Below are 72,089 nucleotides of genomic sequence, written 5' to 3'. Positions count from 1 at the left end.
AACCATATCTCACTGGTGGGTGAGATATCCTGGTCGATCTGCGAAGAATTACTGTAGATGTTTCATCAATAAGTGTAGGTTGACTAGATAGATCTATATCCATTTGATCTATTGGTTGGTCAGAATTCTCCCATTCTAACACTATTTGCTTTCCTTTGCCTCCTTCTTAAATAAACTGTTGTTCAAGAAATATGGCATCTGTGCTTACCACAATCTTTTGTGATGTAGGCAAATAAAAATAATATCTAAAACTTTCTTTTGGATATCTAACAAATCGACCTTTTTCTGATCTGGTTTCCAATTTATCAATGTTCAGCTTTTTGATATAAGCTGGACAACCCCAATCTTAACATGCTCAAAAGTTGGTTTTCTTCCATGCCATATCTCATAAGGTGACGAAGAAACTAATTTTGATGGAATCCTATTCAGAACATGCAAAACTGATTCTAATACAAATCCCCAAAAGGAGATTGGCATATCAGTATAGCCCATTATACTACGTACCATATCTAATAGGGTACAATTTCTCCTTTCAGATACACCATTCAACTGTGGCATTCCTAGAGCAGTCAATTGGTAAATAATGCCATGCTATTTCAAGTATTCATCAAATTCAGTACTTAAGTATTCACCTCCACGATCTGATCGAAGAGTTTTAATACTTTTTCCTGTTTGATTTTCTACTTCAGATTTAAATTTTTTGAACTTTTCGAAGGATTCATGTTTGCATTTCATCAAATACAAATACCCAAACCTTGATTTATCATCAGTAAAGGTAATAAAGTAATGAAAACCACCTCTAACCATTTCCTTAAATGGACCACATACATCACTATGTATTAGCTCCAAAATATTTTCAGCTCTTAGTCCTTGTCCAACAAAGGGTGATCTAGTCATTTTTCCTTGAAGGCAGGATTCACAAGTTGGTGTAGGTTCAGAACCCAATGAAGATAAAATCTCTTTTTTCTCGATTTTTGAAATCCTATCTTCTGCAACATGACCTAATCTTAAGTGCCATAGATATTTTAAACTTAAGTTGATTTTTATCATGGCATTGCATTCTTTTAGATTGCTTGCATTCAATTTGTGTTTATCATTATTATCCAAATAATATAGACCATCATGCATATAACCTGAGCCAACATATTTATTTTCAAAATAAATATTGCAAACATCATCTGTGAACTAAAATTCATGACCATTTCTAGTCAAACTAGATATAGAAATGATGTTCTTAAAAGCATCAGGCACATATAAAATATTATTCAAACACAAAACATGTCCACACATGTAAAAAGATTTAGATCCAATGGCTAAAGCTTCAACAGTTGAGCCATCGCCAATCTAGAGTCTAACATCTCGAGCATGCAAGCTGTTACTGTTTGCTAGTTCCTGCATATCATAAGAAATCTGAGAACTGGCACCAGTATCTAAAACCCAAGCTGTAGATGAACTACGAACATCATCAGCATCTAAATAACAAGATATAGACATACCTTCTGAAGGTGTATCCTTCTTGTACTTCAGAAAAGCAAGATACTCTGGGTAGTTCCTTTCCCAATGCCCATCCTTCTGGCAGTGGAAACTCTTTCCTTTGCCTCCATCAGCTTTGGTTTTCCCTTTCTGTTTAGCTATCTTCTTGGAAGGTCCTGAAACTTGAGGTTTCTTATTCTTATTGCCCTTTTTCTTTTTGGACTTTCCAGCAGAAGAAGATGCAATGAAAACTATCTCTTTTCCTTTATTACTCGGCATATTCTTTTGGGCAACAATCAACATGTTAAGTAAACTAGCCAAGGTGTATTCCTGCTTAGTCATATGGAAATTTGTTACAAAATTCCCAAATGACTCAGGAAGGGACTGAAGGAACAAATCCGTCTGCAGTTGGAAATCCATGAGAAAGTCAAGATGTTCCAGTTGTTCAATAAGCCGAATCATCTTGTGGACATGATCCCAAACATTCTGTGCCTCAGATATCCTTATACGGAATAGCTATCTAGATATCTCATAACTAGCATTCCTGCTATGCTGTAACACCCTCCCGGTAGCAACTTCGTACATTCTACTGTTCCGGTGACCAGTGTCGGTCCGGACAGCTAGAACGTCAAATATTAATAAGAAAAATTAACTCAAATATTAATAAGAAAAATTTAGCAAAAATTTTAGAAATAAAATACAACCAAGTTAAATGAGCCGGTGCCCTAGCGATAGGTAACCTAGTGAGAAGTTGCGGTTCTCGCAACTAGGAGCCCTAGACCCGGGGGAAAAATTATAAAATAATTTTTGGGACTCTAGAGAAGGGTTATTGAGGGTTCTATGGCATTAGAATGCCAAGAAAAAGTTTAGAAAAATTTTTAATTGGTACAGACAATTTTAGTCTGTTAAGCCAAACGAAGGGCATTTTGGTCATTTTGTCTTCAGAGATGATTTTTGATCGACTTGTCCAGTTAAGTAAATAATTATTATGATCTAAAATATGAATAAATATTGTAAAAATTGAATTGAAAATGAGTAGAGAAAAGAAGAAAAGAAAATGAAAGAAATACCTAAATATGACATCACATGATGTCATTAGGAAGGCCTTCACCAATCACCATTCAACAAGCTTACATAAAACCATTAAAAAAAGATAAAATTGACAAAATAAATCTGTTGTCTTCTTTATTTCTTCAGCTGGCCGAACCCATTCTTTTCTCTCTTCCTCCATTAGTTCTTCATTCAAGCTCCATTCTCCCACTCAATTCTACCATAAAACCTCTAGTCTTCTTCACAAAAACTTGATTTTACCTCTTGGGAAAGTGTTTAGCTGCCAAGAAAACTAAAGAAAGTGAAGGAAATTAAAGGGAAAATTTTGCCCCCCTAAGGTTAGTGCCCAATTTATTCTCTCTCTCACTCAATTCATGTTTAAGGACATGATTTAAGTTGAAATTGTAAGTTTAATGCATAAATTAAACTTTGAGAACTTGGAGACTTGAACAAAATTAGGGTTTGCTCATGAAATAGTATATGAACATTGTAATGGTCAATTAGTGACCATTTGAATGTGTGTGAGGAGGGAATAAGGTGAGTTGAGGCTTGGCATTTGTGTATGGGTGGGCTGCCCATGGTGACTTGCAGAATTGGACATGAGTCCAGCAAGTTTGGGCAGTCATAACTTGAATTGTAGAGGTTGAATTGGTATTTGGCTAATTGGACATAAAACTAGACATATAATGGCACAACTTTGATGAAGAAACCATGCCCATAAATGTTAGTAGTATGCCCTAGAGCATATCATTTAGTATGTATCTTGTACATATTTTTATTAATAAAAGGCATTTCCACTTTTCCGTTTACATAATATATTTATGTGTAATAGAAAAGGTCCATTGATATTTTGTTAGAAATATTATTCTTAAGTTGTTACGAATATGAGTGACAATATTTCTAGCACAAAGTATCATAAATAGGTTCACAATCGAGGATACTTCATAATAAGGACATGACTTATCTAGAAAGATTGTATTCATGTTTGTTCCCAAGTTATTTATATGAGATATAAATAAGATGGAATGGTGAGTCTCATGCCATATAACAAACATGATAGGCACTTGTAAATGATAAGTAGGCCGAACCAGTGACACTTATGACAAGCAGATGGAGTTTACTCTTGTCAATGTTTTGTCATAAATCATATCAGTGCATATAATCTTTAGACCAGAGATAGCATAGTTATCTTGTATATAGGTAGTTTGAGTTTGATACTGCTTTCACCCTAGTACTGTGTATGGGTATATGGGCATGTGTTGGCTCCTACTAGTTATATATGGAGGTAGGTGTTGATCAAGATGGAATCTAATCTGTTCCTCTAAGTAAATAGAGATAAAATCCTATGTTCATTTAATTGTTCTTGATGTTTCAAGTTCCTGGCCAGGAAAGATAGATTTATTCAGAAAAAAGTTTCTAATGAGAAAAATCTTTTTAATCAAGAACTGGAATTAAAAGAGAACATAATATTCATAGCAAATGGAGTTTGACATAAACCATGACTCCAGCTTGAGTTGGGATTTTATAACAGAGAGATTCTAGTGCATGGTAACATATGATTATAGGTTCATTTAAGGTAAACCTTATTACTAATTGGGTGGCTATGGCATGCTATGCTAGGTGTTAACCATGGTCTATGAGGTTCATAAAATGATTTAGAGAAATCATTTTATGGTAAGAAAGAGTTCTGATGATATTAAGAGTTGATATCATGTCTCATTGCCAATTAGTGATGAGCCTAGTAAGTCACACACATACACAAGTTATCACCTAATTAAATATGATTTAATTAATTAATTAAAGAGTTTAAATTGATTAATTAAATAGGTTTGGTTTGCAATTAGATTGCAAAGTCCCTAGCATGACTTGAAACCAAATCTAGATTATTGGATGTATAATATAAGTTAAATTTATATTTAAAGTGTTTAAATATGAATTTAATTAATGAGAAATTAACTAATAGAGATTAATTAATTAATTTATATTTGATATAAATTAATTAGAAGAAGAAAATAATTATTTTGGGTTAAGAACTCAAAATTAAGACACAGGGGCATTTTGGTCATTTTGCAGTGTGACACGTGGCACCATGAGATGGTGACACATGGCATAACACATAAGCTTGCCAAATGTTTTTTAATCATGTAAGATGATTAAAATCAAGATTAAATATAGGTTTGACACTTGGCACAATGTGATTGGGTCACCTAGAGCTAATCAAAGGGTGACATGTGGCAAGGGTTTAATGTGTTAACCTTGCTATTTAAGTGTTGTTATGAGAAAATAAAACACAACCAGCAGCCACACTCCTTTGTCACGCCACTTTGAGGGTTTTTATCTCTTCTTCTTCATCTCTTATCAATTCAAAGAGATTAGCCATCAATCTCTTGAATTAAGAACACTAGAAATTGTTTCTAGTGTCATGTTTACATCTTTAATCTCTTAAAAGGCAGAACTTGATTTTCTAATTAATAGAAAAAGCTTTAGAAGCTATTCAAGGGTTGCCATAGGTGTTCTTGGTGTGGACAAGCTAGAGGGACAACATCTGGTGTCCTGAAGATGAATCTCAAAGGCGCAGACACGCTGCAGTGCATCAAGAGGTTAGTGTAATCGTTCTTGATTTAATCTAGGGTTCTAAAATGAATCTGATTAATTTTAAAATCTTAAATGGCAAATACAGATCCAAAAACATATTAAAAGAGTTTTAATATGTTGTTTATCATTGAAATCAAATAGATAAAAATAAATCTTGCATGATGCATGTGACCCTAGGTGAAAATTTTTGAATTCAATGGTATAAACTTGTGTTTTTCACGCTTCCATTCCTTCAAGAAAACCAAACCAACTTGACCAAAAGTTTGCCCTAATCCGGGTGACCTGCAATCTGCCTGGGCAAAATGACCAAATGAACAGTATTTGGTCATTTGGCCATAACTCAATGTAGAAAGTACAATTGACCTGAAATTTTGCCAGCAACAAGGTGACATATAGACCAACAACTTTCATGAAGAAACCTAACCCAAATTATGACCATAACCTAGTCAAATTGCCAACCAAACTTGAGTTACCAAATCTGGCAGAAACAATTTTACCCAGAATTTTGGGTTCTGCCTAATCCGGCCAATTATGGTTTTTAGGCCATAACTTGAGCTACAAAACTCCAAATGGAGTGATTTAAAAAAGGAAATTCAACTAGACAAAATGAGGAACAACTTTCATGTTGAACATTTTTCCAAATTCCCACTGCAAAAATGACTAATGGAACAGTAAACCCAAAGCTTGAAAACTGAAAATTTTGTCCAATTCACATTAAACTTAGAGATGGTATTGGCAACCAATACCAACAAGTTTAAAATGAAAAATGTGGTATGTTGATGATATTTAAAATAATTTACCTATTGCCAATGCAAAAGTCAACATTTTGGTTGACCAATGATATGAATAGTAATCATAAAAATTCAATTTCAAAGAATTACATAAATGAAAAGTGTTACATGCCCTAGTAGGCCTAATGTGATTGGTTTGGATAGGTTGGCATGCCAATAGGGTTCTGTTAGCAGTACTGCATATGGCTTCATGCCATTCTGTATTTCATGGCTTTCCATGCCATTCCGTCACATAATAGCCTTTGGATATGATATTGAGTTATTATACTCGGGTTTAATCTCCGATAATTATTACAGCTTATTAGCTGTTCCGTTGCACACCGGGAGACACAATGTGACCGATGGTATGATGGTCCGAGGTACTTAGTACCCAGTACCAATTTACCCATTTATCCAGTCCAGTCGACTAGTATGGGTTACTCAGGCAATGTTAATAAATCTTACCAAACTTAAATTGAATAATACTGCAATAAATATCAGAAATTAAATCTACCCAAAAATGTAAACATACATTCTGCATATTATATTATATTATATTATATTATATTATATTATATTATATTTTATATGGTCACCACTAAGCAGAATTGCTTAGCGCGTCGCTTTTGCCATGCGCAGGTATTGGAGACATAGCTGGGGAGTCCAACAGACCTCATACAGGGTGAGCCTTCATATCTGCACTCAGAGTTCAGAGTCACCTCACATTGCAGTGCATTTGGTAGGACATTAGGCCACTTTGATATTTTGATATTTTGTATTTTGTAACCTTCTGTAATGTGTATTATAAATTCATGTAATTATGCTTTTGATGTAAGTATCTATGAAATATGTTCAGTAATAAATTGAGCATTTTTTATTGAGTTGACTGTGTTTTGAATTTAATTGAATTTTGAGATACTGAAGTGAATTGAGAAATTGTTGAGAATATATTGGAGGTTGATTGAGAATAATGTGATGATATTATTGGGAGTGTTTTTAATAGGTTCAGAAGAACTATTTTTCCAATTTATAGCCGACACTCTGCCGGATTTTCTATAAAATTTGCGAAAAAATTTAGATTTATCAAAAATTATAAATAAATGAATTAAAAGGGATTAATTGAAATTAAAACATGAATTGGTGTTCTGACACACTGAGTGGCATAACTTGCTCGGCTATACTGTAGACGGGTAATGGGTGTCACATTTAGTGGTATCAGAGCAACGGTTTAGGTGTTTCTGGGTCTAGATAGAGTACATACCATTGCATTGCATTTGTAAGTGTTGAGGTGACACTGATGCAGATATGTTTGTTTTCTTATTTTGAATAGGACACGGATCCTGCTTCGCAAAGAGCAGTTGATGAAGAGGTGGAGAGTCATGCTCCACCAAGGGCTGAGTCTGGGGGCAGGGGAAAATCTACTCCACCAGCAGCTGAGGCACCTGCTCAACCTCAATTTGCTTTATTCCAGCAAATGATCGAATTCTATCGACAAATGATGGGGGCAATTCCACCACCACAACCACAGCCACAACCTCCACCAGCCCCACAGAAATCCCATTTAGAGAAATTGTGAAAACATGGGGCTATAGACTTCTTTGGAAAGAGGGAGGACAATCCCATGGCCGCAGAAAATTGGTTGGACAGAACCATCAGAGTACTGAAACAGCTAAACTGCACCCTCGAGCAGAACCTGGTGGGTGCTGTGTCCCTACTTTAGGATGATGCATATCAGTGGTAGGACACAGTAACCAGTGAGGTGCAACCTGAGCGGATCACCTGGGAATTCTTCCTCACAGAGTTTAGGAAGAAATATATTAGTAAAGTGTATTTAGAAGAGCGAAGAAGGGAATTCATCAATTTGAGACAGAGACAGTTGTCAGTGGCTGAGTATGAGCGTGAGTTTGTTAGACTGAGCCGGTATGGGAGGGAGATAGTCCCTACCGAGGCAGAGAGGTGCAGAAGATTTGAGGAATGGCTCAATAACAACATCAAAGTCATGATCATAGCACTGGAGATCACGGATTTTTCTAAACTGGTGGATGCTGCATCAAAAGTGGAAAGGGTCAGAATCAATGAACAAAATAGAAGGGAAAGACAGCAGAAGAGGGGTCCGGGTCAGTCCAGTGCATTTTCTGCTCCCAGTAAGAAGAGTAAGGGTCCACTTGCTCAGAGTTCAGGACCACCACATGGTCAGGGTCAGTCTCAGGGGCCCAGACCGCAGTTCACACCTAGGAGAGGCCAGCCCACACCATCAATGGGCAGCTCTCTAGGGACGGTGTTTAGGAGACCAGCCCCTGCATCTTCTGCCTGTCAGTACTGTCAAAAGTGGCATAAAGGGGAGTGTTGGCGAGTGACCGGTGCATGCTTACGGTGTGGATCGACAGAACACCAGATCAAGAATTGTCCGAAAAGGACTACTACTGTTGCTCCAACACAAACTGACAGACCTACTCCTGCACCACAAAGAGGTAGGAAGCCTGGTAAACCTGAGGCAGCTGGTCCATCACTGAGGCCTACATCCGAGTCAACTGAGAGGCCAGACACTAGAATACCAGCCAGGGCTTATGCCATCAGAGCTCAAGAGGAGCAAGATGCCTCGGATGTCATCAGGGGTACATTTTCCCTCTATAACACTTCTGTACATGCATTGGTGGATCCAGGATCCACTCATTCCTACATTTGCATCAAACTGCCCATAGAGAGGGGAGTTCCAGTAGAGGAGAGTGATCAAGACATTCTGGTCACAAATCCACTAGGCCACAGTGTGGTAGTCAATAAAGTATATAAGGGTTGCCCATTGAGGATTTAGAGGTATGAATTCTCAGCAGACCTAATTGAATTGCCCTTCCACGAGTTTGACGTGATTTTGGGAATGGACTGGTTGTCACGTCATCAGGCAATAGTTGATTGCAAATTGAAGAGAATTTCTCTTAAAACTTCTGAGGGTAATGAGATCACTGTTGTGGGTGAAAGGACAGATTTTCTGTCCAATGTTATCTCAGTTACAGTTGCAAGAAGAATGATGAGAAAAGGCTGTGAAGCTTACCTAGCACACGTGGTTGATACTAGGCAAGCTAAGCCAAATCTAAATGATATACCCACAGTAAGACACTTCCCAGATGTATTTCCTGAAGAGTTGCCTGGTTTACCACCAGAAAGGGAAGTCGAGTTTGCTATTGAGGTAATGCCGGGTACAACACCCATTTCCATTGCTACTTATAGGATGGCACCCACTGAATTGAGGGAGTTGAAAACTCAGTTGCAAGAGTTGCTTGATAAGGGGTTCATACGCCCCAGTGTGTCACCATAAGGAGCTCCGGTGCTATTTGTGAAGAAGAATGATGGAACTTTGAGATTGTGTATTGATTACCGGCAGTTGAACAAAGTAACTGTGAAGAATAAATATCCATTGCCAAGAATTGACGATCTGTTTGATCAGTTGTAGCGAGCCGGTGTATTTTTAAAAATTGATCTCAGATCAGGGTATCATCAGTTAAGAGTAAAGGATGCAGATGTGTCAAAAACTGCATTCAAAACCTGGTATGGGCACTATGAATTTCTAGTGATGCCGTTTGGGTTAACAAATGCACCAGCAGCATTTATAGACCTTATGAACCGTATCTTCCATCCATACCTAGATCAGTTTGTAGTGGTCTTTATTGATGATATTTTGGTGTATTCTAAGACCAGGGAAGAACACGATGAACATTTGAGAATTGTTCTACAAACCCTGCGAGAAAATAAGCTGTATGCTAAGCTATCCAAATGTGACTTCTGGATGAGTGAAATCTCCTTCCTTGGACACATAGTGTCAGCTAAGGGGATTAGAGTAAATCCCAAAAAGATAGAAGCAGTGATGGAATGGAAGCCTCCCAGAAATACAACTGAGGTCAGAAGTTTCTTGGGGCTAGCTAGGTATTACAGAAGATTTGTGAAGGGATTTTCCTTAATAGCTGCTCCAATGACCAAGTTGTTACACAAGAATGTCAGATTGAACTGGAATGACAAATGTCAGGCTAGTTTTGAGAGGTTAAAGGCTATGTTGACAGAGGCACCAGTGTTAACACAGCCAGTGTCGGGAAAGGACTTTGTGGTCTACGGTGATGCCTCTAATAATGGGTTAGGGTGTGTATTGATGCAAGAGGGGAAGGTGGTCGCTTATGCTTCCAGGTAGCTAAGGCCACATGAACAAAATTACCCTGCCCATGATCTAGAGCTTGCAGCAATTATCTTCGCACTGAAAATATGGAGGCACTACTTATATGGTGAAAAGTGTTGCATTTACACAGACCACAAAAGTCTAAAATATTTGCCAACTCAGAAGGAGCTCAACCTTAAACAAAGGTGATGGATTGAGTTCCTGAAGGACTATGATTGTGTGATAGATTATCATCCTGGGAAGGCAAATGTAGTTGCTGATGCTTTAAGCAGAAAGTCCATCACAGCTTTAAGATCACTAAATGCCTGTCTGTCCTTAGCTCAAGATGGAGCTATTTTGGCTGAGTTGCAAGTGAGGCCAACCCTACTACAGCAAATATAAGATGGGCAGAAGGCAGATAAAAAACTAATGGCTATTATGGCTAAAATTCCTGAGGGGAAGGAAACTGAATATGAGGTGAAAGCAGATGGGTGTCTATACTACAGAGGAAGAGTGTGTGTACCAGATGATGGGGAACTGAAGACTAGTATTCTGAAAGAAGCACACACGAGTGTTTATGCTATGCATCCGGGGAGCACAAAAATGTATAATGATTTGAAGCCTCATTATTGGTGGCCTGGTATGAAGAGGGATATAGCTGACTATGTAACTAAATGCTTGACATGTCAGCAAGTTAAGGTAGAACATCAAGTTCCATCGGGTTTGTTACAGCCTATAAACATACCTAAATGGAAATAGGACCGGGTCACTATGGATTTTGTTAGTGGTCTACCTCTCACCCAAAGAAAGCATGATGCAGTGTGGGTGATAGTGGACAGATTGACGAAGTCAGCACATTTTCTGCCAGTTAGGACTGACTACTCACTAGAGAAGCTAGCAAAATTGTATATCAGTGAGATAGTTAGGCTGCATGGAATCCCACTTTCTATCATATCTGATCGAGACCCAAGGTTTACATCAAGATTCTGGAAGAAGTTGCATGAATCTTGGGTACACAACTCCACTTCAGCACAGCTTTTCATCCTCAGACGGATGGGCAATCCGAAAGAGTAATCCAGGTAAACAACTGAAATAATAATAATAATAACATGAAATATATGTCAGGTCCTTGAGGATGTGCTGAGGAGTTGTGTAATTGAGTTTGAGGGAAGTTGGGATAGATACCTCCTATAACACCCCTATGTTCGGTAGTGCGTTCTACTGCTCGGTGACCAGTGTTGTCCGGACAGCTAGGATGCCTAGAACTACACTTTGATATGAGGGAGGAGACATAAAATAATGAAATACAAGAAAAACAAAGGAAAAATAATAGCAAAGAAAGGTAATCAAGTTAAGCGAGCCGAGAACCGTAGCGATGGGTGACCGCACCGGAAAGTCACAGCGTGGACCGTTAACTGGCCCTGGACTGCGAGAAGCCCTGGAAAATATTTTTAGGACTTAAAGAGACATCAATTGAAGTATAAATATCATTAGAAATATCAAAGAAAAATTAAATTATTAGTACAAGGAAAAGTGAGAAATCGAAAAACAGACAAAACCCGGTGTTACCGAAAAATCGGGAATGTAACCCGAACAGGGGCATTATGGTCAATCGACATCCCGAGTTGTCTTTTGACCTAAATGTCCATTAAAAATAAATTCATGAAGATATTGGATAAATTATGACATTGAGGATTGATGAATATGTATGTAAAATGGTTGTGGAAATTGTATGTAACAATTAGGAGTGTTTATGTGTATTTATGGTTGTATTTGGACTTTGTGAATTAGAGTTTCATTTGGTGTATTGAAGATATTTGTATTCTGCCCAAAGTGACTTTAAAGTGAAGTGATATATGGTTTTGGTAATGTACCAAAACAGAATTGTTAAGGGAAGTGGACTTATAGCAAGTAAATGTGCAATTGATAGATGTTAAGCAATGCATTTAAGGGCAGTATGCATTTTAGCCCATAACACTAAATGTGTAACTCCAATTGGTATGAGACCAATTGGAGGTGAAACTAGGCACAAAATGTGCCAACTTTCATGAAGGAAACATACCAAAATTCTGCTTGCAAGGTAGCTTGAAAAATGACCAAATCCGAATTAAGTACAATTGAGACCTGAAAACTGACCATTTGGGCAGCAGTTAGTGTTTAGGCCATAATTCACTCAAAACAGGTCCAATTGACCTGAAATTTTAACCATGAATAGTTAAGGTCCATATCTACAAGTCTTATGAAGACACCAAAGCCCAGAAATGACCATAAGCAAGTCAAATAGCTTGCACAAGTTCGGGTCCAAAAATTAGCCGAACCAAAGTTGACCAAAATTGACCTAAATTGACCAAATTTGATGCCATTTGACCAGTAATAGTAAAATGACCATAACTTGGTCTACATAACTCAGAATGACCTGAAATTTTTCCCCGCGTTCCATAAAAGATAGATATACAAGTTTGTAGTTTTGACCGAAACCCGAAAACTGAGGGAACTAGGTCTTCCGGCTAGGTGAAACTAGTATCCCGGAATCCAGCAAGTTGCAATAAAATGCACTAAACAAGGAAATGAAATCGGTAACATGTACCAACCCTAAAATACTATGGAATGTGACATATTAGTAATGTTAAAACCTAATTTACTTAGAACGCATTGAGGATTGATATATTAGGTTGATTAAGCAAATAATAGCTTTCAGTGAATTACTTATCGAACATTATCGTTAGAGACAATTTAATTTAGTACTGAAACACTTCAAATTGTGTTTCTCAGTTACCAAAGACTCAGGAAAAGGGAAGGAAACACTGAGTCCAGACCAAGAGACAGTTATCAAAGGTTTGTGCACAACAGCTATTTCTTTTGAATTATTTTCAATTGAAATAAAATTTGACTATTTGTATATTATTGTTTTAAATTGTGAAACTGTGAAAAATTGTTTGAATAATATTTGATGGATACTTATTGATTGAAAAGCACTGTAAATGGTTTGAAACCACAGCTATCATGTATATTGATTGTATTCCTCACTAGCTTGTCTAGTGGGATGAATTGAATTCCCTCTCTGGCTAAAGTGTTGAGGTGTGTGCCTGTTGAGGACGAATTGGATGAGTACTCATATTTTTGCTAGCTAGCTATGTTATTCCTCATTAGTCATTGACTTTTGGAACGAATTGAATACCTCATTAGCCATTGGCTTTTGGGACGAATTGAACTTTGGAACATGATTAAGCTGTGTGTGATTTATTGATTTGTATTATGAGATTGTGAAATGGAGTTAAATCCTTATTGACATTTACTGTCTTTTGAAGTTAACTATGTTTTGATCTCTGAAATTTATTGTGATATTGTGTTAAATTCCTTCTGACACTCGTTGTCTTGAATTTAACTATTTTGGGACGAATTGAACTTTGGAACATGATTAAGCTGTGTGTGATTTATTGATTTGTATTATGAGATTGTGAAATGGAGTTAAATCCTTTTTGACATTTATTGTCTTTTGAAGTTAACTATGTTTTGATTTCTGAAATTTAGTGTGATATTGTGTTAAATTCCTTCTGACACTCGTTGTCTTGAATTTAACTATGATTTTACATATCCATCATTTAAATGGTCTATGAATTGTGATTTAAGTTGTATTTGGTTAATGTTGTGTACCACTGAGACATTGTCTCAGCGATAGCTTTTTATTGCTGTCGCAGGTAGACAGACAGACAGGGCAGCAGACTAGACTGTTAGTACCTCCAGCGAGAGATTTCCGGATATAATGAGTATACCACATTTTGCATTTTGTACTGTAATGTATGACCACTGTATGTACATATTGTTTTTTATTTTGAGCAGTTGTAAATTCAAATTGTACCTTGAAGTTGTAAAATAATTATGAGTTATTTTGGCTTGTAAAAAAATTGTATTATATTTCTTGTATCTCATATTTTGAAAAATCACTGTGGATTTGAGTAGAGAAAAATGTTAGAGTTGAGATTTGGAAAAATATTGAAGTGCTTTTTACAGGTTGTCTGAAGAACTGTTTTATCCAAAATACAGATGGCACTCTGCCAAAATTTTTACAGAAATTCCAAATAATTCAAATGTGTTAGTTTTATCACTTCAGTTCAAAAAGGTTTTTAACACCTGTAAATAGTGTCCACCACTGTAAAAGAAGTAAGAAAAGTTTTTAAAATCCCTTGTAGTGTATTTAATGGGTTATCAGTAGACGGAGTTGGTAATTCATTAGGTATACTATGGGATCATGTTATGCCTTACAGAAGGGTAGGGTGTGACATGTTTTAGTGGTATCAGAGCAAAGTTTTTAAATTCTGTTTTCACCTGTTATTTGAATATTCTTTCTTCATAGTACAACTGCTCAATATCATTGTTTGATACATACAGTACATTACATTATAAATATGTACTAACGGGAGGAAATCTCCTTGTGTTATTTGTTCAGGAGATCTAAAATCCTCACATTGACTATGGAAGAGGGTGATCGTTCAGTCGATCAATCTATTGAGGCTGAGGTGCAAGGGGATGCCCCAGGCCTACACAATGTCAGTGGTTCAAGTGACACGCCTGCATCTGCAGTTCCACCTTCGATTCGCTCAATGAGATGGCTGCAATGTTCCAACAAATGGCTGGTAATGTGCCTACTCAAGTCCCAATACAGACACCAGTGGTACAACCACAATCTCCTACTAGGTAGTATGACAAATTGATGAAGTATGGGGCTACAGAGTTCAAGGGGACAGTAGATCCTCTAGAGGCTGAACAGTGGTTAGAGAGGATGGATAGGGTGTTCAAGAAATTGCATTGCACGGAGGAGCTCAGATTTGAATATTCAGTATCTTTGTTACAGGGGGATGCTTATGACTGGTGGAAAACCATTCCCCACAGTCTGGTAGAACCTGCAGTTCTAACATGGAATGACTTTCTCAGGGAATTCAGACAAAAATATGTCCCTGATGCTTATGTAGACCAGAAGTTACAAGAATTCCTAAGTTTGAAACTGTGGGTCAAATCAGTGGCTGAGTATGAAAGAGAATTTTCCCGTCTGAGCCATTATGCAGTGAGTTTACTTTCTACCAGCAGGGAGAGATGCAAGAGGTTTGAAACTGGCTTAAAGCCCAGTATCAGATTACAAGTAGTCGGCTTCAAACACACTAACTTCTCTGAACTTGTTTCTCAAGCTCTAGAGTTAGAAAGAATTGAGTCTGAAGCTGCTCCTGAGAAAAAGAAATCAGAGAAGACAGAGAAAGAGGGAAAATCAGAGAAACGAGTTCCAGTGGTCCTACTGGAAAGAGGAAGAACTATGGGGGACACAGCAGAGGTGGCAAGAAATCTGGTAGGGGAAGATATTCAGGACAGAAGCCTCCCCTATCTGGTCAGCAGAGTACCAGAGGTTCCTATCCTCCCCGCCAATGTGAGACATGTGGAAGAAATCATGGTGGGATCTGCTACATGGCTATTGAAGCCTGTTATAACTGTGGAGGCACCGGACACTTTGCCAAGGACTGCACCAGTAGTCGTAGAGTTGGACCACCCCCTACTACTGCAGAAGGGTCAGTTCAGAGCCTTGTCACTAGAAGTTCACAACCACCCAGCAAAGGTAGAGGCAGGGGTAGAGGTAGCCCAGCAGGCAGCCAAGGCACAGTGAAACAATCAGAGCAAGACAGTGCTCCAGTCAGAATGTATGCAATGAGACAGAGGGAAGAGGCCGAGACATCTGATGTTGTGGCTGGTACCTTCTCAACTTTTAATCAGAATGTGTTTGTGTTATTTGATCCGGGTTCCACCCATTCTTATGTGAGTGCTAGAATCATTGATTGCATTGCTGTTCCATGTACAAAAATGGACTTTGAGGTGCTAGTAACAAATCCACTAGGACAGGACGTCAGGGTTAATAGAATGTATAGAGATTGTCCTTTGGTGATCCAAGGACACACTTTTTTGTCTGATTTCATTGAAATGCCCTTCAGAGATTATGATATCATCTTGGGCATGGATTGGTTAGCTAGGCATCATGCCATGATTGACTGTAGGCTAAAGACAGTCACTTTTGGCCTTCCTCAGTATAGTGATGTGGTAATACATGGGGAAAGGCACTTATTACCATCAAACATCATTTCGGCTGCACTAGCCAGAAAAATGATCAGAAAGGGGTGTGAAGCCTACTTGGCACATGTGGTAGACACCCAAGTAGGGAGTCCAGCATTGAAGGACATCCCTACAGTATATGACTTTCCAAATGTGCTTCCTGATGAATTGCCAGGATTACCTCCGGAAAGAGAAGTGCAGTTTGAAATTAATGTTATGCCCGGTGTGGAACCAATCTCCATAACGCCATACAGAATGGCACCAGCAGAGTTGAAGGAGTTGAAGATACAATTGCAAGAACTACTTGAAAAGGGCTTCATCCGCCCTAGTGTGTCACCTTGGGGAGCTCCAGTGTTGTTTGTTAAGAAGAAGGATGGTACTCTCCGCTTATGCATTGACTACCGATAGTTGAATAAGGTGACAATAAAGAATAGATATCCATTGCCTCGCATTGATGATCTGTTTGATCAGTTGAAGGGTGCAGTTGTATTCTCCAAAATTGATCTGCAATCTGGTTATTATCAGTTGAAGGTACAAGAGCATAGTATTCCAAAAACTGCTTTTAGAACTCGGTATGGCCACTATGAGTTTCTAGTAATGCCATTCGGGTTAACAAATGCTCCAGCTGCTTTTATGGATCTGATGAACACTATCTTCAGACCATATCTTGATCAATTTGTGGTGGTGTTTATTGATGACATTTTGATATACTCGAGGAATGCAGAAGAGTATGATAGACAACTGCGGATTGTACTGCAGACTTTAAGGGAGAAACAGCTATACGCCAAATTGTCGAAGTGTGAATTTTGGCTGAAAGAAATCTCCTTTTTGGGACATGTTGTGTCAGCTGAAGGGATCAAGGTAGATTCCAGCAAGGTAGAAGCTATCCTTAATTGGAAGCTGCCCAGGAACATCACAGAAATTCGCAGTTTGAATCGAATTTGAGGCAGAGGAGATGGTTAAAACTCATTAAAGATTATGATTGCTTAATAGACTATCAGCCAGGGAAAGCAAATGTGGTGGCTGACGCCTTAAGTCGCAAGACTATGGCAAGTCTCAGAGTTTCTCCTTTGTCCATGGTATATGAATTGAAAGCCTGACATGCGGTTTAGAGATTGATAATGAGGGCGATCGGTAGTTGCATGGCATGTACAACGGTGTTGATTGATCGGTCGAATGGCTGCTCAGTGATGAAAAATATCGAAGCTCTTGAAAGAAGTCAGCAGGCAAGAAACACGAATTCTCCGTGAGAGATGATGGTTTATTGCTACATCGAAGCGAGAATGTGCGTTCCTAATGATCTTTGAATTGACAGATCATTATGAAGGAAGCACATGAGTCTCCATTTGCTATGCACCGTGGTGGAACTAAAATGTCAGAGGAGTGAAAGAGCATTCTTGGTGGATGGGTATGAAGAGGATATAGCTGAGTTTGTTTCCAAATGCCTAACTTGTCGGCAAGTAAAGGCGAACATCAAGTTCGGTGGTTTGTTACATCCTTTGTCAGTACCATAGTGGAAATGGGAACGAATAACTATGGATTTTGTTACAAGACTTCCAAGGACACAGAGTAGTCATGATGCAGTATGGGTTATAGTTGACAGATTAACTAAGTCTGCTCACTTTTTGCCAGTTCGGATGGACTATAGCCTGGAAAGATTGGCCAGATTGTACATATATGAGATTGTAAGATTGCATGGAGTGCCAGTATCAATTGTATCTGACAGAGATCCTAGGTTCACTTCTAGATTCTGGGGTAGTCTTCAGAGAGCCCTAGGAACTAGATTGAACTTTAGCACAGCATTCCACCTGCAGACAGATGGCCAGTCTGAGAGGGTTATTCAGATATTGGAGGATATTCTATGGGCTTGTGTGATTGAATTTGAAGGTAGTTGGGATACATACTTGCCTTTGATTGAGTTTGCTTATAACAACAGCTACCAATCAAGCATTGGGATGCCTCCATATGAAGCATTGTATGGCAGGAAGTGCAGAACTCCCTCATGTTGGGATGAAGTAGGTGAAAGGAAGATGATTAGGCCAGAAATTGTTCAGCAGACGGAGGAAAAGATCAGATTGATTAGAGATAGACTCAAGGCTGCATCAGACCGTCAGAAGTCCTATGTGTTAGTAGTATGCCCTAGAGCATATCATTTAGTATGTATCTTGTACATATTTTTATTAATAAAAGGCATTTCCACTTTTCCGTTTACATAATATATTTATGTGTAATAGAAAAGGTCCATTGATAATTTGTTAGAAATATTATTCTTAAGTTGTTAAGAATATGAGTGACAATATTTCTAGCACGAAGTATCATAAATAGGTTCACAATCGAGGATACTTCATAATAAGGACATGACTTATCCAGAAAGATTGTATTCATGTTTGTTCCCAAGTTATTTATATGAGATATAAATAAGATGGAATGGTGAGTCTCATGCCATATAACAAACATGATAAGCACTTATAAATGATAAGTAGGCCGAACCAGTGACACTTATGACAAGCACATGGAGTTTACTCTTGTCAATGTTTTGTCATAAATCATATCAGTGCATATAATCTTTAGACCTGAGATAGCACAGTTATCTTGTATATAGGTAGTTTGAGTTTGATACTGCTTTCATACTTGTACTATGTATGGGTATATGGGCATGTGTTGGCTCCTACTAGTTATGTATGGAGGTAGGTGTTGATCAAGATGGAATCTGTTCCTCTAAGTAAATAGAGATAAAATCCTATGTTCATTTAATTGTTCTTGATGTTTCAAGTTCCTGGCCAGACAGATAGATTTATTCGTAAAAGAGTTTCGATGAGAAAATTTTTAATCAAGAACTGGAATTAAAAGAGAACATAATATTCATAGCAAATGGAGTTTGACATAAACCATGACTCAGCTTGAGTTGGGATTTTGTAATGAGAGATTCTAGTGCATGGTAACATATGATTATAGGTTCATTTAAGGTAAACCTTATTACTAATTGGGTGGCCATGGCATGCTATGCTAGGTGTTAACCATGGTCTATGAGGTTCATAAAATGATTTAGAGAAATCATTTATGGTACGGAAGAGTTCTGATGATATTAAGAGTTGATATCATGTCTCATTGCCAATTAGTGATGAGCCTAGTAAGTCACACACATACACAAGTTATCACCTAATTAAATATGATTTAATTAATTAATTAAAGAGTTTAATTGATTAATTAAATAGGTTTGGTTTGCAATTAGTTTGCAAAGTCCCTAGCATGACTTGAAACCAAATCTAGATTATTGGATGTATAATATAAGTTAAATTTATATTTAAAGTGTTTAAATATGAATTTAATTAAGGAAAAATTAATTAATAGAGATTAATTAATTGATTTATATTTGATATAAATTAATTAGAAGAAGAAAAATAATTATTTTGGGTTAAGAACTCAAAATTAAGACACAGGGGCATTTTGGTCATTTTGCAGTGTGACACGTGGCACCATGAGATGGTGATACATGGGATTACACATAAGCTTGCCAAATGTTTTTTTAATCATGTAAAATGATTAAAATCAAGATTAAAAATAGGTTTGACACTTGGCACAATGTGATTGGGTCACTTAAACCTAGAGCTAATCAAAGGGTGACATGTGGTAAGGGTTTAATGTGCTAACCTAGCTATTTAAGTGTGGGTATGAAAAGAAAAAATAACTAGCAGCCACACTCCTTGGTCACGCCATTTTGCAGCCCTCCCTCTATTCTTCTTCATCTCTCATCAATTCAAAGAGATTAGCCATCAATCTCTTGAATTAAGAACACTAGAAATTGTTTCTAGTGTCCTGTTTACATCTCTAATCTCTTAAAAGGCAGAACTTGAATTTCTAATTAATAGAAAAGGCTTTAGAAGCTGTTCAAGGGCTGCCATAGGTGTTCTTGGTGTGGACAAGCTAGAGGGACAATATCTGGTGTCCTGAAGACGAATCTCAAAGGCGCAGACACGCTGCAGTGCATCAAGAGGTTAGTATAATCGTTCTTGATTTAATTTAGGATTCTAAAATTAATCTGATTAATTTTAAAATCTTAAATGGCAAATACAGATCCAAAAACATATTAAAAGAGTTTTAATATGTTGTTTATCATTGAAATCAAATAGATAAAAATAAATCTTGCATGATGCATGTGACCCTAGGTGAAAAATTTTTAATTCAATGGTATAAACTTGTGTTTTTCACGCTTCCGTTCCTTCAATTGGTATCAGAGCCACTATATTTGCCATTTAGATTGTTTATTATATGATTTAATTGTGTGATTTGATCATGAGATGATTGATCCATTACTGGTTGGATCAAGAGGTGTGGCGGCATGCTTGATGAACTCCAACATGGTGCGCATGTGTCACACCCTACTCCTCTGTAAGGCATAACATGATCCCGTAGTATACCTAATGAATTACCTACTCCGTCCACTGATAACCCATTAAATACACTACAAGGGATTTTAAAAACTTTTCTTACTTCTTTTACAGTAGTGAGCACAATTTACAGGTGTTAAAAACTTTGGTGAACTGAAGTGAAACAACTAACTCATTTGATTTATTTGAAATTTCTGTAAAAATTTTGGCAGAATGCCATCTGTATTTTGGATAAAACAGTTCTTCAGAAAACCTGTAAAAAGCACTTCAATTATTTTCCAAATCTCAACTCCAACATTTTTCTCAATACAACATATTTCTCAACTCAAATCCACAGTGATTTTTCAAAAGCTGAGATATAGGAAATATAATACAAATTTTTACAAGTCAAAATAACTCATAATTATTTTACAACCTCAAGTTACAATTTGAATTTACAACTGCTCAAAACCAAAAACAAAATATACATACAGTGAATATACATTACAGTACAAAATGCAAAAAGCGGTATACTCGTTATACTCGAAAAATCTCTCACTGGAGGTACTAGCAGTCTAGTCTGCTGCCCTATCTATCTGTCTACCTGCGATAGCAATAAAAAGCTATCGCTGAGACAATGTCTTAGTGGTGCACAACATTACCCAAATACAATTTAAATCACAATTCATAAATCATATAAATAGTGGATACTTAAAAACCATAGTTAAATTCAAGACAATACTGTCATAAGGAATTTAACACAATATCAAAATAAATCTCAATAATCGAAACATAGTTAAATTCGAAAGACAGTAAATGTCAATAAGAATTTAAACTTCATTTCACAAATTATCAAATTGCATAACAACACAATTTAGTCGAATAAGTTAAGAATACAGTGTTGCCAATTCATTCACAACTTAAGCCATGACACAAATTTCCGATCAATGCCGCATTGTACACCACAACAAAGCAATCACAACCCCACTAATCAAAATCAATGAGGAAGGGAGCTAGCTATATAATGAGTACTCATCCAATCACCTCAACTGGTAAACCAGAGAGGGAAAAATAAACGATCACGACTCCATAAATGGAGAAGAAAATAAACGATCACAACTCCATAAATGGAGAAGGAATGATATGATACTGTCATGCTAAGTGTGAACACAAAATCAATTCCAAACATTTTATTCAAATGATTCGTGAGAATCCAATAAATTTTCCAAGTCATAATTTCATTCACAAAATGGCAACACAATTCATGATTAACTTCAATTTTCACAAATCACACTAAACCAATTTTTCCAGAATTTCAAACCATTTACAATGCTTTTTAATCAATAGTATCCATCAAATCATTTACACTGCTTTTCAAGCAATAAATATCCATTCAAGTACATTTCTACAATTTAAAACAATAACATACAAGTAGTCATAATTTATTTCAATTGAAAATAATTCAAAAGAAATAAATATTGTGCACAAACACAATTTAAAACAATAACATACAATTTATCATATGAAATATTATTCAGAACAAAATCGGTTGAAAACTAGTTGTGCACAAACACAATTTAAAACAATAATGTACAATAGTCATAATTCATTTCAATTGAAAAATTCAAAAGAAATAGCCGTTGTGCACAAACCTCTGATAATTGTCTCCTGGTCTGGACTCAGTGTTTCCTTCCCTTTTCCTGAGTCTTTGGTAACTGAGAAACACAATTTGAAGTGTTTCAGTACTAAATTAAACTGTCTCTAACGATAATGTTCGATAAGTAATTCACTGAAGGCTATTATTTGCTCAATTACCTAATATACCGACCCTCGATGCGTTTTAGGTAAATTAAATTTTAGTGTCCTTAATACGTCACATTCGATAGGGTTTTAGGGTTGGTACATTTTACCAAACTCATTTCTATGTATACTGCGTTTCCTTGCATTTTATTGCAAATTACTGGATTCCGGGATACTAGTTTGACCTAACCGGACGACCTAGTTCCCTCAGTTTTCGGGTTTCGGTCAAAACTACAAACTTGTAGATCTATGTCTTATTGCACGCGGGGCAAAATTTTAGGTCAATCCGAGTTAAGTAGACCAAGTTATGGTCATTATACTATCGCTGGTCAAATGGCATCAAATTAGGTCAATTTTAGGTCAATTTGGTCAACTTTGGTTCGACCAGTTTTTGGACCCGAACTTGTGCAAGCTTTTTGACTTGCTTATGGTAATTTCTGGGCTTTGGTGTCTTCATAAGACTTGTAGGTATGGGTCTTAACTATTCATGGTTAAAATTTCAGGTCAATTGGACCTGTTTTGAGTGAGTTATGGACTAAACACTCACTGCTGCCCAATTGGTCATTTTTCAGGTCCTAATTGCACCTAATCCGAATTGGTCATTTTCTTAGGTCACCTTGCAAGCAGAATTTTGGTATGTTTTCTCAATGAAAGTTGGCACATTTTGTGCCTAGTTTCACCTCCAATTGGTCTCATACCAATTGAGGTTACACATTTAAACTTATTGAATAAAATGTACACTGCCCTTAACTACCTTACTTAACATACATCAATTACACACTTCATTACTATATGTGCACTTCCCCTTACCATTTCTGTTTTGGTTCATTACCAAAACCATATTCCACTTTACATTAACATCACTTTGGGGAGATTACAAACATCCTTAATACACCAATTACAGCTCACATTTACAAAGTCTAAATACAATCACATACACACCTAAACATCACTAATTCTTACATACACTTTACACAATCAATCTATATACATATCCATCAAACTTCTATGTCAATATTCTGCCAACACCTTCATGAACACACACATTTATTCAAGAATCCCCAAGCTGCCGAAAATCTTCCTCAATACCAAAGTGTCCTACAATCATCAATTTTCATCCAAGTGCAAAAATCACCTTATACATATGAAGTATTTTATTAAGATATTAAATCACCAAAATCAACATCATTTCTCATCAAATATATGTATAATAAATCATTAAATACATGACTCCATGGCTGTCCAAAATGGACATTTCAATAACTCTTCAAACTTGCAAATTTTCTTCACAAATCCAACACCCATAACATGTACACAAGGTTTAACAAAGCAAAGTTCAAAAATGTAAACTTACCTTATGGTTGGAACTTGCCAAACCTTGATTAAACTTCTTAAATTTGGTATCAAACCCTTCCTTGTGATGTGTAGACAATTTTTCATGAAGGAACCTAAGTGATTAGAAGTGAAATGAGTGGTTAGATGAGCTTGCATGAAAAACGGCCATGGTGGTTTTCATTTTCTTCAATTCGGCAATGTTGGGAGAACTTGGGGAAGATGAAGTTTCATCTGGTTAGTGGACTTACACCTGCCCCAATATGTGTGTATTTTATTCCCTTAGTGGTCCACTTACTCAGTTAATCATATAATATGTTAAACTTTCACTTAATCCCATATTAAACCCTTAATTCTCACTATTTACTTTAGGTACCACCAAATTAATTTTTCATTTTATTTTCTAAGTGTAATATTATTTATTTTTAATGGACATTTAGGTCAAAAGACACTTCGGGATGTCAAATGACCATAATGCCCCTGTTCGGGTTGCATTCCCGATTTTTCGGTAACACCGGGTTTTGTCTGTTTTTCAATTTCTCACTTTTTTTTTTGTACTAATTATTTAATTTTTCTTTGATCTTTATAATGATATTTATTCTTCAATAAGGGTCTATTTAAGTCCTAAAAATGTTTTCCAGGGTTCCCCGCAGTCCAGGGCTAGTCAACGGTCCACGCCGTGACTTCCCGGTGCGGTCACCCATCGTTAGGTTTCCCGGCTCGCTTAACTTGATCACATTTCTTTGCTATTATTTTTCCTTTATTTTTCTTATATTTTCTTTTCTTGTATTTCATTATTTTATGTCTTCTCACTCATATCGAAGTGTAGTTCTAGGCATCCTAGCTGTCCGGACAACACTGGTCACCGGAGCAGTAGAACGCACTACCGAACTTAGGGGTGTTACAGCATGGCTTTGGAAGATCATGGTGCACATGGTTGTTATTAAATTCTGCAATTATTGCATGATGAAAGGTTCATCATATGACTAATTAAAATGTTTAATTAGGATTTTTAATCACACAATTAAATTATGATTCAAATCAAAAATTTTTAAAATTGTTTGAATGTGATTCAAATCTGAATTTTAAAAGTTGTTTGAATGTGATTCAAATCTGAATTTTTAAAGTTGTTTGAATCATATTTAAATCTGATTTTTTAAAATTGATTGAATAAAATTCAGATCTGATTTTTTAAAAAATGTTTGAATGTGATTCAAATCTGATTTTTTAAAAAAATGTTTGAATGTAATTCAAATCTGAATTTTTGAAGTTGTTTGAATGTGATTCAAATCTGAATTTTTAAATTTGTTTGAATGAGATTCAAATCTGAATTTTTAAATTTATTTGAATTATATTCAAATCTGGATTTTTAAGTTGAATATGAGATATTCAATTTAATTTAAGTATGTATGTTTTATTTAATTGTTAAATAGTGATATGCATGATGGATGATCATGAACTATAAAAGACCAATGTGATTGGATTTATTTATTTTATGTTTCTTTGGGATTGTAAATTAATTAATTAATTTTAATTTATTTTGGGCATGTATTATTAAGTTTGTAATAATTTTTGGGTTGTAATTTCATTTATTTAAGTTCTTGTAAATTCGCCTTGGTATGCCAAGGATTACCATGTAATATTGGATTGCAAGAAGTTCAAGAAGGTCAAGAGCATTGGTGGGACCAATGGGAGGAATTCAAGATCAAGTATTGATTATGTACTCCTTCAGTAACTCTTGTAAAATGAATGAATGAATGAAATGCACATAGGAATGCCCTGATTTAATTCTTGGTGGCTCAGAATTGAATCCCTTTGAAAGTCCATGATCATACCATATTTATTGCTTATCCATGAATGCATGAGATGTATGGGAATGTATGCTATTATATGATATATGCATGCTAATTGAATAATGTGCAAAGTGAGACCTTAATACTAATTAGAATGACCATAAAATCTTCCAAACAAATGATTAAGTTGGAAATGCTATAATTAAAGTAATTATAACATAGGCCCTCCATTGGGGCAATTATTTTAAGAAATTTTAAATAGTTGCATGAGATGCAATTAATTTAAGAGATTTTCTTAAGAATAATTATTAAGCATGAGATGTTGTAAATATGTAAATGGTTTGGTGGCCAATATTGGATGTACCTGAGGACATTAAAATTATTTACATAATTACTGGCTCAATGGGATCAACTTAACTAATGCAAGATAAGTCAATAATGGATGTACCTGAGATTTTGAGCATTAGGGGCTAGGTAAAGGATTGAACCTCAGATGAGATGTGATGGGCAAGGAGTTTCTCACTTATAGTTTATTGTAATTCCAATAATGGATGTACCTGAGGATGATCAATAGAATTATAAGAATTCAATCACCCACTAGAAATCCATCCAACTAGGATTTTCATTTCCTACTTTGGAAGTGTAGGATTCGCTAAGTTAGTGGGAGGACCAATTTGATTAAAAGACCATAATCATTTTGGTTAATTACATGATACATTTACTACTTAATCTGGTTATTTTCTACCGTTAATTTTCTGATAAAAATGAGCACAAAACAACCACCACCATCCAATATCCTTGCAAGCATACTTGATCACAATAGGTTGACAGGACCTAATCTGTCTGATTGGCTAAGAAATTTAAAACTTGTCCTGAACCTTGAACATATAGGATATGTTCTAGATTCTAATGTTCCTGGTCCCTTACCTCTAGAGGCCACACAAGAGGAACATGAAACTTTGGACAAGTGGAAGGAGCATGATATGAGAGCTAAGTGTTACATGCTTGCTTCCATGAGTAATGAGTTACAGAAGCAACATGAGAACATGCAGAGTGCGAGTGAGATCCTCCTTCACCTATAAGAGTTGTATGGTGAGCACAGCAGGAATGCTAGGTATGAGATATCTAGACAACTATTCCGTATGAGGAACAGAATGTTGGGGATCATGTCCACAAGATGATTCGGCTGATTGAGCAGTTGGAACATCTTGACTTCAACATGGATTTCCAACTACAAACGGATTTGATCCTTCAGTCCCTACCTAAGTCTTTTGGGAATTTTGTGACAAATTTTCATATGACTAAATAGGAATGCACCTTAGTTGGTTTACTCAAACATGCTGGTTATTGCCCAAAAGAATATGCCAAGCAATAAAGGAAAAGAGGTAGCTTTGATTGCATCTTCTTATGCTGGAAAGTCCATCAAGAAGAAGGGCAATAAGAAAAAGAAACCTCAGATTCCTGGTCCTTCCAAGAAAATAGCTAAACAAAAAAGGAAGACCAAAGCTGACAAAGGCAAAGGAAAGTGTTTCCACTACCAACAGGAAAGTGTTTCCATTGCCTACAGGAAAGTGTTTCCATTGCCAGTAAGAAAGTGTTTCCACTGGCCAGAGTATAGCAATCTAAATGAATGCAATGCCATGGTGAAAACCAACTCAAGTTCAAAATATATTTGGCACTTAAGGTTATGTCATGTTGCAGAAGATAGGATTACAAAATTGGAGAAAATGAGGATTTTATCCTCATTAGGCTCTGAGCCTACTCCAATTTGTGAATCTTGCCTTTAGGGCAAAATGACTAGATCATCCTTTGTTGGAAAAGGGCTAAGAGCTGAAAATACTTTGGAGCTAATACATAGTGATGTATATGGTCCATTTAAAGAAATGGCTAGAGGGGGTTTTCATTATTTTATTACCTTTACTGATGATAAATCAAGGTTTGGGTATTTGTATTTGATGAAATACAAACATGAATCTTTTGAAAAGTTCAAAGAATTTAAATCTGAAGTAGAAAATCAAACAGGAAAGAATATTAAAGCTCTTCGATCAGATCGTGGAGGTGAATATTTGAAATCGAATTTGATGAATACTTGAGAGAGCATGGCATTGTTTCTCGGTGACTCCTCCAGAACGCATACGGTGAATGGTGTATCTGAAAGGAGAAATCGTACCCTATTGGATATGGTACGTAGTATGATGAGCTATACTGATTTGCCAATCTTCTTTTGGGGATTTGCATTAGAATCAGCTTTGTATATTCTGAATAGGATTCCATCAAAATCAGTTTCTTCCACACCTTATGAGATATGGCATGGAAGAAAACCAAGTCTTAAGCATGTTAAGATTTGGGGTTGTCCAGCTTATATCAAAAGAACAACGATAAATTGGAGACCGGATCGAGAAAAGGTCGATTTGTTGGATATCCAAAAGATAGTTTTGGATATTATTTTTATTTGCCTACTTCACAAAAGGTTGTGACAAGTAGAGATGCCATATTTCTTGAACAATAGTTTGTTCAAGAAGGAGGCAAAGGAAGGTAAATAGAGTTAGAATTGGAGAATTCTGACCAACTAACAGATCAGATGGATATAGATCCATCTAGTCAACCTATACACATTTATGAAACATCTACAGCTGTTCCTTGTAGAACAACCAGGGTATCTCACCCACCAGTGAGATATGGTTTTCTTCATGAAGAAGAACAAGAGTTGTCTACTCATGAAGAAGTAGATCATGGAGATGATCCACTAACCTATGAAGAAGCTATATCAGATATAGACTCTTCAAAATGGATTGATGCTATGAAATCCGAGATTGATTCCATGTATAAGAATCAAGTTTGGGATCTTGTTGACTCACCTGAAGGTATTGTACCTATAGGGAACAAATGGGTTTTCAAGAAAAAAATTGGTTCTGATGGAAAGGTAGAGACCTATAAGGCAAGGCTAGTAGCGAAAGGGTTTCGCCAAAGGCAAGGAATCGACTATGAGGAGACTTTCTCGCCTGTTGCCATGCTTAAATCAATTAGGATTTTATTAGCAATTGCTGCATACTATGATTATGAGATTTGGCAGATGGATGTCAAAACAGCTTTTCTCAATGAATACATTGAAGAAAACATTTTCATGGAACAACCTAGGGGTTTTTGAATCCCAAGATGGTTCCAAGGTATGCAAGCTAAAGCAATCCATTTATGGATTGAAACAAGCTTCGAGGAGTTGGAACATCCATTTTGATGAAGCCATTAAATCCTTTGGTTTTATAAAAAATGAGGATGAGCCATGTGTATATAAGAAGGTTAGTGACAGTGCTATCACTTTCCTTGTCTTATATGTGGATGACATACTGTTGATGGGTAATGACACAGGTATGTTAACAACTATAAAGGTATGGTTGTCAAATACATTCTCCATGAAAGACTTAGAGGAGGCAACCTATATTCTTGGAATTCGCATTTATAGAGATAGAGCGAAAAGAATAATTGGTTTATCCCAAAGTCTATACTTGGAAAAGGTGTTAAAGAGGTTTAACATGCTTGATTCCAAGAGAGGATTGTTACTAGTGAGACATGGTATCCACCTTTCTAAAGAGATGTCTCCAAAGACACCTGAAGAAAGAGATAAGATGGCCAGGATTCCATATGCTTCGGCTATTGGAAGTTTAATGTATGCAATGTTGTGTACTAGGCCGGATATCGCATATGCTGTTAGTTTGACTAGCAGGTATCAATCCAATCCAGGTTTGGAACACTGGATAGCTGTCAAGAATATTCTTATGCACTTGAGAAGAACTAAGGATTTATTCTTGATTTATGGAGGTGGAGACTTGCAATTGGATGGTTATACTGATTCTGATTTCCAATCAGATATCGATGATAGAAAGTCTACCTCTGGATATATGTTCATTTGTAATGGAGGTGCAGTCAGTTGGAAGAGTTCCAAATAGAGCACAACTGCAGATTCCACTACAGAGGCTGAGTATATTGCTGCATCAGATGTTGCAAAGGAAGCTGTTTGGATAAAGAAGTTCATGACAGAACTTACAGTAGTTCCTTCCATTGAGTCAGCAGTTCCACTACACTGTGATAATAATGAAGCAGCCATACAGGCTAAGGAACTAAGGTCTCACCCAAAATCCAAACACATAGAAAGGCACTACCACATTATCAGAGAAATAGTTGGGCAAGGCGATATAGCCATACAGAAAAATAACATCAGCTAAAAAATTTAGCTGATCCATTCACTAAGCCTATGTCACAGACTCAGTTAGACCGACGTCTTGAGAAGATAGGTCTAAGATATTGTAGTGAATGGCTCTAGTGCTAGTGGGAGATTATTAGTAGTATGCCCTAGAGCATATCATTTAGTATGTATCTTGTACATATTTTTATTAATAAAAGGCATTTCCACTTTTCCGTTTACATAATATATTTATGTGTAATAGAAAAGGTCCATTGATAATTTGTTAGAAATATTATTCTTAAGTTGTTAAGAATATGAGTGACAATATTTCTAGCACGAAGTATCATAAATAGGTTCACAATCGAGGATACTTCATAATAAGGACATGAATTATCCAGAAAGATTGTATTCATGTTTGTTCCCAAGTTATTTATATGAGATATAAATAAGATGGAATGGTGAGTCTCATGCCATATAACAAACATGATAGGCACTTATAAATGATAAGTAGGCCGAACCAGTGACACTTATGACAAGCACATGGAGTTTACTCTTGTCAATGTTTTGTCATAAATCATATCAGTGCATATAATCTTTAGACACGAGATAGCACGATTATCTTGTATATAGGTAGTTTGAGTTTGATCTCGCTTTCATACTTGTACTATGTATGGGTATATGGGCATGTGTTGGCTCCTACTAGTTATATATGGAGGTAGGTGTTGATCAAGATGGAATCTTCCTCTAAGTAAATAGAGATAAAATCCTATGTTCATTTAATTGTTCTTGATGTTTCAAGTTCTGGCCAGACAGATACATTTATTCGTAAAAGAGTTTACGATGAGAAAATCTTTTAATCAAGAACTGGAATTAAAAGAGAACATAATATTCATAGCAAATGGAGTTTGACATAAACCATGACTCCAGCTTGAGTTGGGATTTTGTAACAGAGAGATTCTAGTGCATGGTAACATATGATTATAGGTTCATTTAAGGTAAACCTTATTACTAATTGGGTGGCCATGGCATGCTATGCTAGGTGTTAACCATGGTCTATGAGGTTCATAAAATGATTTAGAGAAATCATTTATGGTAAGAAAGAGTTCTGATGATATTAAGAGTTGATATCATGTCTCATTGCCAATTAGTGATGAGCCTAGTAAGTCACACACATACACAAGTTATCACCTAATTAAATATAATTTAATTAATTAATTAAAGAGTTTAATTGATTAATTAAATAGGTTTGGTTTACAATTAGTTTGCAAAGTCCCTAGCATGACTTGAAACCAAATCTAGATTATTGGATGTATAATATAAGTTAAATTTATATTTCAAGTGTTTAAATATGAATTTAATTAATGAAAAATTAATTAATAGAGATTAATTAATTGATTTATATTTGATATAAATTAATTAGAAGAAGAAAAATAATTATTTTGGGTTAAGAACTCAAAATTAAGACACAGGGGCATTTTGGTCATTTCACAGTGTGACACGTGGCACCAAGAGATGGTGACACATGGGATTACACATAAGCTTGCCAAATGTTTTTTTAATCATGTAAAATGATTAAAATCAAGATTAAATATAGGTTTGACACTTGGCACAATGTGATTGGGTCACTTAAACCTAGAGCTAATCAAAGGGTGCCATGTGGCAAGGGTTTAATGTGCTAACCTAGCTATTTAAGTGTGGTTATGAAAAAACAAAAAAATAACCAGCAGCCACACTCCTTGGTCACGCCATTTTGCAGCCCTCCCTCTATTCTTCTTCATCTCTCATCAATTCAAAGAGATTAGCCATCAATCTCTTGAATTAAGAACACTAGAAATTGTTTCTAGTGTCCTGTTTACATCTCTAATCTCTTAAAAGGCAGAACTTGAATTTCTAATTAATAGAAAAGGCTTTAGAAGCTGTTCAAGGGCTACCATAGGTGTTCTTGGTGTGGACAAGCTAGAGGGACAACATCTGGTGTCCTGAAGACAAATCTCAAAGGTGCAGACACGCTGCAGTGCATCAAGAGGTTAGTGTAATCTTTCTTGATTTAATCTAGGGTTCTAAAATTAATCTGATTAATTTTATAATCTTAAATGGCAAATACAGATCCAAAAACATATTAAAAGAGTTTTAATATGTTGTTTATCATTGAAATCAAATAGATAAAAATAAATCTTGCATGATGCATGTGACCCTAGGTGAAAAATTTTGAATTCAATGGTATAAACGTGTGTTTTTCACGCTTTCGTTCCTTCACTATGTTGATTTGAAAAGAAGAGATATTGAATAATCAGTGGGTAATAAGGTATTCCTCAAAGTTTCTCCTTGGAAGAGGATTATGAGATTTGGCAGAAAGAGGAAACTGTGTCCTCGTTTCATCGGACCATATGAGGTTCTGGAAAGAGTGGGTCCTTTGGCATATCAGTTGGCATTACCTCCAGAGCTAGCAAGGATACACAGTGGCTTCCATGTGTCCATGTTAAGGAGGTACAGATCTGACCCATCTCATGTACTATCAGTTGAAGAGATTGAGGTAAATCCAGACCTCTCATATGAGGAAGAACCCATAAAAATTCTGGCTTATGAGGTGAAGCAGCTGAGGAACAAACAGATACACCTGGTTAAAGTGCTGTGGAACCATCATTTAGGCCAGGAAGCCACTTGGGAACGTGAAGAGGATATGAGGAGACAGCACCCATAGCTGTTCAGAGACTAATGCTAGGTAAAATTTCGAGACGAAATTTATTTAAGGGGGGGAGAATTGTAACACCCCTATGTTCGGTAGCGCGTTCTACTGCTCTGGGGACCAGTGTTGTCCGGACAGCTAGGATGCCTAGAACTACACTTTGATATGAGGGAGGAGACATAAAATAATGAAATACAAGAAAAGAAAATACAAGAAAAACAAAGGAAAAATAATAGTAAAGAAAGGTAATCAAGTTAAGCGAGCCGAGAACCCTAGTGATGGGTGACCGCACCGGGAAGTCACGGCGTGGACCGTTGACTGGCCCTGGACTACAGGGAACCCTGGAAAATATTTTTAGGACTTGAAGAGACATCAATTGAAGTATAAATATCATTAGAAATATCAAAGAAAAATTAAATTATTAGTACAAGGAAAAGTGAAAAATCGAAAAACAGACAAAACCGGGTGTTACCGAAAAATCGAGAATGTAACCCGAACAGGGGCATTATGGTCAATCGACATCCCGAGTTGTCTTTTGACCTAAATGTCCATTAAAAATAAATAATATTACACTTGTAAAATATAATGAAAAATTAAATGGATGGTACCTAAAGTAAATAGCAAAAATTATGGGTTAATGTGGAATAAATGAAAGTTAAACTTATAATATGCTTTAAATTGTGTAAGTGGACCACTAAGGAATAAAATAAACACTAAATGGGCAGGTGTAAACCCATTACACAATCTGCAAATCTCATCTTCTCCAATTCTCTCATCCATGCCGAAATGGAAAGGTGACATCCTCCATTGCCGTTTTGCTCCAAGCTCCATTAACTCCTTCATTTCACCTCTAAACATCTAGGTTTCTTCATTAAAAATTATCCCCACTTCACAAGGAAGAAGTAGATACCAATATTAAGAAGTTTTAGTGAAGATTAAGCAAGTCCCAACAATAGGTAAGTTTGAGTTTTTGAATATTTCTTTGTTAAAGTTTGAAAACATGTTATGGGTGTTTGCTTTGTGAAGAAATTTTTTGGTTTTGAGGAGTTAATGATATATCCAGTTTGGACAGCCATGGAGTTGTATATTTGATGATTTATTCTTACATATATTTGATGGGAAATTATGTTGAGTAGGGTGATTAATGTCCTAGTAAGTTATTTCCATGTATATGTGGTGATTGTGCAATTGGGATTGAAGTTGACGAAATTATGGACACTTTGGCAATGTGAAGCATTTCGGCAGCCTTGAGGCTTCTTGATGAGTGTTTAAATTCATGAAGATATTGGATAAATTATGACATTGAGGATTGATGAATATGTATGTAAAATGGTTGTGGAAATTGTATGTAACAATTAGGAGTGTTTATGTGTATTTATGGTTGTATTTGGACTTTGTGAATTAGAGTTTCATTTGGTGTATTGAAGATATTTGTATTCTGCCCAAAGTGACTTTAAAGTGAAGTGATATATGGTTTTGGTAATGTACCAAAACAGAATTGGTAAGGGAAGTGGACTTATAGCAAGTAAATGTGCAATTGATAGATGTTAAGCAATGCATTTAAGGGCAGTATGCATTTTAGCCCATAACACTAAATGTGTAACTCCAATTGGTATGAGACCAATTGGAGGTGAAACTAGGCACAAAATGTGCCAATCTACAAGTCTTATGAAGACACCAAAGCCCAGAAATGACCATAAGCAAGTCAAACAGCTTGCATAAGTTCGGGTCCAAAAACTGGCCGAACCAAAGTTGACCAAAATTGACCTAAATTGACCAAATTTGATGCCATTTGACCAGCAATAGTAAAATGACCAGAACTTGGTCTACATAACTCAGAATGACCTGAAATTTTTTCTCGCGTTCCATAAGACATAGATCTACAAGTTTGTAGTTTTGACTGAAACTTGAAAACCGAGGGAACTAGGTCTTCCGGCTAGGTCAAACTAGTATCCCGGAATCCAGCAAGTTGCAATAAAATGCACTAAACAAGGAAATGAAATCGGTAACATGTACCAACCCTAAAATACTATCGAATGTGACATATTAGTAATGTTAAAACCTAATTTACCTAGAACGCATTGAGGATCGATATATTAGGTTGATTAAGCAAATAATAGCTTTCAGTGAATTACTTATCGAACATTATCATTAGAGACAATTTAATTTAGTACTGAAACACTTCAAATTGTGTTTCTCAGTTACCATAGACTCAGGAAAAGGGAAGGAAACACTGAGTCTAGACCAAGAGACAGTTATCAAAGGTTTGTGCACAACAGCTATTTCTTTTGAATTATTTTCAATTGAAATAAATTTTGACTATTTGTATATTATTGTTTTAAATTGTGAAACTGTGAAAAATTATTTGAATAATATTTGATGGATACTTATTGATTGAAAAGCACTGTAAATGGTTTGAAACCACAGCTATCATGTATATTGATTGTATTCCTCGCTAGCTTGTCTAGTGGGATGAATTGAATTCCCTCTCTGGCTGAAGTGTTGAGGTGTGTGCCTGTTGAGGACGAATTGGATGAGTTCTCATATTTTTGCTAGCTAGCTATGTTATTCCTCATTAGTCATTGACTTTTAGGACGAATTGAATACCTCATTAGCCATCGGCTTTTGGGACGAATTGAACTTTGGAACATGATTAAGCTGTGTGTGATTTATTAATTTGTATTATGAGATTGTGAAATGGAGTTAAATCCTTATTGACATTTACTGTCTTTTGAAGTTAACTATGTTTTGATCTCTAAGATTTATTGTGATATTGTGTTAAATTCCTTCTGACACTCGTTGTCTTGAATTTAACTATGATTTTACATATCCATCATTTAAATGATTTATGAATTATGATTTAAGTTGTATTTGGTTAATGTTGTGCACCACTGAGACATTGTCTCAGCGATAGCTTTTTATTGCTGTCGCAGGTAGACAGACAGACAGGGCAGCAGACTTGGCTGCTAGTACCTCCAACGAGAGATTTTCGGGTATAATGAGTATACCACATTTTGCATTTTGTACTATAATGTATGACCACTGTATGTACATATTGTTTTTTATTTTGAGCAGTTGTAAATTCAAATTGTACCTTGAAGTTGTAAAATAATTATGAGTTATTTTGGCTTGTAAAAAAATTGTATTATATTTCTTGTATCTCAGATTTTGAAAAATCACTGTGGATTTGAGTTGAGAAAAATGTTAGAGTTGAGATTTGGAAAAATATTGAAGTGCTTTTTACAGGTTGTCTGAAGAACTGTTTTATCCAAAATACAGATGGCACTCTGCCAAAATTTTTACAGAAATTCCAAATAATTCAAATGTGTTAGTTTTATCACTTCAGTTCAAAAAGGTTTTTAACACCTGTAAATAGTGCTCACCACTGTAAAAGAAGTAAGAAAAGTTTTTAAAATCCCTTGTAGTGTATTTAATGGGTTATCAGTAGACGGAGTTGGTTATTCATTAGGTATACTACGGGATCATGTTATGCCTTACAGAAGGGTAGGGTGTGACACCTCCCACTGGTAGAATTTGCATACAACAATAGCTACCAAGCTAGCATTCAAATGGCTCCGTATGAAGCACTGTATGGGAGGAAATGTAGAACCCCAGTGTATTGGACTGAATTGGGCGAAGATAAGCTGGTAGGACCAGACCTGGTGAAACAGACTGAGGAAGAAATGAAAATAATCAAAGCGAACCTGAAGATTGCCTCTGATAGACAGAAGTCTTATGCCGACCTGAAGAGAAAAGAGATAGAGTATGCAATTGGTGATAAAGTGTTTCTCAAAGTCTCACCATGGAAGAAAATATTGAGATTTGGAAGAAAAGGTAAGTTGAGTCCTAGGTTTATTGGCCCATAGGAAGTCATTGAACGTGTGGGTCTAGTGGCTTATAGGCTAGCTTTACCACCAGAGCTGGACAAGATCCACAATGTGTTCCACGTGTCTATGTTAAGAAGATACCGCTCAGATCCTTCACATGTCATCTCCATGGAAGAAATTGAAGTACAACCAGATTTGACATATGAAGAAGAACCCATACGGATCCTGCCTCGGGAAGTGAAAGAGTTGAGAAATAAGCAGATCCCACTGGTGAAAGTGCTTTGGAGGCACCACAACACCGAGGAGGCAACTTGGGAAAGTGAAGTGACGATGAGGTAACAATTCCCTCAACTGTTTGCATCAGGTAAAAATTTTGAGGACGAAATTTAAATTAGAGGGGAAGAGTTGTAACACCCTCCCGGTAGCAACTCCGTACATTCTACTGTTCCAGTGACCAGTGTCGGTTCGGACTGCTAGAACGTCCGAAAAAATATTTAAACTAAAGTGAGGAACTAAAATTAACTCAAATATTAATAAGAAAAATTTAGCAAAAATTTTAGAAATAAAATACAACCAAGTTAAATGAGCCGGTGCCCTAGCGATGGGTAACCTAGTGAGAAGTTGCGGTTCTCGCAACTAGGAGCCCTAGACCCGGGGGAAAAATTATAAAATAATTTTGGGACTCCAGAGAAGGGTTATTGAGGGTTCTATGGCATTAGAATGCCAAGAAAAAATTTAGAAAAAATTTTCAATCGGTACAGACAATTTTAGTCTGTTAAGCCAAACGGAGGGCATTTTGGTCATTTCTTCTTCAAAGATGATTTTTGACCGACTTGTCCAGTTAAGTAAATAATTATTATGATCTAAAATATGAATAAATATTGTTAAAAATTGAATTGAAAATGAGTAGAGAAAAGAAGAAAAGAAAATGAAAGAAATACCTAAATATGACATCACATGATGTCATTAGGAAGGCCTGCACCAATCACCATTCAACAAGCTTACATAAAACCATTAAAAAGAGATAAAATTGACAAAAGAAATCTGTTGTCTTCCTCATTTCTTCAGCTGGCCGAACCCATTCTTTTCTCTCTTTCTCCATTAGTTCTTCATTCAAGCTCCATTCTCCCACTCAATTCTACCATAAAACCTCTAGTCTTCTTCACAAAAACTTGATTTTACCTCTTGGGAAAGTGTTTGGCTGCCAAGAAAACTAAAGAAAGTGAAGGAAATTGAAGGGAAAATTCTGTCCTCCTAAGGTTGGTGCCCAATTTATTCTCTCTCTCACTCAATTCATGTTTAAGGACATGATTTAAGTTGAAATTGTAAGTTTAATGCATAAATTGAACTTTGAGAACTTGGAGACTTGAACAAAATTAGGGTTTGCTCATGAAATGGTATATGAACATTGTAATGGTCAATTAGTGACCATTTGAATGTGTGTGAGGAGGGAATAAGGTGAGTTGAGGCTTGGCATTTGGGTATGGGTGGGCTGCCCATGGTGACCTGCAGAATTGGACATGAGTTCAGCAGGTTTGGGCAGCCATAACTTGAATTGTAGAGGTTCAATTGGTATTTGGCTAATTGGACATGAAACTAGACACATAATGGCACAACTTTGATGAATAAACCATGCCCAGAAAACCAAACCAACTTGACCAAAAGTTTTCCCTAATCCGGGTGACCTGCAATCTACCTGGGCAAAATGACCAAATGAACAGTATTTGGTCATTTGGCCATAACTCAATGTAGAAAGGTCCAATTGACCTGAACGTTTACCAGCAACAAGATGACATATAGACCAACAACTTTCATGAAGAAACCTGACCCAAATTATGACCATAACCTAGTCAAATTGCCAACCAAACTTGAGTTACCAAATCTGGCAGAAACAATTTTAGTCTGTTAAGCCAAACGGAGGGCATTTTGGTCATTTCTTCTTCAAAGATGATTTTTGACCGACTTGTCCAGTTAAGTAAATAATTATTATGATCTAAAATATGAATAAATATTGTTAAAAATTGAATTGAAAATGAGTAGAGAAAAGAAGAAAAGAAAATGAAAGAAATACCTAAATATGACATCACATGATGTCATTAGGAAGGCCTGCACCAATCACCATTCAACAAGCTTACATAAAACCATTAAAAAGAGATAAAATTGACAAAAGAAATCTGTTGTCTTCCTCATTTCTTCAGCTGGCCGAACCCATTCTTTTCTCTCTTTCTCCATTAGTTCTTCATTCAAGCTCCATTCTCCCACTCAATTCTACCATAAAACCTCTAGTCTTCTTCACAAAAACTTGATTTTACCTCTTGGGAAAGTGTTTGGCTGCCAAGAAAACTAAAGAAAGTGAAGGAAATTGAAGGGAAAATTCTGTCCTCCTAAGGTTGGTGCCCAATTTATTCTCTCTCTCACTCAATTCATGTTTAAGGACATGATTTAAGTTGAAATTGTAAGTTTAATGCATAAATTGAACTTTGAGAACTTGGAGACTTGAACAAAATTAGGGTTTGCTCATGAAATGGTATATGAACATTGTAATGGTCAATTAGTGACCATTTGAATGTGTGTGAGGAGGGAATAAGGTGAGTTGAGGCTTGGCATTTGGGTATGGGTGGGCTGCCCATGGTGACCTGCAGAATTGGACATGAGTTCAGCAGGTTTGGGCAGCCATAACTTGAATTGTAGAGGTTCAATTGGTATTTGGCTAATTGGACATGAAACTAGACACATAATGGCACAACTTTGATGAATAAACCATGCCCAGAAAACCAAACCAACTTGACCAAAAGTTTTCCCTAATCCGGGTGACCTGCAATCTACCTGGGCAAAATGACCAAATGAACAGTATTTGGTCATTTGGCCATAACTCAATGTAGAAAGGTCCAATTGACCTGAACGTTTACCAGCAACAAGATGACATATAGACCAACAACTTTCATGAAGAAACCTGACCCAAATTATGACCATAACCTAGTCAAATTGCCAACCAAACTTGAGTTACCAAATCTGGCAGAAACAATTTTACCCAGAATTTTGGGTTCTGCCCAATTCGGCCAGTTATGGTTTTTGGGCCATAACTTGAGCTAAAAAACTCCAAATGGAGTGATTCAAAAAAGGAAATTCAACTAGACAAAATGAGGAACAACTTTTATGTTGAGCAGTTTTCCAAATTCCCACTGCAAAAGTGACTAATAGAACAATAATCCCAAAGCTTGAAAACTAAAAATTTTGTCCAATTCACATTAAACTTAGAGATGGTATTGGCAACCAATACCAACAATTTTAAAATGCAAAATGTGGTATGTTGATGATATTTAAACTAATTTACCTATTGCCAATGCAAAAGTCAACAATTTGATTGACCAATGATATGAATAGTAATCATAAAAATTTAATTTCAAAAAATTACATAAATGAAAAGTGTTAAATGCCCTAGTAGGCCTAATGTGATTGGTTTGGATAGGTTGGCATGACAATAGGGTTCTGTTAGCAGTACTGCATATGGCTTCATGCCATTCTGTATTTCATGGCTTTCCATGCCATTCCGTGACATAATAGCCTTTGGCTATGATATTGAGTTGTTATATTCGGGTTTAATCCCCGATAATTATCACAGCTTATTAGCTATTCTGTTGCACACCGGGAGACACAATGTGGCCGATGGTGTGATGGTCCGAGGTACTTAGTACCCAGTACCAGTTTACCCGTTAATCTAGTCCAGTCGACTAGTATGGGTTACTCGGGCAATGTTAATAAATCTTACCAAACATAAATCGAATAATACTGTAATAAATATCAAAAATTAAATCTACCAAAAAATGTAAACATACATTCTGCATATTTTATTTTATTTTATTTTATTTTATATGGTCACCACTAAGCAGAATTGCTTAGCGCGTCGCTTTTGCCACGCGCAGGTACTGGAGACATAGGTGGGGAGTCCAGCAGACCTCATATAGGGTGAGCCTTCATATCTGCACTCAGAGTTCAGAGTCACCTCACATTGCAGTGCATTTGGTAGGACATTAGGCCACTTTGATATTTTGATATTTTGTAACCTTCTGTAATGTGTATTATAAATTTATGTAATTATGCTATTTGATGTAAGTATCTATGAAATATGTTCAGTAATAAATTGAGCATTTTTCATTGAGTTGACTGTGTTTTGAATTTAATTGAATTTTGAGATACTGAAGTGAATTGAGAAATTGTTGAGAATATATTGGAGGTTGATTGAGAATAATGTGATGATATTATTGGGAGTGTTTTTAACATGTTCAGAAGAACTATTTTTCCAATTTATAGCCGGCACTCTGCCGGATTTTCTATAAAATTTGTGAAAAAATTTAGATTTATCAAAAATTATAAATAAATGAATTAAAAGGGATTAATTGAAATTGAAACATGAATTGGTGTTCTGACATACTGAGTGGCATAACTTGCTCGGCTATACTGTAGACGGGTAAGGGGTGTCACATATGCTCACCATATAACTCTTACAGTTGAAGGAGGATCTCACTTGCATTTTGCATGTTCTCATGCTGCTTTTATAACTCATTACTCATAGAAGCAAGCATGTAACATTTGGCTCTCATATCATGCTTCTTCCACTGTCCAAAGTATCATGTTCCTCTTTAGTGGCCTCTGGAGGTAAGGGACCAGGAACCTTTGAGTCTAGAACATATCCAATACGTTCTAGGTTTAGGACAAGTTTTAAATTTCTTAGCCAATCAGAAAGATTAGGTCCCGTCAACCTATTGTGATCAAGTATGCTCGCAAGGATATTGGATGGTGGTGGTTGTTGTGTGCTCATTATTATTAGAAGAATAACTACATAAAATAACTAGATTAATTAGTAAATGTATCAAGTAATTAATCAAAATGATTATAGTCTTTTAATCAAATTGGTCCTCCCACTAACTTGGCGAATCCAACACTTCCAAAGTAGGAAACGAAAATCCTAGTTGGATGGATTTTCTAGTGGGTGATTGAATTCTTATAGTCTTATTGATCATCCTCAGGCACATCCATTATTGGAATTACAATAAACTATAAGTGAGTAACTCCTTGCCCATCACATCTCATGTGAGGTTTAATCATTTATCTAGCCCCTAATGCTCAAAATCTCTGGCACATCCATTATTGATTCATCTTGCATCAGTTAAGTTGATCCCATTAAGCCAGTAAATATGCAAATAATTTTAATGTCCTTAGGCACATCTATTATTGGCCATCAATTATTTACATATTTACAACATCTAATGGTTAACAATTATTCTTAAGAAAAATCTCTTAAATTAAATGCATCATATGCAAATATTTAAAATTTCTTAAAATAATTGCCTCAATGGAGGGCCTATGATATAATTACTTTAATTATACCATTTCCAACTTAATCATTTGATTGGAAGATTTAGTGGTCGGCTTAATTACTATTATGGTCTCACTTTGCACATTATCTATTTGGCATGCACATATCATATACTTCCATACATTCCCATACATCTCATGCATACATGGAAAAACAATAAATATGGTATAATCATTGTAACACCCCTATGTTCGGTAGTGCGTTCTACTGTTCTAGTGACCAGTGTTATCCGGACAGCTAGGATGCCTAGAACTACAGTTAGATATGGGTGAGGAGACATAAAATAATAAAATACAACAAAAGAAAATACAAGAAAAATAAAGGAAAAATAATAGCAATGAAATGTAACTAAGTTAAATGAGCCGAGAACCATACCGATGGGTGACCGCACAAGGAAGTTGCGGCGTGGACCGTCGACTAGCCCTGGACTGTGGAAAAATTAATAAACATCTATTGAAATATAAATGTCATTAGAAATATCAAAGAAAAATTAATTAATTAGTACAAAGAAAAATGAGAAATCGAGAAAACGATAAAACACGGTGTTACCGAAAAATTGGGAATGCAACCCGAATATGGGCATTGTGCTCATTTGACACCCCGAGTTGTCTTTTGACCTAAATTTTCATTAAAAATAAATGATATTAAACTTCAAAAATACCATGAAAAATTAATATGAGATACATTATGTAAATAGTGAATGTGTGGTGGCCAAATTGCAAAAAATTGGAAAGTTTAACATTAAAATAGATTTTTAATCAATTAGTGCTCCATTAACATCACTTAAGTGGACCTTTAATCAACCTTTGGACAAAAAATTATGTCATCTTCAATCTTTGGAAGAGTGGCCGAAATGAACTCCATGGGAGACTCCATGGCCAAACTCACATCCACACCCATGCATCCATGATTCAAGCTTCCTTTCACCATAAATCCTTCATTAAACCTTGCATACTCAGCTTAGGGAAAACATTGGCAGCAAAAAGAAGAAGTTTGGGTGAGGTTTTGAAGAACTTCAAAAGTGGTAAATGAGTGTTTTCAGTTCTTGTTTCATTAAAAGTGTAACCAAGGTTGTGGGTAGTTGATTTATAGAAGAATTTTTGAAGTTTGACGTTTTAATGGAGATGTACATTTTGGTAGCCATGGAAATTCAGTATATGTAGCTTGTTTTTACTTGTTTATGGTTGTTTAAGATGTTGTTATTGATGGCAGCATGGATATGTGTATAATGGTTTGGAATTAGGTATGTAAATGGGGTATGTCCATGTGGTTAAATGATGTAAATGGACTTTGGAAAATTCTATATTATAGTGTGCATATTGAGAATGGTTACAAGCTATTCAAAATAACCAAAAATGTGTTGTTAAAGGTGTTAATGGTAAGGTACAAACCAGAATTGGCATGAAGGAAGTAATTTGGTAAGTGTTGAATATGTAATTGGTAAGTGATGAGAAGTGTGTAGTAGGGCAGTGTGTATTTTGGATTAGAACCTTAAGTGTGTGACTGTAATTGGCATGAGACCAATTGGAGGTGCAACTAGGCACAAAATGTGCTAACTTTCATTGAGAAAGCTTACCTAAATTCTGCCTAGATGGTGACTTGAAAAATGACCAAATCCGGATTAGTGACTTGAAAGCCTGAAAATTGACCATTTGGGCAGTAGTTAGTGTTTTGTCCATAACTCACTCAAAACAGGTCCAAATGACCTGAAATTTTTTTCATGAATAGTTTAGACATAGATCTACAATTCTTAAATAGACACCAATGCCTAGAAATGGCCAGAACCAAGCCAAATAGCTTGTACAAGTTCAGGTACCAAAACTGGCCGAACCAAAAGTGACCTAAAAATGACCTAAAGTTAGCATTTTGATGCATTCTGTCCAGCATTGGTAAATTGACCATAACTTGGTCTACACAACTCAGAATGACTTGAAATTTTTCCCCGCGTGCAATAGGACATAGACCTACAAGTTTGTAGTTTGGACCGAAATTCGAAAACTGAGGGAACTAGGTCGTCCGGCTAGGTCAAAATAGTATACTGAAATCCTGTAAATTGCAATAAAATGCAATACACTTGGAAATGAAATTGGTAACATATACCAACACTAAAGGGCTATAAAATATGACATATTGGTAACATTAGAATTGACTCACTTAGAGTGCATCAAGGGTCAACATTATAGGTTGACTAATGAAATGAATTGAAGGGAATAGTACCAAGAAAATTTAAATAGTGGATTTTATGGTTGGAAACAAATTCATTGAGTACTGAAACACTTTAAATTGTGTGTTTCAGTTGATAAGAACATTGAGAAGCATAAAGAACATTGAGTCAAGGCCTAGGAGCGACTCAAATCAGGTTTGTGCACAACTAGTTTTTAAGTGATTTTGTTCTGAATATTTCATATGATTAAATGACATATTTTTCTTATGTATTATGTTTGACAAGCATTAGATTTAATTGAATGATTGTTGAAATTGTTATAGTATGTATGAAATTGGCTTTGTGAAATGATATTTCCACAAGTATTAAGCATTGTTGTGGATTGAATAAATTATGTTTTGAAAAATTGTGATAGAACATGTTTTGAATTGTGATGGGCAATTTGCATGCAAAAATGCAAATTTATGATTTGAATTATGATGAGCATAAAAATTATTGGATATTGGAATTGACTTTGAATCGAATTGTATTGTGATTTATACTCACTAAAAGGATTGTGATATTGTTTTATATCCCACTATAGATGCTTGACTAGGTTATTATCCGTCTCTCTCATTTGTTGAGAAGACAATGGAGTTAGTTGTGTTTTGATTACAATGGTACGTGCACAGACTTAGATTCTCCACTTATTAGAGGTTAGATCTAAGTTGTTTATGTTATGGCCCTTTCAGAAGTTTCATTATCGTGATGTGTACTGTGCACAATGATTTGACCTCCCCGACCATAGGGAGTTAGAATCACCCCAAAGATGGCTCTTTCGGATTAGTCTTGCATAGTTAGTGAGATAAAAAAATGGTTTTTGAATAGTAAAGAATTGTGATTTCAATTATGATTTATGTATAATTGATTTTTTTGGAATTACCTTAAATGGTTAGTTATGATTTGATTAATTGAATTTCGTGATCAAAATCATTTTATACAAATGATTTATATTATTGGTAATGAATATTTTGAGTTTTGGAATTTGATGAGTATCCAGAATTCCAAATTATTTGCTGTAATTTTTGTTAAGGTATATTGTACTATGTTTTAAATTACAGTTGTGCACCACTGAGTTTACCACTCAGCGATAGCATTGTATGCTATTGCAGGTGAAAAGAGCATAGAGCAATTGAGTAAGCTTCTTTGTAGACACATTCAGATCAGCTCCAGGTTCACCCATGTACACAGGTTTTAATGTATGCATGTAATAATATGTATGTAAATTATTTGAGCAGTTGTATAAAAACTCTTGTAAAATATTTTAGTATGTAATTAAATATAAATTATTGTAAATGTAAATTTGAGGTTTCATTTACCTGAATAGTTTTGTACTATTAATTTTTGGGTCTTGTAATCAATGAAATGTTTCTTTTATGATGAGGTTGGTTTGAAAATGAAATGATTGATCATTGAGATTGAATTGTGAGATGAAATGAAGTTTCTTGGAGTTGTGTTTGAGAAAACATATTGGGAGTGTTTTTCCTTTTCAGGTTTGAAGAACTGTTTTCTCAAAACATAGCCGGCACTTTGTTGAAATTTTGCAAAAAAAATTTATAACACCAAATTTTAATCGATGATTTAAATTTCATGAAAATTGTTTTAAAATCCCTTCTAGTATATCTAACAGTTTATCGGTAGGCAAAGTACGGTAATTTATTAGGTGTACTATGGGATCAAGTTACATCTTACGGGGGAGTAGGGTGTGACATGTTTTGTGGTATCAGAGCAGTGATTTTAAAGTAAATTTTGAACTATGAATTTGAAATCTTTTTGTCAGTAACTATAACTGCTCAAATGTTTGATACATATAGTACATTTACATCATAAATATGAACTAATAGAGAGGAATCTCCTTGTGTTGGTTGTATAGAAATAGAAAATCCTGTGAAAAGATATGGAAGAGAAGAATGAGACAATAAGACAGTCTGTGATAGCAGAAGTACAAGTTGAGGCCCCAGCTCCACAAAGTGTTGAAGGCCCGACTGTACCAGTTTTACCGGTACAAATTACTGCACAAACGGCTAAATAAATGGCCACTTTATTTCATCAAATGGCTAATACTCTGTCAGCTCAAGCTCAAGCATAAACCCAACCCTCACAAAGGTAGTGTGAAATAGAGAAGAGGGAGAAACCTATGGGTTAGAGCTCGAACAATAATTTGGGGAAGAGAAAAGAATTTGAGGAACCCCGAGCTCAGGGATATGATAGAGGTGGATCATCAGGGCAGAGGACACCAAGATCTAGTTGTTGAACAACCAGAAGTTCCTATTCTGCCCGTTTATGCCATGTTTGTGGTAAGTTACATGGAGGTATTTATCATAAGGCCTCTAGAGCCTGCTACAATTGTGGAAAGCTTGGACACTTTGTTAGAGATTGTACTAGAGCACCTCGATATGCTCTCCGGAGTTCACAGACAGTCAGTCAGAGTCAAGATAGAAATAGAGTTGGTACTCCTCACCACCATAACACAGTGAATCAACCCGAATATAGTAACGCACAGTCAGAGCATCCACTATGCACCAAGGGGAAAGAACAGAAGCTTCGGATGTAGCTGTTGGTAAGTTCTTAATTTTTGAAAGAAACAATTAGTTATTATTTTATCCCAGCACTACTTAGTTGTGTGCTAGTGTTAGAATTATATGTTCTATTGCTATTCCTTTACATGGGAATGAATTCGATGTATTAGTGACTAGTCCTTTAGGATAAAAACTATAATAACAAGTATGATTGACATTAATTTTGGAAGAATTGTTAGCTAAAAGTATTTTCTAACACACCATAAATTATAAAGCTAATTGGCGAGCCTACTTAATGTAAGGCAAGAGGACCTAAAAGTAAGTTACAGTAATAGAATTGCTCTAGAGGAGGGCAAAGATGTTACTGTTAGTAATTGTTAAGGGATATTATAATCAGAATCGGTTTAGGATATTAGTGGATTCGAGAAAGATAAGATGTTAGAAAACCTAGTCCATGAGGTTATAACGTAGTGACTATGTAATGTTCTCGATGTTTGTATTGTAAGTCATAGACATGCATCAATACGAAATTATTGTGTAGAGCTACGTGCTTCCTCATGGTACAATAAAATAAGAATATTTGTAAGTAATCTATAAATTGATACAGTTACGCCTGAATTGAGTGCTATTACTGGAAATAAATGTGAAAATTTTAGTTAGAAATTTAAAACTTCAGAACTAGCCTGTCGAAAGACTACACTTGTAAGGTAGATGGAGTTAGTAACTCGGTTACAATAATGTGAACTACCTGTACCACAATAATTGATATAAGTTTAGAGATATCAGTACAACTTATCATCCTCAGACGGATGGACAGTCGAAACAAGTAATTCAGGTAAATTTTACAACTCATTGAGTTTTTGTAAATAATGAAATGAAATGATAATAATAACCTCTAAAATGTAATAAGCCCTCGAAAATATACTGAGAACTTGTGTCCTTGAATCCGAGGGGAGATGGGACAGATACCTCCCACTAACAAAATTTGTATACAATAATAAGTGTCAAGCTAGCATACAAATGGCACCCTATGAAACATTGTAAGGGAATGGGTAACTATGGATTTTGTGATGAGACTTCCGAGGACACAAAATAGTCATGCTGCAGTATGGGTCATAGTTGATAGACTAACCAAGTCTGCTCACTTTTTGCCAATCCGGATGGACTATAGTTGGAGAGATTGGCTAGATTGTACATAAATGAGAATGTAAAACTGCATGGAGTGCCAGTATCGATTGTATCAGACAGAGATCCTAGCTTCACTACTAGATTCTGGGGTAGTCTTCAAAGCACCCTAGGAACAAGATTGAACTTCAGCATGGCATTCCACCCACAGTCAGGTGGCCAGTTTGAGAGGGTAATTCAGATATTGGAGGATATGTTACGGGCTTGTGCAATTGAGTTTGAAGGTAGTTGGGATATACACTTGCCTTTGATTGAGTTTGCTTATAACAACAGCTACTAATCAAGCATTGGGATGCCTCCATATGAAGCTTTATATGGCAGAAAGTGCAGAATTCCCCTATGTTGGGATGAAATAGGTGAAAGGAAGATGATTGGGTTAGAATTTGTTCAGCAAACAGAGGAAAAGATCATATTGATCACAGATCGACTCAAGGTTGCATCAGACCATCAGAAGTCCTATATTGATCTGAAAAAGGAGAGATATTGAATATGCAGTGGGTGATAAGGTATTCTTTAAAGTTTCTCCTTTGAAGAGGATTATGAGATTTGGCAGAAAGGAGAAATTGAGTTCTCGCTTTATCGGATCATATGAGGTTCTAGAGAGAGTGGGTCCTTTGGCATATCGGTCGGCATTACCTCTAGAGCTAGAAAGGATACACAGTGTCTTCCATATGTCCATGTTAAGGAGGTACTGATCTAACCCATCTCATATTCTATCAGTTGAAGAGATTGAGGTAAATCCAGACCTTTCATATGACAAAGAACCTATAGAAATTATGGCATATGAGGTGAAGCAGCGGAGAAATAAACAGATACACCTGGTTAAAGTGTTGTGGAACCATCATTCAGGCCAGGTAGCTACTTGGGAACGTGAAGAGGACATGAGGAGACAGCACCCACAGCTGTTCAGAAACTGATGTCAGGTAAAATTTCGAGACAAAATTTATTTTAAGGGGGGGAGAATTGTAACGCCCCTATGTTCGGTAGTGCGTTCTACTGTTCTGGTGACTAGTGTTGTCCAAACAACTAGGATACCTAGAACTACACTTAGATATGGGTGAGGAGACATAAAATAATGAAATACAAGAAAATAAAATACAAGAAAAACAAAGGAAAAATAATAGCAATGAAATGTAACCAAGTTAAACGAGCCGAGAACCATACCGATGGGTAACCACACCAGGAAGTTGCGGCGTGGACCGTCGACTAGCCCTGGACCATAGGAAAATACTTTTAAGACTTAAATAAACATCTATTAAAGTATAAATTTCATTAGAAATATCAAAGAAAAATTAATTAATTAGTACAAAAAAAAAAGAGAAATAGAGAAAATGACAAAACTCGGTGTTACCGAAAAATCGGGAATGCAACCCGAATAGGGGCATTGTGGCCATTTGACACCCCGAGTTGTCTTTTGACTTAAATGTCCATTAAAAATAAATAATATTAAACGTTAAAAATACCATGAAAAATTAATATGAGATACATTGTAACACCCTCACTGTAGCAATTCCATACATTTTACTATTCCGGTGACCAGTGTCGGTCCGGACAGCTAGAACGTCTGGAAAAATAATTAGACTAAAGTGAGGAACCATAAATAACTCAAATGTTGATAAGAAAAATTTAGTAAAAATTTTAGAAATAAAATACAACCAAGTTAAATGAGCCGGTGCCCTAGCGATGGGTAACCCAGCGGGAAGTTGCGGTTTTCGCAACTAGGAGCCTTAGACCTGGGGAAAAATTCATAAAATAATTTTTGGGACTCCAGAGAAGAGTCATTGAGGTTGCTATGGCATTAGAATGCCAAGAAAATATTTAGAAAAATTTTTCAATCGGTACAATTTTGACCCGTTAAGCCAAACGGAGGGCATTTTGGTCATTTCGCTTTCAGAGGTGATTTTTGGCCGACTTGTCCAATTGAATAAATAATTAATATGACATAAAATATGAATAAACATTACTAAAAATTGAATTGAAAATGAGTAGAGAAAAGAAGAAAAGAAAATGAAGGAAAATGCTTAATTATGACATATGATGATGTCATTTAAAAGCCCCCTCCAATCACCATTTGACAAACCAATAAAAAGAGATAAAAATGACTTAAAATGAGATAAAAAAACAAAGGAAACCAGCAGTTTCCTTCTTCATACGGGCTGGAATAAGAAAGAAAGAGAAAGAAAAAAAGAAAGAGACCTCCATTGAAGCTCTTGTCTCAAGCTTGATTCCCTTCACTCCCCACCATAAAATCCCTTCTTCTCTTCATTAAAACTTGTCCACTCATCTTGGGAAAGTGTTTGGCAGCCTAGAAAAGGAAAGAAAAAGAAGTTTGAGCTTGGGAAAATCTGCCCTACAAGAGGTTAGTGCACATATATACCTTAAACCCTTTATTTCTATGTTAGAAACTTGAAATAGGTAAGAATTTGTGAATTAAATGAACCAAATATATGTGTATGTCCACCATGAATTTCAGCAGCCCTAAGGAAGGAACAATGATGGAGTGTTTTTAATGGTTTTAATGGACTTAAAATGAATTAGAGATTATGTTTAATGTGTATGTACACATATAGAATGAATGAAAGTGCTTAACTAGGTGTATGGGTGAATTGAAAGGGAAAATTAGGGTTTTGGGAGTGAAAAATTGGACTTGGCTTATGAAATGATTAATGGACATTCTAATGGTCAATTAGTGACCATTTGAGGCAAGTTAATTATAATTTGAAGTGAACTAATGCATGGCAAAGTGAATGAGTATGCTGCCTAGTGAGTGCAGCAGGGTGGCTGAGATTTCAGCCCACTTAGACAGCCATAACTTTGGCTGTGTAGGTCCAATTGGTGTTTGGCAAATTGGACATGAAACTAGACTTATAATGGCACATTTTTTCTGAAGAAACCATGCCCAAAAGACCAAAGCAAGTGCACCAAAAGTTAGCCCCAATCCGGATACCCTGCAACAGCACCTGCAGAAATGACCAAATAAACAGTAACTGTTCATTTGGCCATAACTCACTGTAGATATGGTCAATTGACCTGAAATTTTTACAGAAACAAGTTAAGACATAGACAAACAACTTTCATGAAGAAACATACCCCAAATTATGAACAGAACTTAATCAAAATGGCAGTCACAGTCACTGTTCATGGTACTGTAGATTTGGTAAATTCTGCAGAATTGAAATCCGGCCAGCTGTGGTTTTTGGACCATATCTTGAGCTACAAAACTCCAAATGGAGTGATTCAAAAAAGAAAATTCAACTAGACAAAATAAGGAACAACTTTCATGTTTACCATTTCCTCAAATTGCCACTGTACCAGTCCCTAATAGAACAGTAAACTTATGGTACAAAAACTGAAAATTCTGCCACTTAGTGTTAGGCTTAGAAATGGTAATGGTGATCACTTCCAACAAGTTTTAAATGCAAAATGTGGTATGTTTGGAGTGTCAAAGCCAATGTACCTATTTTCTATCCAAAAGTCAACATTTTTGTTGATCAATGAGGTGAATAGTGACACCAAAACTTGAAATTCAAAAGTGAAATTAGAAATGCATTTAGGGGACTTTAAATTGCAATTGGCAATTAATACTAGCAAATGTAAAACTCAAAATGTGGGATCTTGGTGTAATTAGAATTAATATATCCATTAAGTATAAGAAAGTCAACATTTTGGTTGACTAGTAAGATGAATAGTAATCAAAATGATTAGTAAATTAAGATGAAGACCTAGAACCAATTCTAAGCTTAAATGCTTAGAATTCTATGACAAATGTGGACTATGCATCCTAGTCAAAATTGTTAAAAAGAAATTAAGGCCATAAATTTGAAATCCATGAAATATTTATGGATTACTTGAAACATGAAAAATAAGTCACTTAATTGATATGAATAGATAGTTAGGGCTTATATGCCCATCACAAATGGAATTCATAAAATATTAATAACTCAACTTGAAATATAAAATTTGCAATTACATAAGTAGATTCTTGAATGTATAAATGAGAAAAGGAAAAATGTTTTGAATACAATGGTACATGTGAACCATTGTTTAGAATTGTGATTAATATGAATAACATAAAGAATGAATAAATGAACCATATTAATGTATGAATGAGACATTAGTTCTCATTATTGTAGAAAGGAGAAGTATTTTGAGTACAATGGTATAAAAAGGATAATTGATGTGAATTGTGATCATATAAATGATCAAATGAATGTATGAATTATAATTGAAATTTATTATGAAATAATGAAGTCATAAAACACAATATATTAATGTTTAATGATATTATGTGCCCTTGTATTGCCTAGACATGTGTGTCAGATTGGATAGTTTGGCATGCCAATAGGGTATTGTTTTAGCAAGATCTTGCGAAAGGCTTTATGCTGTATTCATGGCTTTATGCGTATTCATGGCTTTATGCCGCATTCATGGCATTATGCCAACATTCATGGCTTCTACGCCCGATTATGTGTTATCATGGCTTTCTAGCGTCATCGATGCATACGTGGTTGGCGTTCTGCGTCCCATGGTATGACGACCGAGGCACCAAGGTGTCGGTGCCAGCGACCGTTATCGATTTAGTCAGCCTGTCATAGGTTACTTGGGCTGTGAAATTTATTGAGATAAGTTAAGAATGTTAGCAATTTAAAATATTAGAAATTAAATAAAATAAATGAGTAAGATGACCTAAAATAAATTAGAATAGTTATTTATTAGAAAGAATCGAAATGAACTGGACAGATATTAAAATTTACTTATTATGAGATAATCTGAGATAACCTAGCAAGTATTGGGAAAATGCTAAAAGATTAGCAAAGAAAATTATAAAATAAATAAATATTGCAAATGAGACTTGTATAATAATATAAGCATAAATTTATTATTTTCAGATCATTTTTTTTTCTTGTACATTATTACTGTACATTGGCGAAATAAACGCTTCCAAAGAAGACTAAATTAGGATAAAACATATTAAATTTTAGAAACCGCATGTGAAGTATAAATAGATCTTAATTATTTGAATGATGTTTTATTTCTATCTTTATTTGTATATTATTTTCTTGTTATATTATTGCACCACTAAGCAGCAATGCTTAGCGCGATGGAATTGTTTCCTCGCGCAGGTACTGAAGCTAGAACCCACTGGACGTTTGATTAGAAATTTTGAGAGTTCAGATCTGCAGAGTGTCAAAGGTTGTCACCTCCTCAGCAATGCATGTAAATAGGGCTCACATTAAGCATATCATGTATTTTGTGTATTTTAATTATTTCCTATATTGTAATATAAATTTGCAAATTGTAATTAATTTGTATATCATGTAAATTATGAAATTTTGTAATTATTTTGTAAATTATGTAAATTAAGGAAATTTGAAAATTTTGCTTATGTAAATTGAGAATGTTTACATATGAATTGAGTACGAATGGAAATGTATGGAAATGATTATGAAATTGAGTTATATGAATGAGATGTGAATTATGAGATGAATGATTGAGAAATGAAATTGAAAATTGTTGAGATTTGATATTGTAGTTTGAGAGTGATGAGATATAAGTATGGGAAGTGTTTTTCACAGGTTTCGAAGAACTGTTTTCTCCATTTTTAGCCGGTACTCCGCCGGATTTTCTTTAAAATTTTCGGAACCTCAAATAAATAATAATTTTGATAAATGGCTTAAATAAATTATATTCCATAAACTATATTCAAAACTATGACAAAAAAATTAATTAAGGAAAAAAATAGAGTGTGCCGGTACACCGTGTGACATATCTTACCAGGATATACTGTAGACGGGTAAGGGGTGTCACATTTATTGGTATCAGAGCGCGGTTTAGGCGTTCCTAGGCATAGATAGATAAAATAAGATTGTGTTCATGACATGCATTGCATTCACATGAGTCGAGGTGACACTAATGCAGATCTATTTTCGTGGTTATTTTAGTTTAAGGTATGGACTCAGAATCACAGAGGGCAATAGAAGAAGAAGTAGTAAGCCGTATCCCGACTGGGAGTGATATTGGAAATCAGGGAAATCCTGCTCCACCAGTGCAAGAGGTGCCTGTACAACCCCAACAGGCCTTGTTTGAGCAGATGACTGAATTCTTTCAGTAGATGACTGGGGTTATTCCACCACTGCCTCAGCGAAAATCACCTCTAGGAAAAATTATGAAGTATGGAGCTGTAGATTTTAATGGTAGAAACGAAGACGATTCTTCAGCTGCTGAGTATTGGCTAGAAAGAACTAGAAGAGTCTTGCAGCAGCTCCATTGCACACCAGAACAAAGTTTAGAGTGTGCAGTTTCATTGTTACAAGAAGCTGCATATCGGTGGTGGGATGTTGTAACCAAGGCAGTGCAACCAGCCAACGTAACTTGGGAATTCTTTTTGATAGAGTTCAGAAAGAAATATATTAGCTGTGTTCATGAAGAGGAATAGAAGAGGAGTGGTGATCAGCAAAAGAGGAAATTTGGACAGTCTAGTAATAAGAGGCCGAGAGAATAGTTAAGTCAGACATCTGATCAAAGTAGGAGATCCAAACCCAGGCCTATACCCAGAAGAGATCAACCAGAAACACTAGTAGTGAGTGCGCCAGGATTAGTAAGAAAATGTGGCCATTGTAACAAGTGGCATAAAGGTGAATGTAGGGGATTGACTGGAGCCTGTTATAGATGTGGGGCCATAGACCATCGTCTGAAAGATTGTCCTAAGAGGAATTTACCACGGACCCAAACAGAGTTCGTGGAAGGACCAAGTACAACAGTAATGTCACCCAAGTCAGAGAGGAGCAAGAAGCCCCAAATGTAAATTTGAGGTAAAGTATCCTTCCCTTATGATATGCCAAAGTGTATAATAATAGATTCAAAAAAAATTAAATAGTACCATATGTATAAAAGAAGTAGACAGATGGAGCAATAAACAGGTAAAAGAATTATCTCAGAATCCAAAATACCCAGTAAATTTCGAGGACGAAATTTAAATTAGAGGGGAAGAATTGTAACACCCTCACTATAGCAATTCCATACATTTTACTGTTCCGGTGACCGGTGTCGGTCCGGACAGCTAGAACGTCTGGAAAAATAATTAGACTAAAGTGAGGAACCATAAATAACTCAAATATTGATAAGAAAAATTTAGTAAAAATTTTAGAAATAAAATACAACCAAGTAAAATGAGCCGGTGCCCTAGCGATGGGTAACCCAGCGGGAAGTTGCGGTTTTCGCAACTAGGAGCCCTAGACCTGGGTAAAAATTCATAAAATAATTTTTGGGACTCCAGAGAAGAGTCATTGAGGTTCCTATGGCATTAGAATGTCAAGAAAATATTTAGAAAAATTTTTCAATCGGTACAGACAATTTTGACCCGTTAAGCCAAACGGAGGGCATTTTGGTCATTTCGCCTTCAGAGGTGATTTTTGGCCGACTTGTCTACTTGAGTAAATAATTAATATGACATAAAATATGAATAAACATTACTAAAAATTGAATTGAAAATGAGTAGAGAAAAGAAGAAAAGAAAATGAAGGAAAATGCTTAATTATGACATATGATGATGTCATTTAAAAGCCCCCTCCAATCACCATTTGACAAACCAATAAAAAGAGATAAAAATGACTTAAAATGAGATAATAAACAAAGGAAACCAGCAGTTTCCTTCTTCATCTGAGCTGGAATAAGAAAGAAAGAGAAGAAAAAGAAAGAGACCTCCATTGAAGCTCTTGTCTCAAGCTTGATTCCCTTCACTCCCCACCATAAAATCCCTTCTTCTCTTCATTAAAACTTGTCCACTCATCTTGGGAAAGTGTTTGGCAGCCTAGAAAAGGAAAGAAAAAGAAGTTTGAGCTTGGGAAAATCTGCCCTACAAGAGGTTAGTGCACATATATACCTTAAACCCTTTATTTCTATGTTAGAAACTTGAAATAGGTAAGAATTTGTGAATTAAATGAACAAAATATATGTGTATGTCCACCATGAATTTCGGCAGCCCTAAGGAAGGAACAATGATGGAGTGTTTTTGATGGTTTTAATGGACTTAAAATGAATTAGAGATTATGTTTAAGGTGTATGTACACATATAGAATGAATGAAAGTGCTTAACTAGGTGTATGGGTGAATTGAAAGGGAAAATTAGGGTTTTGGGAGTGAAAAATTGGACTTGGCTTATGAAATGATTAATGGACATTCTAATGGTCAATTAGTGACCATTTGAGGCAAGTTAATTATAATTTGAAGTGAACTAATGCATGGCAAAGTGAATGAGTATGCTGCCTAGTGAGTGCAGCAGGGTGGCTAAGATTTCAGCCCACTTAGGCAGCCATAACTTTGGCTGTGTAGGTCCAATTGGTGTTTGGCCAATTGGACATGAAACTAGACTTATAATGGCACATTTTTTCTGAAGAAACCATTCCCAAAAGACCAAAGCAAGTGCACCAAAAGTTGGCCCCAATCCGGATACCCTGCAACAGCACCTGCAGAAATGACCAAATGAACAGTAACTGTTCATTTGGCCATAACTCACTGTAGATATGGTCAATTGACCTGAAATTTTTACAGAAACAATTTAAGACAAAGGCAAACAACTTTCATGAAGAAACCTACCACAAATTATGACCAGAACTTAATCAAAATGGCAGTCACAGTCACTGTTCATGGTACTGTAGATTTGGTAAATTCTACAGAATTGAAATCAGGCCAGCTGTGGTTTTTGGACCATATCTGGAGCTACAAAACTCCAAATGGAGTGATTCAAAAAAAGAAATTCAACTAGACAAAATAAGGAACAACTTTCATGTTTACCATTTCCTCAAAGTTCCACTGTAACAGTCCCTAATAGAACAGTAAACTTATGGTACAAAAACTGAAAATTCTGCCACTTAGTGTTAGGCTTAGAAATGGTAATGGTGATCAATTCCAACAAGTTTTAAATGCAAAATGTGGTATGTTTGGAGTGTCAAAACCAATGTACCTATTTTCTATCTAAGAGTCAACATTTTTGTTGACCAATGAGGTGAATAGTGACACCAAAACTTGAAATTCAAATGTGAAATTAGAAATGCATTTAGGGGACTTTAAATTGCAATTGACAATTAATACTAGGAAATGTAAAACTCAAAATGTGGGATCTTGGTGTAATTAGAATTAATATATCCATTAAGTATAAAAAAGTCAACATTTTGATTGACTAGTAAGGTGAATAGTAATCAAAATGATTAGTAAATTAAGATGAAGACCTAGAACCAATTCTAAGCTTAAATGCTTAGAATTGTATGACAAATGTGGACTATGCATCCTAGTCAAAATTGTTAAAAAGAAATTAAGGCCATAAATTTGAAATCCATGAAATATTTATGGATTACTTGAAACATGAAAAATAAGTCACCTAATTGATATGAATAGATAGTTAGGGCTTATATGCCCATCACAAATGGAATTCATAAAATATTAATAACTCAACTTCAAATATAAAATTTGCAATTACATAAGTTGATTCTTGAATATATAAATGAGAAAAGGAAAAATGTTTTGAATACAATGGTACATGTGAACCATTGTTTAGAAGTGTGATTAATATGAATAACATAAAGAATGAATAAATGAACCATATTAATGTATGAATGAGACATTAGTTCTCATTATTGTAGAAAGGAGAAGTATTTTGAGTACAATGGTATAAAAAGGATAATTGATGTGAATTGTGATCATATAAATGATCAAATGAATGTATGAATTATAATTGAAATTTATTATGAAATAATGAAGTCATAAAACACAATATATTAATGTTTAATGATATTATGTGCCCTTGTATTGCCTAGACATGTGTGTCAGATTGGATAGTTTGGCATGCCAATAGGGTATTATTTTAGCAGTACTGCGAAAGGCTTTATGCCTGTATTCATGGCTTTATGCCCGTATTCATGGCTTTATGCCCGCATTCATGGCATTATGCCAACATTCATGGCTTCTACGCCCGGTTATGTGTTATCATGGCTTTCTAGCGATACTGACTGCATACGTGGTTGACGTTCTGCGTCCCATGGTATGACGGCCCAGTGCCAACGACCCGTTATCCAGTTTAGTCAGCCTGTCATAGGTTACTTGGGCAGTGAAATTTATTGAGATAAGTTAAGAATATTAGCAATTTGAAATATTAGAAATTAAATAAAATAAATGAGTAAGATGACCTAAAATAAATTAGAATAGTTATTTATTAGAAAGAATCGAAATGAACTGGACAGATATTAAAATTTACTTATTATGAGATAATCTGAGACAACCTAGCAAGTATTGGGAAAATGCTAAAAGATTAGCAAAGAAAATTATAAAATAAATAAATATTGCAAATGAGACTTGTATAATAATATAAGCATAAATTTATTATTTTCAGATCATTTTTTTTTCTTGTACATTATTACTGTACATTGGCGAAATAAACGCTTCCAAAGAAGACTAAATTAGGATAAAACATATTAAATTTTAGAAACCGCATGTGAAGTATAAATAGATCTTAATTATTTGAATGATGTTTTTTTTTCTATCTTTATTTGTATATTATTTCCTTGTTATATTATTGCACCACTAAGCAGCAATGCTTAGCGCGATGGAATTGTTTCCTCGCGTAGGTACTGAAGCTAGAACCCACTGGATGTTTGACTGGAAATTTTGAGAGTTCAGATCTGCAGAGTGTCAAAGGTTGTCACCTCCTCAGCAATGCATGTAGATAGGGCTCACATTAAGCATATCATGTATTTTGTTTATTTTAATTATTTCCTATATTGTAATATAAATTAGCAAATTGTAATTAATTTGTATATCATGTAAATTATGAAATTTTGTAATTATTTTGTAAATTATGTAAATTAAGGAAATTTGAAAATTTTGCTTATGTAAATTGAGAATGTTTACATATGAATTGAGTTCGAATGGAAATGTATGGAAATGATTATGAAATTGAGTTATATGAATGAGATGTGAATTATGAGATGAATGATTGAGAAATAAAATTGAAAAATGTTGAGATTTGATATTGGAGTTTGAGAGTGATGAGATATAAATATTGGAAGTGTTTTTCACAGGTTCCAAAGAACTGTTTTCTCCATTTTTAGCCGGTACTCCGCCGGATTTTCTTTAAAATTTTTGGAACCTCAAATAAATAATAATTTTGATAAATGGCTTAAATAAATTATATTCCATAAACTATATTCAAAACTATGACAAAAAAATTAATTAAGGAAAAAAATAGAGTGTGCCGGTACACCGTGTGACATATCTTACCCGGATATACTGTAGACGGGTAAGGGGTGTCACATACATTATGTAAATAGTGAAAGTGTGGTGGCCAAATTGCAAAAAGTTGGAAAGTTTAACATTAAAATAGATTTTTAATCAATTAGTGATCCACTAACATCACTTAAGGGGACCTTTAATCAACCTTTGGACAGAAAATTCTGTCATCTTCAATCTTTGGAAGAGTGGCCAAAATGAACTCCATGGGAGACTCCATGGCCAAACTCACACCCACACCCATGCATCCATGATTCAAGCTTCCTTTCACCATAAATACTTCATTAAACCTTGCATACTCAGCTTGGGGAAAACATTGGCAGCAAAAAGAAGAAGTTTGGGTGAGGTTTTGAAGAACTTCAAAAGTGGTAAGTGAGTGTTTTCAATTCTTGTTTCATTAAAAGTGTAACCAAGGTTGTGGGTAGTTGATTTATGGAAGAATTTTTGAAGTTTGATGTTTTAATGGAGATGTACATTTTGGCAGCCATAGAAATTCTGTATATGTAGCTTGTTTTTACTTGTTTATGGTTGTTTAAGATGTTGTTATTGATGGCAGCATGGATATGTGTATAATGGTTTGAAATTGGGCATGTAAATGGGGTATGTTCATGTGGTTAAATGATGTAAATGGACTTTGAAAAATTTTGTATTATAGTGTGCATATTGAGAATGGTTACAAGCTGTCCAAAATGACTAAAAATGTGTTGTTAAAGGTGTTAATGGTAAGGTACAAACCAGAATTGGCATGAAGGAAGTAATTTGGTAAGTGTTGAATATGTAATTGATAAGTGATGAGAAGTGTGTAGTAGGGCAGTGTGTGTTTTGGCTTAGAACCTTAAGTGTGTGACTCCAATTGGTATGAGACCAATTGGAGGTGAAACTAGGCATAAAATGTTCCAACTTTCATTGAGGAAGCTTACCTAAATTCTGCCTAGATGGTGACTTGAAAAATGACCAAATCCGGATTAGTGACTTGAAAGCTTGAAAATTGACCATTTGGGCAGTAGTTAGTGTTTTGTCCATAACTCACTCAAAACATGTGCAAATGACCTGAAATTTTTTCCATGAATAGTTTAGACAAAGATCTACAATTCTTATGAAGACACCAAAGCCCAAAAATAGCCAAAACCAAGCCAAATAGCTTGCACAAGTTCTGGTACCAAAACTGGCCGAACCAAAAGTGACCTAAAAATGACCTAAAGCTAGCATTGTGATGCATTCTGTCCAGCATTGGTAAATTGACCATAGATTGGTCTACACAACTCAGAATGACCTGAAATTTTGCCCCACGTGCAATAAGACATAGACCTACAAGTTTGTAGTTTGGACCGAAACTCGAAAACTGAGGGAACTAGGTCGTCCGGCTAGGTCAAAATAGAACTGAAATCCTGTAAATTGCAATAAAATGTAATACACTTGGAAATGAAATTGGTAACACATACCAGCACTAAAGGGCTATAAAATATGACATATTGGTAACATTAGAATTGACTTTCTTAGAGTGCATCAAGGGTTAACATTATAGGTTGACTAATGAAATGAATTGAAGGGAATAGTACCAAGAAAATTTAAATAGTGGATTTTATGGTTGGAAACAAATTCATTGAGTACTGAAACACTTTAAATTGTGTGTTTCAGTTGATAAGGATATTGAGAAGCATAAAGAACATTGAGTCAAGGACTAGGGGCGACTCAAATCAGGTTTGCGCACAACTAGTTTTTAACTGATTTTGTTCTGAATATTTCATATGATTAAATGACATTTTTCTTATGTATTATGTTTAACAAGCATTAGATTTAATTCAATGATTATTGAAATTGTTATAGTATGTATGAATTTGGCTTTGTGAAATGATATTTCAACAAGTATTAAGCATTGTTGTGGATTGAATAAATTATGTTTTGGAAAATTGTGATAGAACATGTTTTGAATTGTGATGGGCAATTTGCATGGAAAAATGCAAATTTATGATTTGAATTGTGATTAGCATAAAAATTATTGGATATTGGGATTAACTTTGAATTGAATTGTATTGTGATTTATACTCACTAAAAGGATTGTGATATTGTTTTATATCTCACTATAGATGCTTGACTAGGTTATTACCCATTTCTCTCATTTGTTGAGAAGACAATGGAGTTAATTGTGTTTTGATTACAATGGTACGTGCACAGACTTAGATTCTCCTCTTATTAGAGGTTAGATCTAAGTTGTTTATGTTATGACCCTTTCAGAAGTTTCATTATTGTGATGTGTACTGTGCACGATGATTTGACCTCCCCAACCATAGGGAGTTAGAATCACCCCGAAGTTGGCGCTTTCGGATTAGTCTTGCATAGTTAGTGAGATAAAGAATGGTTTTTGAATAGTAAAGAATTGTGATTTCAATTATGATTTATGTATAATTGATTTTGTTGAAATTACCTTAAATGGTTAGTTATGATTTGATAAATTGAATTTCGTTATCAAAGTCATTTTATACAAATGATTTATATTATTGGCAATGAATATTTTGAGTTTTGGAATTTAATGAGTATCCAAATTTTCAAATTGTTTGTTGTAATTTTTGTTAAGGTATATTGTACTATGTTTTAAATTATAGTTGTGCACCACTGAGTTTACCACTCAGCGATAGCTTTGTATGCTGTTGCATGTGAAAAGATCATTGAGCAATTGAGTAAGCTTCTTTGAAGACACATTCAGATCAGCTCCAGGTTTACCCATGTACACAGATTTTGATGTATGCATGTAATAATATGTATGTAAATTATTTGAGCAGTTGTATAAGAACTCTTGTAAAATATTTTGGTATGTAATTAAATGCAAATTATTGTAAATGTAAATTTAGGGTTTTATTTACCTGAATAGTTTTGTAATATTAATTTTTGAGTCTTGCAATCAATGAAATGTTTCTTTCATGATGAGGTTGGTTTGAAAATGAAATGATTGATTATTGAGATTGAATTGTGAGATGAAATGAAGTTTCTTGGAGTTGTATTTGAGAAAACATATTGGGAGTGTTTTTCCTTTTCAGGTTTGAAGAACTGTTTTCTCAAAACATAGCCGGCACTTTGCCAAAATTTTGAAAAAGAAATTTATAACACCAGATTTTAATCGATGATTTAAATTTCACGAAAATTATTTTAAAATCCCTTTTAATATATCTAATGGGTTATCAGCAGGCAAAGTATGGTAATTTATTAGGTGTACTATGGGATCATGTTACATCTTACGGAGGAGTAGGGTCTGACATATTTTGTGGTATCAGAGCAATGGTTTTAAAGTAAATTTTGAACTGTGAATTTGAAATCTTTTTATCGGTAACTACAACTGCTTAAATGTTTGATATATATGGTACATTTACATCATAAATATGAACTAATAGAAAGGAATCTCCTTGTGTTGGTTGTACAGGAATAGAAAATCCAGTGAAAAGATATGGAAGAGAAGAATGAGACAATAAGACAGTCTGTGATAGCAGAAGTACAAGTTGAGGCCCCAGCTCCACAAAGTGTCAAAGGCCCGACTGTACCTGTAACACCCTCCTTGTAGCAACTCCGTACATTCTACTGTTCCGGTGACCAGTGTCAGTCCGGACAGTCAAAACGTCTGGAAAAATATTTAAACTAAAGTGAGGAATCATAATTAACTCAAATATTAATAAGAAAAATTTAGAAAAAAATTTTAGAAATAAAATACAACCAAGTTAAATGAGCCGGTGCCCAAGCGATGGGTAACCTAGTAGGAAGTTGCGGTTCTCACAACTAGGAGCCCTAGACCTGGGGGAAAATTCTTAAAATAATTTTTGGGACTCCAGAGAAGGGTTATTGAGATTTCTATGGCATTAGAATGCCAAGAAAATGCTTGTAAAAATTTTTCAATCAGTACAGATAATTTTAGTCTGTTGAGCCAAACGGAGGGCATTTTGGTCATTTCGTCTTCAGAGATGATTTTTGGCCGACTTGTCTAGTTAAGTAAATAATTATTATGACATAATATGTGAATAAATATTGCTAAAAATTAAATTGAAATTTAGTAGACAAGAAAAGAAAAGAAAATTAAAGGAATTAGAATTATAACATCATTATGATGTCATTAAAAATCCTCCCACCTAATCAAACTTTGACACATGGCATTAACTTATTTAAAATGACTTAATGGGCAGAAAAAAAAAGAAAGAAAAATCAGTTGCTTTTTCAACCTTTGGGCAGCTAAAAAATGTGGAGAGAGAGAGAGAGGAGGGAAAACTCCATTAAAGCTTTTCCAAGCTTTGGTTCACCCATCAAACTACCTCAAAACCCTAGCCTCCCTTCACAAGAACTCATCCTCACACCTAGAACAAGCTTTAGACAGCGAAAAAAAGGGAAGAAAGTGAAGTTTTGAAGCCTTGGAAAGTACTTAAGTCAAGGTTAGTTCCAATTTATTCTAAAAATTTTGTGTATGGCTCCCTTTGAACATGATGTTGGTGTTGTAAACTATGGATTGTATGTGTATGAAAATTTTAGTTGATGGAGTTAGGGTTTGAGGCATAAAACATACATTTTGTTCATGTGTTGGTGAATGAAAGTTTAAATGGTCAATTAGTGACCATTTGGCTGTGTATGATGAGGAAATGAAGGGAGTTGTGGCTTGGTATTTGAGATTGGTAAGCTGCCTTGGCTGACCTACAGGATTGACCATGAGTCCAGTAGGCATGGGTAGCCATAAATGGAGTTGTATAGGTTCAATTGGTACAAGGCCAATTGGGAATGAAACTAGACACATAATGGCACAACTTTGGTGAAGAAACCCTGCCCAGAAAACCAAACCAAGTTGGCCTAAAAATTGCCCTAATCCAGGTGACTTGCATTCTACCTGGGCAAAATGACCAAATGAACAGTATTTATTCATTTAGTGATAAATCAGTGTAGAAAGGTCCAATTGACCTGAAATTTTTCCAGCAAAAACCTGAGACATAGAGCTACAACTTTCATGAAGATCACAAATCCAAATTCTGATCATAACCTAGTCAAATTGCCAACCAAACTTAGGTTACCAAATTAGGCAGAACTAGTTTTGCCCAGAATTTTGGATTCTGTCCAATCCGGCCAGTTATGGTGTTTAGGCCATAAATTGAGCTAAAAAACTCCAAATGGAGTAATTCAAAAAAGGAAATGTAACTAGACAAAATAAGGAACAACTTTCATGAAGACAACTTTGCCAAATTCCTACTGTACAAGTGACCAATAGAACAATAAACATAAGGCTTGAAATCTGAAAATTGTGAATAATTAACACTAAGCTTAAAAATGGTATTGGCAACCAATACCAACAACTTTAGAATGCAAAATGTGGTATGTTGAGAGTATTAGAACCAATGTACCTATTGTCTATGCAAAAGTCAACATTTTAGTTGACCAATTAATGAATAGTAACACCTAAACTTAAATTTCAAGAATTGTAAAGTTTAAAAGTGTAACATGACCTAGTACACCTAGCAAGATTGGTTTTGATAGGTTGGCATGCCAATAGGGTTCAGTTAGCAGTACTGCAGATGGCATTATGCCATTCTATGATTTTATAGCTTTTAGTCATTCTGACATTGTGTTGAGACTTGGCCTTGTGCCTAATGTTATTACAGCTTATTAGCTGTTCTATTGCATACCAGGAGACACAAATGTAATCGATGGTGTGATTGCAAAAGATACTTGATACCTAGTGCCAGTTTACCCGTTTATCCAGTCCAGTCGTCCAGTATAGGTTACTTGGGCAACCAAAAATGAAAGTGGATAAATTTAATGAAATAATGAATATAACAAGTACAAAATAAGTAAGACTACAAATACTCATCAAAAATTTGTTTGAAATGAGACATCAACACATTCACTGCATATTTATTTTCTGTTATTTCTTTTTATTTATTATTGGCACCACTAAGCATTATTGCTTAGTGCGTTGCTTTTGCCATGCATAGGTTTTGGAGAAACTGACTGAGAGCCCAGTAGACCACAGATTGGGTGAGACCTTCTGCAGCTCTGCATAGTGTCTGTGTCACCTCATCAACGTCAGTGCATTTGTAGGACAATAGGTTTCATTTTGGGCATTTTGTAATGAACTTTTATTCTCTCATATGTAATTGAAACTTATGTAATGTATTTTGGTATTAATGTAAATAGTAAAAATTGTGTTTATGAATGAAAAAGTGAATATTTATTTATGACTTTTACATGATTATCATATGAGATGAATGATTGAGAAATGGAAATGTTGTTGAAAAAAAATATTGAGATTTTGTTGATGAAATGGAGTTTGGGATTGATCGAAAATATTGGAAGTGTTTTTCACAGGTTCTGAAGAATTGTTTTCTCCATTTTTAGTCAGTACTCTGCCGGATTTTCTATAAAATTTGCGAAACCTCAAATAAATTTTTGATTTCAATAAATGACCGAAATGAATTATATTTCACAAATTGTACTCCATAACTATGAAAGAAAAAATAAATTTGGAAGAATAAAAATGATCGAATTAAAATAGGGTGTTCCGGTACACTGTGTGGCATATCTTACTCGGCTACACTGTAGACGAGTAAGGGGTATCACATTTAGTGGTATTAGAGCATGGTTTAGGCGTTTCTGGGCTAGATTAAGTCCATACTATGCATTGCATTTGTAAGAGTTGAGGTGACACTAATGCAGATCTGTTGTCTTTGTTAAATAGGATATGGACCCTTCATCTCATAGGGCAGTTGAGGAGGAAGTGGAGAGTCATGCTCCACCTGCAGTAGCTGAGACTGGGAGTAGGGGAGGACCTGCTCCGCCAGCTCATGCAGAGCCTGCTCAGCCTCCATAAGCCATGTTCCAGCAAATGGCCAAATTCTTCAGACAAATGGCTGGGGTAATGCCACCACCACCACCACCTCCACAACAAAAATCACACCTGGAAAGACTGAGAAAATTTAGAGCAGTGGATTTCTTTGGCAACAGAGAAGATGATTCTGTTGCAACCGAAAATTGGTTGAACAGAACAGGAAGGGTTTAAAAACAACTCCACTGCACTCCAGAGCAAAACCTAGAAGCTGTTATATCTCTGTTGCAAGATGATGCATATTGTCGCAAGGTATTTTGCGGTCGCCTGGACGAACACTCACCAAAGTGGGAAAGAGTGAGGAGTCGCCACTTTAATTTTGAGGGAAATTAAAGGAAACCATTTGTAAAAAGGGATAAATTAATAGAAACCACTTCGAAAATAGAGATTCTAGGTTCGAGGTCCATATACGTGCGGGGAAGGTGTTAGGCACCCCGACTCGTCCCTCTATGAGGGTAAACAGATTTAACATTATGCTCTTCATAAATTAAAATCGAAAGTTAGGGGTGTTAGAATGAAGATGTTAATCCCTTTGATAAAAGAAAATATTTAATTTTTCACTGTTTCGAGTTACCCAAATACATAAGTACATGAGACGACCCTTAGTGAGTGGGTGTTGCGCAGCGTTTTGGTTTAAGGGATTACTTTGCGTATCGTGTTGTTTGAATTTAAGAGAGTTCGGGTAAAAACCTCTCCCAATCTTTAGGGGCGATCTGTTCAAAGTTTGAGTAAGGGATCTCGGATAAAAACTCTCCTCCGATCTCCACATATTTATTAAAATTTTGGTTGAGAATCGGATAAGAACTCTCGTCCGATCTCTTTAAATAATTATTAAAATTTTTTATTGAGGATCGGATAAGAACTCTCCTTCGATCTCTTTAATATTTATTGAAATTTTTGATTGAGAATCGGATAAGAACTCTCCTCCGACCTCTTTTAATATGCAATTTTAGAGTTTTAATAAAGGATATCGGATAAGAACTCTCCTCCGATCTCTTGTTTTTTGTTTGGATGAGGATCGGGTAAGAACTCTCCCCCAACCTCTTGAGATTTAATTACGATCGTATATCGCAAGGACCTTAGAATAAGGGTTCTGGCATCTGAAGATGCTGAGAACCCGAATAAGGCTTCTCTTAACTCATTGGTACCTTATAACTAGGTAGGGGATACCAGACTGAATTTTTACTGATCTCCTATGTGATCGCCTTACTAGTACCTTTCGACAGGCAATATTCGATCTCTTTCGTTTGCTAGTCTGGGATCCAATCTTACTCCGATCCCCCACTATACCCAGTTATCTTCTGAGCTAGCCTAGTGGTTCGACTTCATAATTTTCCTCCGATTTATTATCCAAACTTTTATTATTTTAAAGAAACTCTCGTGTTAAGATACAGCTACCAACATTTTATCAAACTACCTATACGTTGCCCGTGACCAAAACACCTACATTTGAAGTTAATAAAGGCTAAAAATAAATAACATGAATTGATGAACAAAAAGGTAAACTTAAGAGAATAACTGCCCTCATGGAACTTTTTAACATGACATAAGCTTGACGAAAATTACGAGCATGAAAACAAAGAAAAATATAAAAAAAGCTTGATAAAACAACGGTTCAAACGCTCACCTATGGGGAGTTGAATCTATTGAGCTAACTATGGAGTCACAAATATGGTAGAGCTGCGCGCTAATAGTCTGTGGACTAATGCTTGCCTTGAAATAAAGAATACCAAGTTAAAATACAGTCGAACCAAAATTACAGTAACCGGGTTTGAATGAGATTGAGCTTGGAAAATAAAAGTGGATATGAAGATGAAACTGAAACTGAGAGATGGGATCACAGAGTAATGAAGAAACTAAAAAAAAAGAGTTTCAGTGTTCAACACTCCTTCAACGGGAATACTTTAGAAAACTGGTTTCTGAAGTTTCCCTATTTTGAAAGCTTAAAAATAGCAGAGTAGCAAGACTGAATCAAATTTCAGAGCTTTTCCACTATAATCACCATCCTTTTCTTCTCCGTCCTCTTCAACAGTTTTCATGCAGGTATTTATAGGGAACGGGTGCTCCCAATGAAGGGTCAGGATTTTCTTTGAGGGAGATGGAAGGTTTGGATTTTAAAGGACATGATCTGATGCCTAAGAATCGAAGAGAATCAAAATGAATGGCTGAGATCCTATTCAGAATATTTGTCCTTTCTCTTTCCTAATCCAACGGCTCAAAATTTTCTTATAAAGGGAGATCTGAGGGCCGGGAATAAAAAGTGACGGTCTTGTCGTCTTCTCTTTGATTCGAGGGCTCTGGGTTTGTCCTTATAAGTAAGATCAATGGTGGAGATCGAGATGTACAGGACTGTCATGACATATCCTGGCACCTATCAGCAATGCGGGCGGTTTTGCAAATGAGGCGTGCGGTGGAGATTTGATCTCGTCTGCAATGCTTTAGCTACCTCAGCCCTGATTATGATGACAGTTATTGGAAGTTGTCTTATTCTCTCTTTGCTTTCCGATCTCCCATTCCTTTCGATCTTTCTAGTATGATCCTTTTTTGATCTCTCATGCAGAGCCCCTCTCCCGATCTTTCCCATTCCAGAACCTTCTCCTCTATCCGGGCTAATTCAATCAAAGCATTTATTCCTTCGGTTATCGAGGCATCAGCTTCGATTTCCGCTAGTAATAAATGCTCAGACCTCCCCCTATATATATATATGTGCCTCAATCGGGGAATTTCTCCCACATTTCATTCCTTCCTCCTTTCATTTCTCTCTTCTTATGTTCTAATTTCTCTGGTGACATTCTGGCCATGGTGACTGCTTTTGATCTTTTTTCGACTATTCTCTTAGCTCCCCGGCTGAAAATTTACGACCCCGGTGATCGAAAAATCATGATAACCATATTTGATGACAGTGAGAGAACCGGACTAATTTACCGATCAAGGTAAAAAATATCGATCATACCGATCTTGGGTCGATCTACCGGTATAATCGGTGAGCCGATTTCGAGCGAGAAGACTGCTAATTTCTCGCTTAACATTGGTGACTGCCCTTCGAAGTTCCCTTGGCTCCTTACCACATCAGGCGTCCCCACCGTGGCTCGGTTCCGAGCGATAACATTGACGATGACCTCTCCTATCACCATGAGATTCATAGTCACCCCATCTGAGCTGTACATCTATCTGATGTCGATGGCTAGTTTCCTGATCAAACACATCTTTTGATTCAGCCATGAGACTAGGCTTTGACATAGGTCTTTATTAGGTAGGATGTACTGCCAATCTCTAGAGATCGCCCAAATGATGTAATCTGACCTTTAATGTAATCTGATCTCTAGAGATTGCCCAAATGATGTAATCTGACCTTTAATGTAATCCGATCTCTTGAGATCGCCCAAATGATGTAATTTGACCTTTTGGAAATGAAATCTTATTTTGACAATTATCATTTTATTATTATTGCATTGGTTATTTTCCGATCTCTAATGTGTTTATCCGATCCGATTCCTAACTGAATAGCCCTTAGCTGATCTGTAATTCTAAACATCTACCTTAATCTGTCGATCTTTAACCAGCCGATCTCCCTTTATTTATTTATGGAGTTTCTGGAATGTTCTTGCGACATGTCAGAAAAGCTGGCGAATCCAGCTAACCGATGCGCCGCTTGGGATACTATGAGCATTAAATGCCCAGACGAGTATAAATAGGAAATGGGTCAGCCAGTTGCTTCCTTATGTCATTTTCAGCATCTCGCGAGCGATTCCAAAATTCTCTCATTTTTCAAGTTCTTCCGACACTGATCACACTCTGGTAAGGGTTTTGATCTTTCTTTTAGTTAAATTTTCTCTTTTCTTTGAAAATGAGTGGCGCCGAGGGTCAGAGAGCGGCGAGCCCCCTTTCTGTTCATGTCTCGTGGTCGTCAGATGAAGTTGAAGTGGTCGGACCAAGCGGGCGACCTGAACCTCCTACAACCTTTGTTTCAGCCCGTGGTCAAGTGGCACCCTCAAGATGAATGCATTCCTCAGGGAGAGAAAGCCTTTCCGTGGATGAGCTGCCGTCAATCCTTCAAGAAATCGATCTGCAGATGATTAGCCAAGAATACAACCTTCGGACCGACTCATACGAGCTTATCAGATGCCATGGTGATCTCCGAGCCGATCATTTCTTCGAAGAAAATGATGTGATCATGATATATGAAGAGCAATTAAAAGCCAGGCTGTGGTTTCCTCTTGATGACTTCTTCAAGGGCATTCTGAAATTCCACCAAGTATGTATAGCCCAAGTACACCCGAACTCATGGCAGATCTTGGTAGCCTTTAGAGGCCTCTGCCAAGCTAAGGGACTCAATCCTATGGCAAAGGTGTTTGTTGAGCTACATAGGCTCACTCGTCGAAAGGACGATGAGTATTGGTTCTTTCAGGCGAAACCGCATTGTGGGCTCTTTACCGATTTGCCCTCCTCACTGAAGAATTGGAGAAATCGCTTTTTTATTCTAAGGAGCAAGATTTCGAATAGTTTTGAGGGTTTCCCACGTAGCTGGCTGCATCTGGGCCCATCACTTCCGAAGCACTTCGCCCCGAGTAAGGAAGAGGGCGCCATGGTAATGGAGCAAAAGGATAAGGTGGCCACTCATAAGTTCTCCTGCTTAGATGCGGTGATGGCTGAACTGCATCATTAGATGATGCGGCAGGTTACCGGCGAAGAGCATAGGCTTTAGCTCTCTAACCTCGGCCCTGGTATTTTCTACATCTCTGATCTCTATGCCTTAGTGAACTCACTGACTTTTCTTTTGTGCAGGTATGGCAGGCAGCGAGGGTTCCAAAGAGAGCCGAAAGCGCAAGAGGGAGGTCTCGAGGAAAGCGCGGGAGATGAAATGCGTCGAGGCTTCACAGACGCCAAGGCATGATTCAGGAGAGATTTAGGGAGGCTCGTCCCAACCCTCGGGACCGCCGATCCATGAAATAGAAGTGGTTCAGTCTCCTCCTCGACAAGAAGAGCTGCCACCACCTCCACCAGTTGCTTCGAGTGCGGAAGGGGGTCCTTCCCAACCTACTTCGAGGACCCTTTCCCGCAGCGCTCAGGTCCTGATTCACTCCCTGGAGAAGAACCGATCTGTTTGGGAGAATCCGGGTTTGGCAAAGGTCTTGGGAGCTTCCATATGCCTCCAGGAGGATCGGCACAGGCTGACCCAGGGCAACATTGATGATCTCCTGGCCCAGACGATGAGCTTGAGCGTGGAGAGCTTAGTGAACCAGCACATCATTGGGGAAAAGGATCATCATTTGAGGCAGGAGATCCAGAAGGTGGGTCAGGAAGCAGCTTCCGCCCGGGAATATATAGCTGAAATTGAGGGGTGGATGAAATTCTATAAGGATAAATTGGCCGAGCAGGCTCATAATCTTGAAGAAGCTCGGGCTCTCCAAGCTGCTGATGTCGCTCGCCTCACCGAAGAACTTAGAGCGAAAGAAGAAGAGGCAGTGGCGAGGGAGGCTAGTGCTTATGTGAATGCCCACGGGGATCTTTTGGCCGAGCTTAAGAAGCGTTATCCTGAAGAGGACTTTTCCTACATGGTGGACCTGGCTCCCCAAGACGAAGAGGAGAGTGAAGAGGAGGCCGAGGGAGATAGAGAGGGTGAGCGAAATGTAGAACAAGCTGGGGGTGATCCTCCAACCGAATGACTTGTATTTTTTACTTTGAAATGAAATGAAGTTCTCTATTTTGTTCAATGACTTAATGGGATCGAAAAGTATCTAAGTTGTACAAGGGCCTGATAGTTTGAACATATTAGAACACCAAACTTAAAAGCAGTTATTAATCTATGTATGAGAGGTCGAAAAAATATTGTAAGCATGAGATCAGCCTAAGCCAAGAACAAGCACTGAACGGAACTTAAGATTATTAAAATTGGAAACCTGACTTGAACAATTAAGATTGTAAGCACCATTAAACCGGATTGAAACCTTAACTTTATTAAACGATTATCCACAAAATTTTAAAAGGGAGATCGGAAATAAGACTGGATTACAAGAAGACCTGATGTTGGTTTGGTTTCATTTGATGAGAGATCGGAAATGTGATTGACTAGCCGAGAGACTTGATAATTGGTTTGAGAGATCTGTAATGAATTGGACGATATGGAGACTTGGCATTGGCTTAGTCTCTTTAAAGAGAGATCGGTAATGAAGTGAGTGGTATGGAGACTTAGCATTGGTTTGGTCTTTTTGAAGAGAGATCGGTACTGAAGTGAGCGACATGGAGACTTGGTATTGATTTCGGGGATCGGCCAAAATATGGTGTCGACACATATGAATGGTGGGATACGGTGTCTAGTGAAGTACAGCTAGAAGTAATAACTTGGGACTTCTTCCTCTCAGAATTCAAGAAGAAATATGTGGGTAGTGTATACCTCGAAGAGAGAAGAAGAGAGTTTATTAATTTGAGGCAGAGACAGCTGACAGTGATAGAGTATGAAAAGGAATTTGTCAGACTAAGCCGCTATAGAAGGGAGATAGTCCCTAATGAAGCCGAGAGGTGTAAAAGATTTGAAGAGGGATTAAATGATAACATAAAGATCATAATCACTACCTTG

This window comes from Hevea brasiliensis, chromosome 5 (genome assembly GCF_030052815.1).
Source record: "Hevea brasiliensis isolate MT/VB/25A 57/8 chromosome 5, ASM3005281v1, whole genome shotgun sequence".
Lineage (NCBI taxonomy): Eukaryota > Viridiplantae > Streptophyta > Magnoliopsida > Malpighiales > Euphorbiaceae > Hevea > Hevea brasiliensis.
The sequence above is the reverse complement of the archived record's forward strand: the minus strand, read 5'-3'. Positions refer to the sequence as shown.